At 39.3% G+C, this 72,089-nt stretch overlaps 2 protein-coding genes across 2 annotated transcripts; both read right to left on the minus strand.

The window, feature by feature from the left end:
* Nucleotides 1-4,602: 4,602 nt before the first annotated feature.
* LOC132605072 (uncharacterized) lies at nucleotides 4,603-35,685 on the minus strand. The gene is made up of 6 exons (XM_060318360.1): nucleotides 35,441-35,685; nucleotides 23,316-23,446; nucleotides 17,786-18,100; nucleotides 17,454-17,701; nucleotides 15,756-16,099; nucleotides 4,603-4,914 (listed from the first exon to the last, which is right to left on the minus strand). The coding sequence occupies exons 3-5, from the start codon at nucleotides 17,961-17,963 to the stop codon at nucleotides 15,773-15,775; spliced, it is 753 nt and encodes a 250-aa protein (XP_060174343.1). The 5' UTR covers nucleotides 17,964-18,100; nucleotides 23,316-23,446; nucleotides 35,441-35,685; the 3' UTR covers nucleotides 4,603-4,914; nucleotides 15,756-15,772.
* LOC132607812 (uncharacterized) lies at nucleotides 20,233-21,591 on the minus strand. The gene has a single exon (XM_060321890.1). The coding sequence runs from the start codon at nucleotides 21,589-21,591 to the stop codon at nucleotides 20,233-20,235; it is 1,359 nt and encodes a 452-aa protein (XP_060177873.1).
* Nucleotides 35,686-72,089: the final 36,404 nt, after the last annotated feature.

Raw genomic sequence — 72,089 nt, forward strand, 5'->3', positions numbered from 1 at the left:
ATATTTTTGGATATCCGACATTTTGAACCTCTCCGGGATTAGTTTCAGAGCTGCACTCGGAGGAAAAGGCCTTTGGATGTACCTCTTCAAATCAGGCCCTTTCAGTAAAGGCGGAGCCCCCGGGATTTGGTCTACCCGAGAGTTGTATGTTTCCACCCTCTTCTCGGTTGAGTCTCCCCGTTTCGCCAAAGTTTCGAGCATTCTCAGAACCTCGGTGGAGGACCCAGCTCCAGACCCATCGCTCTCAACCATCCGTGCCTCATCTTTTCTGGGCTCAGCAACACCCTTTGCCTCCTCCGAGGCCGTTTTATCCCCTCGGTTTTGCAACCGGGCTATTGCTATTCCCTATTCGGCAATCGTCGCTCTCTGTTCCTGCAACATTTCAAAGATTAAACGTAAGTCATAATTATCATTCGGGGTATCCGGTTCTTTCCGGCCCTGATTCCGGGACAAAGTAATCGAATTGTGTGTATTTAAAGGGTCGGTAGCCGGTTGGGCGGCATTCTCCTAGTCCACGGTGTTTTGGTGGTTGAGGCCCTCCCTCGAATTAATGGGTTAGGATCAGCAGGGTTTAGTAGTCCTCGTGGACTGCTTCCTTCGTTTTTGGCCACAATTTCGTTGTTATTGACGTGACCAGATTGCCCACTGTCAGCCATTTAGTCCGTTTTTTCAGCGACGAACAGAAGATGTTTTCGATTTTGATGGGTAAGGTAGAGATCAAGATAAAAGACCACTATTATCCTAGCCCCACGGTGGGCGCCAAACTGTTTACCCCGAATTTGGATAATCAATTTGTGGGTAAGGTATAGGATATGTGGTTGTGCCTTGAATCTCTTTGATAGAGAAAAGAAATATATGAATATACTATGAAGAAGAAACTAATAATCGGTGGTTTGCTATATACTTGTATGTTTACTTATATATGAGTGTTACTTGATTGAAGAAATGTGATAGAGATGAACACAATGAATTCAGATTGCACCACGATAATGAGAGTGATTTGTATATATTTCCAGTACAAAAGAATGTTCTTGATGTTAAGGAGCCAACCCCTTAAAAGTGGACAATGGCCCTTAGTTATAGTGTTGCCTCATGGGCCCCTTACAATAAGAGAAACCTGAAAAATAAAGAAAAGACTCTGACTTGGATTAGGTTGGCCGTACAGTTTGACACCCGCACGATTGGCAGTTGAACGTCGCATGACGTTATCGACGCGTGGCAATCGCGCAACGGATCTACCGGACCAACGACCATGAATAAACGGACTAATGGCCATGACCAAACGGACCAACGGCAACAACCAACTCGGCCATGAAGGAAACCGGACCAAATGATGCCCTTCCTTGGCCTCGGTCCGAGCGTTCCTCCGGTTCAGAACGAAAGTCTTCATGCACGTTCTTGTCCCATCCTTCCCTCGGTTCAGGGTCTCACCAGTTTAACGCATATCTGGTTTTTACCGTATACAGTATATATGAGCCTTTTTCTCTTACTTAGGGGGGTGTTTTCACTTTTATCCTCTCTATTAGCTTATTTTGTTCGGTATGACATTCTTTTAAGCTTTAATTGATTTAGATTAGCTCTCCATTGATAAACTCCAACAAATTTAACAGATCGTTAAATATAAAATAGACTATATATGTCCTGTTTAAGTGGAGAAATTTAGTGTTTTTTTATCATATAAATATAAATATATGTTGTGAGTGAAGGGGTGGGCGTTCAAGCCAGAGGAAGATCTAGGATTTAGAGGTCCCGGGTGTCATAAATTTTTGCATCCAAATAGATCTAGTAAATTTATTGACCGGTTTGATCAATGTTGGGCTTCGGGTCGGGTTATTTGACTTTTCAATTTAACTTAGCCAAATCGATCGAACGGAAAAACATATGCTCCCTCCGTCCCATTATAACGCCTTACTTTTATTTTTGGTGTGTCCCAAAAAGAGTGTCCTTTCCTATATTTAGTAAGTTGACAATTTTAAACACAAGATAAATTTAAAACCACAAGAATAAAGACATTTTAGTACATTAAACACATCTGTTAATTTAGGACCACAAGATTCAGAAGTTTCTTTTTATTCCTTAAACTTGTGTTTAAACAAACTAAGATACTTAAATTGGGACGGAGGGAGTAATAACTATAACAAGTTGGCACACGAGGGTTTTTGTTCTGATGGGAGAGAGAATATTTTTTTATTATAAAACTTATGATATTTTACCTTTTTATATTTAAGAAAATAACTAATATATAAGAGAGGGAAAAAAGTCGAGAATTAATGATAAAGACAGTCAACAATATTAATAATTAAAAACAAGTCAAGAGAATTTAAGGAAACAAAATAAGAAAAAAGAAAAGAAAAGAGGCAACTGATATAAATGGATTTCTAAATTTGTGCAGCCAATCCCATTCATTAAGATAAATTTTATTTTTAAATGTCAAATATATAATAGTTAATACTAACTAGCATAAATGGGTTCCTAAATTTGTGGAATTTACCGTGTATTTGTGCTGCTGTGAGCCTATGCTGTCTATTTAGTGCAACAAGCCAAAAATTTAATTAAATTTTGTGGGTGAAGCTTCGAGCCCTCATCACCAAGGAGGCAACTTCGGCCTTTTGCCCCTGGCACCTAGGGGTCATTTATTTTTCTGGCTGTCAATCTACTTATTTCATATGATTTTATATAATACATATATACATAATGTATGTGTTTACTGAAGCTTGCGGGTGGCGTGACACCCCACCTGGGGCCTTAGTAGATCTGCCCCTGGTTTAGGCCTTTCGGATTAGCCCGATTGGATATGAAATTTTTTGTTTAGATATGAGGTTTCAGATTGAAGAAATTACGATCCAAATCCAATCCAAATAAGTTCGGATTGGATTAGAATTTTTATATTCGGTTTTGGATCAATTGGTTTGGATATTTCGGATTTTCAGTTTTGACTTTTAAGCCTCTAAGACAGACCATAACAAATTGACAACCTCAATTCACTTAATAGTTTGATCCTTAGAATGTATAATTTTGTACAATTAACAAGGATTGAGATCACCCTGCCACCCATGTCGTGTAATTCCATATTAGACTTAATACTGTAATGGGTAGGGCTGCAGGGTGTTAATCTATTGGACCATTGGAAATTTGACTTATTAGTATTGAATACATATGATATGAGCAGGGCTGAATATAAGACATAATTTTTTTAGATTTTTAGGTAGTACAAAATCTTATAAGCAATTCGAAATCCATACATTTCTCAAAAAATTCAAAGTCTAATGCATAATCCAAAAATTCAATATCCAAAATGTTCGGATTTCCATTTGGACTTCAGGTTGGCTTAAACTATGTCCACTCTTAGTTGTGACAATTTTAAATCTATATATGTTACATAAGATTATGGGGCAAAACGTGTCGAAAAAATCTCATGAGTAAAAGTACATGATGGATTTTATGATCATCCTATATAAATATTTACATAGTAAAAAATGATAATTTTTTATTTACTAAATAGTTGAAGGACCAAGAGAGCAATATGATTCTTTTCATTTGTCAGTATACACACATTATCTGATTTATGTTATTTCCTTGCAATAATTGAGCTTGATAAGTTGAGTGACAGATTTGGAGTAATGGGATGTACAAAGCATTGAACATAGGGTTGTAACTAACAAAGATAAAGTCAGAGTATCTATTGCTACGAACGTGTTTCCAGCTGACACAAGGGAATTGGAGCCAATTGAGACAATGATATATGAGCAACGTCCAAGCATGTTGTTTACCCCGAATTTAGGTAATCAATTGAATTTGTAAGTGAGGTATAGGATATGTGGATGAACTTTAATCTATTTTGTTGGAAGAAAATATATATGGATCTGCCGTGAGCAAGTGAATCGAAATCTGTAATTTACACTGAATATATGTATTAAATAATATTTAAGTATTGAATGAGTAAATAAAGCTAAAGAACACACAAATACGGACCAATATAAGAGAGAGAGAGATATTTTATATATTCTGTTATTACAATGTTCTAGATCTGAAAAAGCTAACCCTTGAAAGTAAGGAAATGTCTCCTATTTATAGTTTTGCCTTATGGGCCTTATACAACATAAAGCCCTTTTGAATAAAGAAAACCCTAAAAGGATAAGGTTGGGTCGTACGGTCTGACACCCGTACGATTGGCAGTACAATGTGGCAAGACGGTCCACTACAAGAGAAAAGATCTTCAGCGAGGGGAAATGCAGTCGTTAAAAGTCCAAATCCGGTTGTTAAAAGTCAATAACAACCGGATTTTATCCAGTCGTCACCGGTCGTTAAAAGCCTCGACGTTAAAATTTAACGACCGGATTTCAGTCCGATCGTTAAAAGAACATTAACGGCGGCCAAAAATCCGATCGCTATATGTCCTTTTTAGCGACCAGATTTACCTTCGCTAATATGTTAGCCGGTCGTTAAATGTTTTTCACAACAACTACTAATCCATCAATACAAGTTCTTTAAACGACCGAAATTCCTTTCGTTAATTGTGTGTTACATTCAACACTAATACTTTTAACGGCCAAATTTCCCGTCGCTAATGGCCATTTCACCATCTTATAAACCAATAGTAAAAGAGCTGCAAAGACCACATTTCTATTTACTGTTGTAAAAACAATTATACAACTGAATAATACACAGACACATCCAAAAATATACTAAATACTTAATATTCATATAAAACTCTATTGTTAATACAAAGAATTAAAAAAAGATATACCATCCATGTTTTATGATACCATTTTTATCAACTCCTAAAAGATAAAAATTGCAGTATTTATACATAAGATATTGTCTGTAAACCACCCCTAATATTATAAAAGTCGCCTTGTACTTCAACTTGCTCCTTTCTTGAATGATAGACTCTTCATCCTTCAAATTCTTGAGCTGTAAAAAAAAAAAAAAAGATCAGTGTACGAAATAGCAAAGAATAAACTCCAAAGAAGAAACGTAAGACCTCAATATATTTACCGGAAAGGATGCAAAACATTAAATTTTTTAAAAAGCACGTGAACAATAACTTATATTTCCTCTGGATAGTTCAACAAAATTTTCCTAAAATAAAGACAGAGAAATGTGTCCTAGACAGTGCCGGAAAAATGAGCCCATATTTATCCAACCCCCTCATGTTTTAATAGCTTGGGGAGTGATATTTTAAATGGGTAAAATTTGGCTTCAGTTCAAATTTGACGTGTAAGAATATGGATAAATATGGATAAATATAGGTAAGATATGGAAATTGAGAGAACGACCTCCGAATATCTAAATTTCTCTAAAAGTGAAAGAACACAAATTTAATCTCCTAGTACAAGTTAATAATTCTAGCTTCAAGAGAATACGAATTAATACATGTGAATTTCAATAGGCAGATGCAACAACAGTGACATGGAAGCAACAATCTAAAGACAGAAAACAAAATTTCTTGGGATGAGATATTTTGAAGATAGGAGAAAACTACTTTTGATAAATCCTATGAAGATTGTTAGCAACAAAACAAAATGGAAGACAATAGAAATCCTGTATGTATGTCAACAAAACAACAGTAAGCCACAAAACTAATGTTGCAAAAATATGTATGCTTGTTATATTTAATTATATCATGTGTCAACAAAGTTAGACATTGGTAAACATGCATAGAAGTTAAACTCATTGTTGATAATAAACAAAAATAATAGTGAGCTCATATTGATGTCACTGCTTTTCATATCGTTGGGACATTTTGTCATCTAGGTGTAAATAACCTTTGGGAGCGGTGCTTCTTGCCTAAACTACTGGACGTTCAAGAAAGCTATCACATGAGAATGAACAGAGAAACACCAACTTATTTCCTAAATATCTAAATAATGCAATTCTTAGAAGACAACGTTGATCAACTTTTAAAGCTATAAGACTCGCTACTATGTAAACCATGTGAAGCTGAAGGTGCAAACTTTTTGAACAAATTATTTTCATAAAAGATTAAAAAAAAAGCAACCTAGTTTTCAAGAGCTATAACTGGAAAGAACATTAATCTTAATGAAATGTTGCATCCATTGCAAATAAGAATGTATTCCACCTAAACTTTAAAAAGTGTATTAGGTAAATAAAGCTTTCATTTACTCTAATAAACTATAACTGCTTATTTTTCAAGTATTCTTTCAAGTAGGATGGTCTAACAGCATATATAGATTCATATATGTTTAGCTCTATGGTTTTGATAGTCCTTTGATATATTGACAAATAAATTTCGGTCCAACCAAGTATGTGGTTCTAATTACTCAGAATATTTCTTTGTTTAGGTCGATATAAGAGTTTTTTTTTATATAGTCATTTGATATACAATTAATTTCTGGTGATTATGCTGAGAGGTAGTATAATCTGGTGTCTACTGGTGTGGAGATAGGATCTGCTAGTTCTAAGGTGGAATTATAGAGAGTATGCAGAAATCCTGCTTCTTGCAGCAGGCATTGGTTGAGAAGTTGGGTCATGGGGAGAATGAACCTTGTCCTGTTGGTTCTGAAGATGGTTGTTGGTAATGGGATGAAATTAAGAACTTACTATCATACTCAAGTCCTATGGGAGGAGAGTATGGTGATAAAAAATTTCACTAACAATGTTTTATTTTTTGCAGGGCTAAGGTCTGTATGGAGATTCTGCAGAAAACCAGGAAACTTGAAGCAACCATGTATCACTGGTGTGGTGCAAACTTGTTTTGACTTTGAAAACACAACTGATTCCATTGATTCTATCCAATTAGAAAATGATGTGGTGCAGGCTGGAGCAGGTTATCTTCCCATTGATCTAACATCTAGAGTGTCACACCCTAATCTCACTAGGGTGTGATGGGCACTCGACCCCATATCCGGAGCCGAGCGAACCCACTGACTATCATTTCGTACATAATATTTCCGGACTTTTAATCAAATAGAATGTGATACATAGTAAAACTTGCTGAAACATATACATATTTTGTAGCTTTCAAGTCAAACAAATCTGTAATCATACGGACTTTATAACGTGATACGAAACGACATATCGGCTGATGCAGCCGCTTACTAAACCGACACACCATACCCACGACTCTTTCTGCAAAGTCTCTAACATTAACAGAACCTTTAACACATATATTCTGACTCGGCAGTTCTCCGGGAGCAAATGGAGCTTTCCCTCCTCGCTGGAACATCTTCCGTAATATCTTCAACTCATCTGGGAGTACCTGCGCGGCATGAAACGCAGCCCCCGAAGAGAGGGGGTCAGTACGGAATATGTACTGAGCATGTAAGGCATGAAACACAGAAAACGAAGTCACAACTGAAGTAAGATGTACAGAAGGTGAGCACAATAACCAGAATACCAAAGTGTTGCATCTGACGTACAAATCATACATAAGAGGTTCCAGAAGGCAAATACGGCAATCAAAATGCCGAAATGCTTTGCTTTCTTTTGAAAAACATTTCCGTCTCATACACACAGAAAATCAAACACACAATTACCGCGGCCAAAAGTCCAGCGGTCACTATCATACATACCGCGGCCAAGTACCCAGCGATTAACATCCCAAACCCGACAAACCGCGGTCATGAGTCCAGCGGTCAATGTCGCAGATACCGCGGTCAGGAGTCCAGCGGTCAGTGTCACAAGTCCGGCATACAGCGGTCAGAAGTCCAGCGGTCAATGTCGCACATACCGCGGTCAGGGGTCCAGCGGTCAATATCACATAGTGCGCACAATAATATAACCGGCCCGGGACTTGGCGAAAGAGGTAATAACAGAATGCCAAATGTATTACTTTCCAAACATAAATCACACATGCCAGGATCATGCATCACACAAGATTCATGTATGCCAAAATCGTATATCAGAAAAATACAGAAGGTAAGTAGCTTATCCAGAATATCAGAATACTTACTTTTCAATCACAAATGATGCATATCAAAGTCATGCAAAGGGCACAGGAACATGGTCGCCACTCCCGTCTCTAGCGCCATAACACACCATACTCCAGAAGATTTCATAACATGTACACGGTATCTCGGGAACCGGACATATACCACGAGAACCCGGGGACCAGTCACATCATAATCCATATACACAGTAATTGAGGACGGACATATACCACAGTACCCCCGAACCGTACACGGTAACCGGAGACGGACATATACCACAGTACTCCGGAACCGAACACATCATACTCCATATACACGGCAACCGGGGACGGACATATACCACAGTACCCCAGAGCCGGACACATCATACTTCGAAATTACATATATGGAACCCGACCCCTAGACAAGGGACTCGGCAAACCATACGCACGATACATACCGGCCCGGAACTCGGTGAAAGGGATCATAGCATATATACGAGCGGATTAGTAAGAAACTAGGTGCACATAAATTAAAACCCGATGAAAGAATCGAATGTATTATCAGGATATTCGTAATGAATTATTTATTACCGAATATTTATTTCGGATACTTATATCAGATTACTTGTGTCAGGATATTTCTATCAACATACTTATATCAGATTACTCATAACAGACTCCTTATATCGAATTACATGCTCACATCAGGATATTCACATTAAGGAGCTTTCCAGTGACTTATGGAACGAATCAAACGGAGTCTTAGATTCATAGACGAAAGTCTTACTTTTATATCATACAAAAATATCTCAAGTGTGACAAACGAAGGAAGTTTCGGAACTTGTGGGCCCACCTCGGGTCAAGTCGAGGTGGCGGATATAAATTACAAACATTGGACTCTATGGAGTCATCCATGAAGGTTTCAGAGCTATTATGTCCCATGTTTTCGTATAATTGGAAATCGAGAAATAATCAAGACTTGTGTATTATAAGGAAATATTTTGATTTTAGTAAATATGACTATGTTGGTTATGGAATCGTTAATGATTAAGACATCGGGGAAGGCCAAGGGTAAATTTGGAATTTCGGAAATTAGTTTCGGGAATTACAAAACGGGACGTTTATCGAATTGGGCCAAGAAAAAATTAGAACACAAAATGAGGCCCAAAGTTAGTGGGGTGGCCGGCCATATTGGCTAGGCCCAAGCCCTTTTTAATGATCATGTGCCATGCACATGATCTATATTTGGATATATATCACTTAAGCCTCTTTGAATTATCAAGAATCAAGATCAAATAAAAAAAAAAAAAAGGGGCACAAGAACAAAGCTCTCGGCCGAATAGGAGAAAGGAGAGAAAAAAAAAATTCCCAAGCCTTGTGTTTGCTCCAAAAATCTTGATTTTTGCATAGTTGTGAAGTACTCAAGACCCTCTTCAACGGGGTACAATTTGTTTGGCACAAGAGCGACGTTTGCGACAAGTCGGGTTTTCAAGAAAAGGTGAGAATTCTTCCACTTTTGTGTTATGGAATTGATGTGAATGTGTTAAGAATTGAGAATAGACGAGAATCCCGTAACTTTGATGTGTGAATGAAGCCATGGGTGTGTGTATATTTTGCATTGTGGCCGTGAGCCTTAGGAAGGAGAAGGAGTGTGAATTTGATCTTGTTTAGTTTGTATAATGTGTCGTTGTGACCTTTATGTCATAAATGATTGATTGATGAATTGGATTGGCGTTGGAAATTGATTTCGGAACGTTATCGGAAAGTATATACCTTTGGTATATTTGTGTATCGTTGATGCTAAAGACTTTAAATGTGACATGTAGTTGATGTTAATGAATTCGGAATGAAACGACGCAAGTTAGAATGTTCGTCGTGACTTTTGATGTTTTGAATGAAATCTGGAAAATAATGAATTTCGGGAACTTTCGTATATGGTTTGGAATGTATTTGGGATGTGATTGAATAATCTTGAATGAGTAAATGAATATAGTGATGTGGATATAGATTTGGAGTTTTGGAAGTTTAAATGAAAAGTTGCCAACTTAGGTAATAAGGTAGAACTTTGAAGCTAGAGTGGTTTGATTATGATTTGTGTTGTTTGTTGATGTGTGGGCTGTTGTTGTTGATGTATTTTGAGCCGAGCTAAGTCTCGGGGATGTTAGATTTATAGGGGAAATGTTGCCAAAATTTCGGTAGGCAAAAATGAAGTTAATGGCATTTTTAAGCCTAAGAATCTCAATTGGTAACTTTGACCATTTGCAGATTTCAGAAGAAACGGGACTTGACTTTTGGGAGAGCATACGACGTCTGTAAGGTATGTAAAGCTTCCCACTCCTTCGTTTGGCATATCTTAGTATGATAGGCGAATATGAGAACTCCCGGAGCATTTCTGCTCCTCGAAACCCGATCCACAGAAAAGTTACTATTCATTCAATTCAATTGAAGCCTAAGGGCTCTATTTTGGCTAGAATGCCACCAATCGTCCGAAACCTATCGAAATGTGGTCGGGTAACTTAGAAATGATTATGTATGAACTTTTGGCCCCTAAATGTTCGTAAATTATGTTCGCCACCTCAATTCGACTCGAGGTGGGCCCGCTAACCCCGAGACGCCCTATTTGTCTTATTGGGCTGTCCTTTTGAATAAAGTTTGAAGTGATACCTTCGATTTTGGAACTTCCTCCTACGGGACGTGTTTTGAATATTACGATACGCTAAGTTACGTTTTGAGCTATACTATACGTACTTTTTTGGAAACGTTTTGTGAAATGAAACCTTGTATCGACTAAGTATTCGATTATTTTGTATTATGAAATGACTTATGGGATTACTCTGTTTTGAAAGACTATTTTGAAGTATGATTTGCATTTGTTTGCTCACGACTCCGCTCGTGCCTTATTATGACTTCGTTCACCGGTTCCCGGGCCGGTTATGATTCGTGCGCCTTATGATGATTCGGCCGTATGCTGTGTCACGGTTCCCGAGGCTTCGCCATAGGGCCGGGTTCCGTTTGGAGTTATGCTGTGATATGGCTCGTGATGCGATACGCTCACCTATGTTTGTGTTTGTGTTCGGAGATACGGAGATTTGAAACCTTCTGGTGTTATGCTGTGTGTGGCGCCAGCGTCGGAGTGGCGACCACGTTCCTAAGCGTTTGCATGATTTCGTTTGCATTATGTACACGTATATGATTTTGATACGGATTTTGACATCCCGATTTGTACTCCACTTTGTTATCTGATTTGCTTTCAGTTTTGATCCATATTTCTGTACTCCGTGCTTTACATACTCAGTACATATTTCGTACTGACCCCCTTTCTTCGGGGGCTGCGTTTCATGCCCGCAGGTACAGACATTGGTGATCCTCCACTGTAGGCTTCACTTTCTGCTATTTTGGAGTACTCCTTCTGATCCGGAGTCCACTTTTGGTACAGACTCCTTTTGCTATGTATATGCTCTGTACATTTGACTATTTGGGTACGGCGGGGCCCTGTCTCGCCATATGTCTTTGTTTTGAGTTCGTAGAGGCCTGTAGTCATATATGTGGGGCGAGGGTCCTATATATGTTTGTTTGATTTTGTTTTCTGGTCTTAAAGCGGTCTGTTTGTTTTGATGGTCCTAAATGGCCCTTATGCTTATGTTGCACTTTTGACCGGCGATGTCTATTCCGCCGCTCAGTTTGGATTCGATATGACATTTTGATTTGTGCGACCGCTTAAGACATATTTTGATATAAATTCTGTTGATATGACTTTTATGAATTTTTGGAATATGCTCGGACTTGGTAAATGAATATGCGGTTTGGTCTGGGTACCCAGGTAGGGTGCCAGTCGTGGCCCACGGGGCTGGGTCGTGACAAGAACGAGCCTATCACGTCTGTACGGGTTATGGATGTTTGAACAGTTTTCCAACAAAACTTAAGGGCTATAATTCAATTGTGCTGAATGAATAGTACCAAAATTCAGACTCGCATTCCTATGAGCAGAATAACCTACGAGGATCAAATCCGAATCTAGTACACCTAGGACATGCCAAGAGAAGAAAAGGGATAGCTTTACATACCTTTTCCGCTTTTTATGTTACTCCAAATTCAAGTTCCAAATTCTCCAAAATCTACAATTGGTCACAAATACCAAACATTAACCATAAGCCCTTAGGAGTTCAATCTTGAATTAACATTTGCCTACAGAAATTTCGGCAGCACCTCCCCTGTTTATATGCCTAGCCCAGAATTACAATTCAGCAACCAACACATCAACAACAATACCAAATATATTAACATCATTTCCAACACCAACATATGCCGTAAAACAGCCCGCACATTATTTTCCAAATTTTCCCAACCAACCAATTCGCGATATAACTATTTAATAATTTTATTTCCGCAAAGAGGTCAAAATTAACACTAACAACATCCTCCACATTCTACAAGTTAAATACATTTGTTTTCATCCAAAAGTTTCTTCAAACCCCATTCTACAATTCAACCATACCAACAAACGAATTTATCACGCTATTTTCTTCGTTCTAATCCGTTAAAACTCTAAATAAACTTGTTAACAATGAAGAAGAGCCTTATTCATACCTTAAGTGCACAGCCACCACGTCCACCCTCTTATTTTTAGTTGATATTTAGCTCAAATCGAAGGCAACGCGACGTAGAACACTTTTCTCTTCATGGGCTTCGGGATTCGGGGCTCCGATTTTGGTCAAAAACTGGTTTTCTCTCTAGGCTCTCCTCTCTCTTTTTCTCTAGAGTTTTCCAGGTCCTCTTGGTCTGAAAATGAGGGAGAGAAACCGAATTTTTCTATTAAAAAGCGTGGGTAATGGGCCTGACCCGAATTGGATTCGGGTTGGGCCGGATTTACTGTTCAACTCGACCCTCCTGCCTTAAAATGTTCATATCTCCTTATCCCGATGTCACCTATAGGCCCACGACCTACCGTTGGAAAGCTATTGCAATTATCTACAAGTTTTATTTCTGGGCGTTTTCCCAAATTACAAACTTATAATGCCGTTGTTGCCCCTCCAAGTCAGGTCATCCGAAAACGTTTTCTTAAATTGTCCTTTTGGAGGGCTTACACTCATTTTTGGCTTATGGATCCTTCTTATGACATGCTCAACTTCAAATGTACTACCGATATATCTATTCATATGTCTTTTATAAGGTCCCGACGTGTGGTCCCCACCTTAACTTACTGTAACGAGGGTTTTTCGTTAAATAACTTATGAACCAATTCACACCATATTGTCTCCAAATGTCGTATGTGTATATATTCTTAGACTTAGATCACCCAATATTCATCCTAATCCTTGTTTGACTTAACTCCTTTTCAAGCTCGTACCACACCGTCTATGATTTTGTAGCGCGAAATTTTTCGGGGGTGTAACATTGACATATCCAAATGTACAAATTACGGGATATAACATAGAGGAAAGGATATGGGAATAGATGATTTGCCAACACAAGAGGAAGCAAAGGTTGCAAGCAGCTGTTTTCCAAGATTTGCAGCAACTAGACTATACAAGGGAATTCACAAAGGCACAAAATGTGAGTTCAGGGCAATTTTGAGGAGGACAGCTACAGAGATACACAAAGAAAGGAGCAGCATTTTTCATTAGCCTTTTTGGCTACATTTGTAAAGACTTTCGGATTCGTTTGGAGAGAATTTTTATAAAATTATCCCTAGGCACCAAAATGCCTAGTGGACTTTATTAAAAAAAAAAAATCTATCCAACTAAGCCTTTGGTTTTCATTATTCAGAATATTTCTCTGTTTTGGTCAATATGAGAGTTTGTATTTTCTACAAGAAGACATATATCAGGATAATAAGTAGTTGGATGCTGCTGAACTGATTTGGAGCACAACCTAAACATAGGTTTATTGTGTGGTCGACTGTTAAAGGAAGATTGCTAAATTTGCACATTCCAGTGGATGATTTAAACTGCTGCTTGTGTAATTCTGCTACTTCGGAGACTTCACAACACTTGTTTGTTGAGTGTGTTTGGTTCAAGACTATTAGGTAGGCTTTGTTACAATGGGTTGGCATTCAACTGCAGCATGAACCTGTTAATCAAAGTTTTTGCCAGTATAAAGAGGTAGCATTGGAAGCAAATGCAAAAGGAAGTTGTTGCTGCAGTTTGGGGGGCAATGATTTACCATACTTGGATGGCTCGGAATGGGAAATTTTTTCAAGGCTCACATGTACATACATAGGGAGTGGTAACACAGATAAAGAAGGAAATAGTTGATAGATTAACTTTACCTTACTTGTATAAGAAATTGCATAGATGTAGAGGAATTATGCATAAAATACTTGTGTAATTAGTTTGCTGGTTCTGCTGGAGGCTTAAGGTCACTACCAAGTGGGGGTGATTTTAGGTGCTCTTTAGGTTTTCAGTCTTTTTGTTTAGTCAATGGTAATATTTACAGTGTTAAAAAAAAAGGATAATAAGTAGTTAATTCCTGTCTATTGTGATAGGCATCAGTGGTTGAGAAGTATGATAGACACTTACCTAAGTTAAGGAATACAACACAAGAGCCTAGCAGATATGAGGAAAGGCCTGCTCCTACAAGTACGCTGAATGTGCACATTTAAGAGAAATTATACCCCTGCATCAAGGCATATCCGGGGATCATAAAGGGCCTATAGATATCAACTCACTGGATCTGGTTCTGGGTCTAAATTTGCGGGTACCACTCAGATGTGCCTGTCCTACAAGGGATCAAACAAGAAATGGTGTGAAATATCTGGTAACTTATTTGGTTACTTGGGGGGGCAACGTTTCTACCATTAGCGCGCAGTTCAGTGTCAGTAGTCAAAGTACAGCATATGCAATTGGATTATCTGAAAATTCAGTTCTTAATCCGTTCACAACTATATTGATTCCTCTACCAAAAGAACCTTCAAGCTTCCAAACAAGGACTATTAAGAGAGCACAGACTGAAATCTTTTACCCTTCTAAGCACAAAATATCGTACATCAGTCTTTTTACTGGGGTAGGAATTGGTGTTTCCCTTGCAGTCGTCTGTTTTACCTGGTTCATTGTCTTAAAACACAAAAAGGAGAACGAAAGATGTGAAGTGCTTGGGAAAGGAAGAAAAGGGAAACAAAACTGGAATTTACCAGAACATTTCTTGGAAAATATAGTTAGTATGGATCAAATGATTAAAGTCTATGAATTTGAAGAACTGGTGGCTGTAACTGAAAACTTCAGCTCGCGAAGAAGACTTAGTAATTATGTTTATAAAGGGGTCCTTAGAGGAAAACTGTTGGCCATCAAGGAGATGAGGACAGACATATCTAAAGAGGTTAAATTCCATGCAAAGATCAATCATTTCAATTTAATCAGCCTCACTGGTGTATGTAAGCATCATCAACTATCCTATCTTGTTTTTGAGTTCATGGAAAATGGATCTTTAAAAGAATGGCTTTTCAAGGATGAGGTTCACCAGAGAGGCTAAGTGTGTACTTTCTCAGAAAACTCTACAAGGGGTAATATCACCAGAGTTTGAACCTAAAAGCAATAGACCTTCTATGATTTCCGAACAAATTATGTGTCTCGCTGAAATAAACAGGACTCCTACATACATTTACTTGCACCTAGTGTTTACTCCAAACTGATAACTGCAAGCCGTGTGTCTTTCACACATACACACATACAAACATGTAATCTCACTTTTGTGTTTAACAGCTAAGGTTATATTGCTTGGTTCGGAATCATTTTGAAGCATAGGCAACATAAGTGTTAGTTATAACTAGCAGAAGATTTAGCTACAATTAACGAAATTTCCCTAAAAATTTCTAACTAATGAAAAGAATTTCATTAGCATTGCAATAATTTCATCACACAAAAAAAAATACATTCAATCTACTAACCTGTTAAATGATTCAATCTATTGATCATTTGAAGATGATGGTGATGAAGGCTGACCAAACACTGCACTTGCAAGCCGTTCATATTTACTCTCTAGCTCATCCATGCGTTCACATTTATTCTCTAACTCATCCATGCGTCTTTTTAGTGATTCATTTTCTTTTTCACTTGCATTCAACTTATCTAACAAGGCAGCCTTTGAAGAGTTACCACCTTTCAACTCTTTAGCGGTTATCCCACCACCAAATCCAACTACATGACTCTTACGTTGAGGTCCAAAGCACTTTTCTACGACTTCAATATTTGTAAGTGACGAATCAGATTGAACCAATTTTTGGATTTCAGCCTATAACATAAAAGAAAAAATAAAATAATACAGCACATCAAGTAAAATGATGTAAAATGAAATTTATCACTAAACATACATATTTTGCAATTGTTTCAGGTTCAACAAGCTTGTTATCCTTCTTACGAGTCTGGAAGAACATAGTATGCATGCTTGGTGGTTTACCATCTTTACCTCCCTTCGCATATAAACAAACAGGTAAAAGCAATCATTTTAACAAAGAAGGAGCTTCTTAAAGGTTTTCAAGATTTACTTACCAATTCATATGTTATCTGTCTAATAGGCTTACTACCCGTACGATGAGGCGTTCTCAACTTAGACCTATTGATGGAGTTTCTTGTACTTGTTTCCTATATTAACAACACCATCAAAATTATAGTCAGCCACTAAAAATAACATGTTAATAAATAGCAGCTATTAAGCCATACCTTAAACTTGTCACTTAAGAAATGCTCCTTAACCAGCTATTCCCAATCACTCTCGTTTATCTCCCTTGGTACATCTTTTAGAGCATCGCGGAATGGCTTAGACTTCATATTATTGTGCAGTGATCCTCTCCAGTTATTCCATAACCTTCTCATATGTTGTAAGACATGTTCTTTTTGATCATTCATGTTGTCACAGACAAATATATCCTAAAATATTTCACAAGTATCATTTCCATGTTATCATGAAGGATGTATTACGAGGTTCAAGTAGTTTTCATGAAAATTAAAAGTATTAAAGCATGACATGTAGGACATTTAGGAATGAAATAAAAAATACATATTTAATATGAACACAAAAGGTGACCTTCTTTTTAAGGGCATCTGGAAGAATTACAAGTTTCCCAATGGAAAAACATATGGTAAAGAAAAGATATAACATGATGATAAAACCCTCTATTGAAATATTTCAATTAGCGATCACAATTGCTAGAGTTTCTGGAACCTACCTGTACAATTTAGGTGACAATGCTACCAATGATTAACCATGGAAGCTTACAAGCAAAGCTAAGGAAGAAGTCTCTATAAAAGGATGAGTTTAAGAATGACTGATGCGAATTTATCTTAATATCGCAAACAGGTAGCTGAACAAACTGGAGCGGTGGGTTTGCACTATCAGGCTATGTTTTGTAAATCATGAATCAAAATAAAAATTTCAGGTAAAATAGAAATATACAATTTAACCAACCGTGTGCATCCAGTTCAACCACTACCCACTACATTGTCTGTAGACGGTCAGGGTACTTGTCTATAATGTCTGTCACAGTTCAATTGATAAAATTTCACCTTATGTGCAGAACCAAATAGTCAACATATCACCATCATCTAGCTTGAAAAAATTAAAAAAAAGTAATGCTCTAAATTCTTACAGTAACAGCATTCCACATGTGTTCTAGCTTATCTTCTTCGATGTCCTTCCAGGAGTGTACCCTCAATGGACACATATTACGATCACGAACTAAAATACCCAACTGTCTCACAAACGAGGTAGCATGCTTCCCAACAACTCGATTCTGGTAAAAAGTGACGCTCAACTTTTCTCCAGGTTTGAGTCTTGCAACATTTTTACAAATGTTCTTTCCTCTCACCTTTTTTGCTTTCTCAGATTCACGAGGACCTACAACTTAATTTATGTCAGATATAAAATAGAGTTTCATTACACTAACAACAACAAAAATACAATCCGAGACAAGAAAAATACTTGTTTCGTTTGTCTGAGTATCTTGCATCACTTCAACTTCTGTAGAGAGGGAAACATCATCTTCAATTTGATCAAAATCAGGAGGTAGAAGGATATTATTCTGTGCTGGCTCGTGTTGATAAGATGTGGATGCATTAAAATTTTTACTTTGGCCAATTGGAGTTCTTTGTTCAGCCATTACTCTTACGGAGCCCAAAGGTTTTAAGCTTTTCCCTCGTCTACTTGCTAAGGCACCAGGTGGAATGTATGCATGCTTATTAGTCTTGAAAGTTGATCCAATTCCAGAGTTCTCAAATTTGATGGATTCATGTCAACCTAAAACAAAAATGGCAGAGTAATTGTAAGTTTCACCTAACAAGAGAAAAATCATTCACCAAATTTTCAACACTAAATTAAACACCAACTCCTATTTTACGAGAAATCACCTGGAATTTTTACACGATATATTTGCAATTAAAATTCTAAAATTAGAGCCACCTAAAAATTGAGGCAATAATGAAAAAGCCATGGGAACATCCCTACACCATTCAAACAACTCTTTACAGAAGAAGGACCACGTTGCTAAAAAAGCTTTGACAAACTTTCCATTTAAACAACTGAATGAAGACTAGAGTGAAATAGCCATATTTATCTACTTTAATTCCCCTTTCTGGGTCAAACACATCAAACCACAAACATCGAAACAACACCACTCTTCTTCCCCCAGTAAATTGTAATTCAAGAATCTCAGTTAACTCTCCATAGTAATCAATATTTTTATTCTCTTCATCAGTTTCACCAACTACAACCACCCCGCAATTTTGAGTTCTCAAACCTATATCATGGTTTTTCACGTGAAACCTATATCCATTAGTAACATAGCCTTTGAAACTTGTCACATATGGCAGAGGACCACGTGACAATGAGTGCAAATCTTTTATTTTCTTACTATGATCGTGTTTGTGCAATTCCTCAACCTATCACAATCAAGTACATAGTTTAGCTACTACTATTCACAAATCGGTTTGAAAAACAAAAATTCATAATTGCTCACCTTTATTTTTAACCAACTAACGAATTGTCTATTCCATTCGATATCTGAATTGTTTTTAGACGTATCAACTGGAATTTGTGAAAATTCTATGCAAAGAATTTGAAGTATAACATGTCATTTTTAGTAAGAAAATATGGAAAAGGTAAAAGTAAATTATTTGAATGAGTCATTACATACTCGAGAAATGGTTGAATTTCATCACAGTTCTTCAAAATATAAAAATGTGCCTGCTCAAATTCTGATGAATCAAGAACGCCTGCTGTGTCGACACTGCCTAAAAATTTCCAGGTTGAGAAAAAACTGCTAAACCTCCATCAGATTCAATAGCACCACCATCATAATTCCATTCATTGCGATTAAATTTTGTTTCCATCGTATGCAAATACCTTGAACATAAGGTCATACATTCAGTTGCTAAATATCCCTCTGCAATGGAGCCTTCTGGGCAAGCCCTGTTACGAATAAAAGACTTCAAAAAGTATAGCCATCGCTCCACTGGATACATCCATCGATATTGAATAGGTCCCGCAATCTTAGCTTTATTTGCTAAATGAATTGCCAAGTGGACCATTATATCAAAAAATGCAGGAATGAAGACCTTTTCTAACTTGCACAGAGTTATAGGAATTTGGGCTTCTATTTGCTCTAGCTCATCTACTCTTAAGCATTTCGCTCCAAGCATGTTGAAAAATATAGACAACTCAATAAGTGGTTCAAGCACAGATTTGTAGAGCATACCGCGTATCGCAAGTAGGAGTAAATGTTGTAGAATAACATGGCAATCATGACTTTTCAAGCCTGAAAGTTTGCGATCTTTCAGGTTGACACATTGAGAAATATTTGATGAAAATCCATCTGGGACCTATAAATTCTTTAAGAAAGTGAAAAACTTATGCTTTTCTTCAGGAGACAATGTGTAACATGCAGTTGGTAACTCATATTTATCCCCTCTTTTTATCGGATGTAATTCTTTCTTTATGTTCATTGCTTGCAAATCCATCCTAGAATTCAATGTATCTTTGGTTTTTCCATTCACATTTAAGATTGTCCCCAAAATATTATCACATATATTTTTCTCAATGTGCATCACATCTAAATTATGTCGCAACAGTAATGTTTTCCAATATGGAAGATCAAAGAAAATACTCTTCTTATTCCAATTATCACCCCTACTATCATGTGATATTTTGGTCTTCTTCTTTGGATCTTTTGATAGTGTTATCCCATCTAAATCAGCCACTTGATCAAGTATGTCATTACCAGATAGAATTTTTGGTGGTTTTTTCCGCTCCTTAGTGCCATCAAATGAATCTTTATCATTCCGCCAATTGTGATTAAGAGGAAGAAAGTGTCTATGGCGCATATAACACTTCTTTTTACCATTTTCCAACCTAATTGAAAGAGTTTCTTTATTTCAACATGGGCAAGCCAATTTTCCTTTGGTACTCCATCCCGACAAATTTGCATATACTGGAAAGTCATTAATGGTCCATAAAAAAGCTACATGTAACATAAAATTCTGTCTAGTTGACGCATCAAAGGTCTCAACTCCAGTTTCCCATAATTCCTTTAATTCCTCTATCAAAGGTTGGGGATAAACATCAATTGCATCTCCGGGACATTCAGGACCAGGAATAAGCATCGATAAAATAAAATTCTCTTGCTTCATGCATAACCAAGGTGGTAAATTATAAGGAATAAGTACCACAGACCAAATGCTATACGGAGTTTTGGAACTTTTAAATGGTTGAAAACCATCACTAGCAAGTCCAAGTTGAACATTACGAGGCTCGGTGGCAAAAGATAGGTGAAGTTCATCAAGTGTCTTCCATGCTATTGAATCAGCCGGGTGCCTCATTATTCCATCATCAACTCTTTCATCAAAATGCCATCTCATCAAAGAAGTTGTTTTCGAGGACATAAACAATCTTTGAAGTCTGGGCATTAGAGGAAAATAACGTAAAATCTTGCATGGTATCTTTTTCCCACATTTAGATTTTGTTTCCCCGTTACGTTTATCCTCCTTCCATCTAGATGCGCCGCAAACTTTGCAAGACTCAAGAAACTTATCATCCTTCCAATATAACATGCAATTATTCTTACACGCATCAATCTTCTTGTAAGAAAGACCAAGGTCCTGAATTATCTTCTTTGCCTCGTAATATGAACCTGGCAAGTTTGATCCATCAGGTAATAAATCTTCCTTCAGCATCTTCAACAACATTGTAAATGATGCATTACTCCAATGACCAATACTTTTAATATGAATCAATTTAACCATAGTAGAAAGTTTAGAAGCTTTTGAACATTCGTATAATGGTTGCTCAAAATCCTTTAACAGGCTATAGAATCGTTTTGCTTCAGGATTTGGTTCCTCCTCAACAAAATCATCACTACCGGTGTTCATATTATCTCCATTGAAAGCGGGGTATAAATCCCTTAAGATCTCAGGTATTTCATTCTCATCCTCGTCATCATCCTTTTCAATGTCATTATCGTCTACAAATTCAGAATCTGACTGCGGCTCACCTAACCTCTCCCCGTGATGATACCAAAAAGTATAACTTTCGATTATTCCATATACTATTAAATGTGACCTAACCATCTTACGAGTTCTTGAAGATGCATTACAACATTTGACACATGGACAACGTATTTCTTGCGTTTCTCTCAATCTTGTAAAAGCATAATCCAAAAATGTCTCCACCCCAAGTATGTAAGCATTATCAAGTCGATCTTGAACAAGTTGCATCCATTCCTTATTAGGTGCCATAATCTTGAATCGGAAAAAATATATAAGAAATATATTAGTACTACAACCAAAAGGAGTAAAAGTGGGAACATCCCAACTCAAAAGTTGAATTACTAATTTATCCTTTAAAAACTAAGTGACCATTTTATCCTTCGACTTTAAGTGCTACTTTTAATGTTCAGAAGTTAAAGAAGACATCTTTCTGGAAAGATTCTAGGTAAGTTTCAGAAAACTAATTATTTTTTCTTCAAAAAAATGATTCTTAATTAGTGATTTTAATCACTAAGCAGTTCTATTTCATGTAATTTATAAAAGTTAATAATGATCTTCTGTTTAATTGGGAAGTGAAATATTCTCTTCTTTTTCTATTTTTGCATTTTCATTGATACATCTGAAGACATATAACAACAAGCGATGAACACTTCAACAAACAAATTTAAGAATCCATGAACACATTCTAGGGACACTATAACAACAACAAAAATTTACTTCACTTAAAGTACAAAAGAACTGAAAGTCTTGGGCAAAGAGTTAGATAAAAACTCCTTTGGAAAAGTTCGGCGGCAACTGGTTAAGGTGATAAACAATACTACCTCGTGAACCTCCCTCGATGCTTAATTAGTTAGTAACACCAACAATATAAGTAAAAAATAAGAACCATATCTCTATTCCAATAAAAAGAAAAAAAAAATGTCACAGAACCACATCAAACCCATTTGCTAGTATTGCAGATCTTGTTTACAAAGGGACAGAAGTACTTATAACTTTAGGACTAAGAAATTGAACAAAGTAAAAATCTATTCGTTTTTAACTGAAACCAAATATAAGACAATGTAAATATTGCAGGACATGGTAAAGAAAGGAAAACCAGATTCTTTCTGTTAACTTTCACCTACCAACAAACAGTGGCTTGTAAATCAATTAAATGGATAAGCCTATATCTCATCATATATTAAATTAATTTAACTAACCAAACAAGTTAAGAATAATAATCATTTAAGATAAAACCCACTAAAACCTACAGAGAGCTAAATCAAAAAACATAAGAAGGAAAAAGTATTAAACTCAATCAAAAAATAAAATAAAAGCTCCTCAGTAGACTAACGAAAACTCCAACCCATTTATATATGAACTAAAATGAAGGCATAAACAAAATATGTATCTTAAAATTATTTCTCTTCCAGATAGGAGGTTCATGAGATTTCTCTTGAGTTTATCAGAACTCTTTACTATTTGTAGATTGCCTTTCAAGACTTAACTAGGTCCTTAGGCCTTTGATGCTAAATTGTATTTGTTTACTCTGGGTCATAACCATAACGAACTGCAATTTCCAACACCTAACATACCATTAGTAAGTAACTAATCCTCAAATGCTAAAATCAGTAGTTGCTTAGCTCATTCCTTGTGAAGAAAAAAGATCTTCTTATGTTTATGTGTTTTACAAATAACGGACCACTTCAACAAAGAAATTTAAGAATCAATGAACACACTCTAGGGACACTATAACAACAAACAAAAATTTACTTCACTTAAGGTACAAAAGAACTGAAAGACTTGGGCAAAGAGTTAAATAAAAACTCCTTTGGCAAAAAGTTCGGCGGCAACTGGATAAGGTGATAAACAATACTTACTCTTGAAACTCCCTCGATTCTTAATTAGTTAGTAACACCAATAATATAAGTAAAAAAAATAAGATGCACCATAGAACCAAATTCATTGATCCACGTATAAAAGCAGAAACTAACCTTGGTGAGAAGAACACTCTAAGAATGAGCTTTTTTATCAGTAGCAGTTCACAAGAGCCAGACCAACAGACGAGCAGGTTTGATGAGCGATGCCTGGAGTTCTTCTTTTAACACAACTATGTTTTTTTCGACTGCAAAATAAATTCCCAACTTTAAACAATCTGCTCATTTTCTTCTTAATTACATAACAATTAACAAAAGAAGACGGTATATAACACATTATTATACAGCAGCAGCTAAACACCTAAGGGCTTTATGCTGGCACTTCAGCGGCTGTTAGCAGCGGCTAAAGTAACAGCAGCAGGCCAACAGTTGTTAGCAGCAACTAAGGCAACAAACTGTCCAGGTGAAATACTTTTATCATTGGCTAAAGAAGGCAACCAGTAGCAGCTTTAAGCAGTAAGCCGAAGTTATCAAGTTAAAGCAACAATACAAGTCACAATAGTCCAGAAGCTAAGGCAAGAAGCAACAACTGTAAGCACTATGCAGCAGATAAGTAAACAATCTAATAAAAAGTGATGTGGTGTCTCAAAGAAGCCTAAAAAGCCTACAAATGAAATCTTTACCAATTTTTGTTGTCTTCGACCCTAGTTAACCAAATTTTGTAACTGTGGACTGATATATATATATATATATATATATATATATATATATATATATATATATATATATATATATATATTCTTCTCTGGCTCTCAAGGAAAAGAAAACATCAAGAAAACACATATAGCTATTAGAACAAAGCTTTTCCTCCAAATAATAAAATGGCAATCCTACATTCACATCTTAGGCAAAGGATTGAAAAACTTGTCCTGACAAGAAAAGAAATAGAGAAAAGCAGGAATGAGGAAAGTTAAATGATACAGTTCACACCAAATATTTGTATCATATTATAAAGTAGAATGACACTATTGAAGGATGATGAGGATTTTGTCCTTATAAGTTATCAGCTTAACAAATTTATTCAATAATAATCATCATTGCACCTACTTTTGTGTTCAATAAACGCTACTAGCAGAAATGTTCAAACTACTAATAAGTCTGCTGCTACTGGGGATTATGTAAAAGAATTAGGTGCTGCAGGAAAGCAACTAGTTGAGGTACATGAGGTTGAAGCTTTAGAGAAACAGTTGGCTGCAGCACCAGTTGTTTCAGATGTTCAACAGGCTGCAGAGGTAGCTAAAGGTGTGGAAAAACCTTTGAGTATTACTCCAGTTATATTCACTCCTAGGAGAAAGAAACAATCTCCTACTGAGTAATGGGTTGAATATTCTTTCTCAAAACCAGTTGAGGAGATAATTACTACTAATATGGCCTGCCAAGATGCCCCTTCAATTAATTTTGCTTCAGATAAAGGCAACAGTGGTGAGAGGATATTATGGAGTGATCAAGTGGAAGAAGACATGGAAGAAGGTGAAATTTCAAGAGGGAAGGATGAAGTTTTTGACCAGTCTGATAATTCTTCAAATTCATTACATGATCCAGTTCATGTCATGTTTGGCAAGGGTACATATGGTATAGCTAGAGACACTCAGAAGCAGGTGCAAATTGATGGTGAAACTGGCACTAAAGTACAGGTCTTTGGTACTGATTTGCAAATCTCAAGTGGCAATATGTAGGAATTTAGCCAAGAGGTGGATATGAGTGCTGAGAAGTTGGCAGAGGAAATAGTTCACAACCAGCAACAAGTTCATGCTACTATGAGTGCTTCAGTTACTCCATCTCATTTGAAAGGTGTTGAGTTACAAACAAGGCAAGCAATGGACAAAGAACTTGAAACTAATGTGACTCCAAAGGCTAATAATCATAAGCAGCAGCAGTATACAGTTAAAGATTCTGGACTAATCTTATCTGGTTCACAACAGAAACAGAAGAGTGGTACTAAGAAACCTGCTAGTGTTTCTACCCATGGAAAATCAGGTGGCAAAGGCAATACATGTTATATCCCGTGTTTTCGCGTATTCGGGAAAATTCGAAATAATTATGATTTGTAAGGAATGAGGCCATATGTTGATTTGGATTAATGTATGTGTGTGTTGTTCATGAAAAATATTGGTGTGGAAACACGGAGGAAGGCCAAGGGCAAAAATTGGAATTTTGAAAATTAGTTTCGGGAATTTCAAAACGAGAATTATAAGTTATTGGGCTCAAAAAAAATGGATGAAAAATTAAGCCCAATACCAAAGGGGTGGCCGGCCATGTGCATGGCCCAACCCATGAATTTAATAAATTTTCCATGTGCTATAATTAATGTATATATTGGTCCTTATCTCATAGAAGCTTCATGAATTAAAGAAAAGAAAAACAAGCACAAAGAAGAGCAAGACTCAAGGGCACATTCGGCCCTTGCTCTTCACTTACAGCCTTATGGTTAACATTTGGTAAATGTGACCATTTGCAGATTTTGGACGAAACGGGAAGTGAACTTGGAAAGGCGTAAAGTGCGTAAAAGGTATGTAAAGCTACCCCGATTCTTCTTTTGGCATGTCCTAGATGTACTAGGATCGGATTCACGCCTCGGAGAATATTCTGCTCATCGGAATCCGCGTCTGAAATTGTCACATTTTCGTTCAATAGAATTGAACCCCTTTAGTATGCTTTATTGAAAGATTATGCAAAACTTCTCCAAACTGCCTAGAAAGTTATGGAAAATCCCTAAGACCTTTGCAGGTGACCCCATAAGTTTGAAATACGCAAATTGAGACCGCCGCCTTGTTTGTCCCGAGGCGGGCCCACTATTTCCGATTTCACCCTTATAACGATTTGTAACTTGATTGCAAGCGATTTTTAAGAAAACGTCTTAACTACTTTTCCAACTACTAATGATACTTATTCTGGATACTATATTGAGTCTCCGTAAAGGTACGATATTTTGTATTACGTTTAGCTCCACTATTCCCGCTTTGCTCTCTTATCGTACTATTGCCATATTTTCGAACAATATAAAATAAAATGTTTTAACTATCCTTTCAACTACTAAGGAAAATCGTTTACTGACTCCCTCGAGTTTGGTAAGCCATTTTGGAATATGAAAAAGATTTCAGGAGGAATATTCTCCCGTAACTCATTATGACATATGACATACACTTGCTATAATTCCGTCCGACTTCATTGATTTGATTTGTCATTCGATATGCCTCATTGAGTCTCTGGAAATCTATGATATTTTATTGCATTTAGTCTCTCACTAATCCATTCGTGCATGCCTCAATGTTTCCCACACTGAGCCCGGGCCAGGATATGTTGTCAAGCGTATTCCATTGCATTGTTCGCCGTGCCTCGATGTGAGGGGGCAGGTATATATGTACATGGGTTTTGGAGTATGCTGTGCCATGTACACACATTTTGATATGATATGATCTGATATGGCCATCTGATATGATATGATATGATATGTTACGGGGTTATCCCCTACTTTGTTCCTTATGTATGGTGGCACCAGCGTCGGGGGGTGGCCACGTTCTGTTTCGCCGAGCCCTTGGCAGGGGCCGGACATGATATGGTATATGTTTCTGAACACGCTCCTCATGTTTTGAAAATATGCATTTGATACTTCGGAGGTCACACTCACTTCTCTTTAAGTCCTGTTTCGGTTATGATCTTGTTCCGTATTGGGACCAGGTACGACATGTGTTTTCAACAAATACTATTTATGCTTTATGATCAATATTTTGATAATCTGGATATTCTGTCCATTTTCTGTACCTTCTGTTCTGATTATGACTTTGTTTACTACGTTCTGTGCTTTACATACTCAGTACATATTTCGTACTGACCCCCTTTCTTCGGGGGCTGCGTTTTCATGCCGCGCAGGTACAGAAGACAGATTTGCTGATCGCCTACCTTGGACATCTATTCTGCTATGATGGGAGTGCTCTTTTGTCCAGAGCCTATATGTTGGTATAGTCCGTCGCTATTATATATATGTATGTTATTCAGGGGTTTGATGGGGCCTTGTCCCGTCTTATGATTTTGTTACGATCTGTAGAGGTCTGTAGACATACTTGTGTGGGTTTTGTATATGTTTGGGTATGATATGATCTGTGACAGCCTCATCGGCTTCTATGTACGGTGTCGGTTCATTTATGGTTATTATTAACGCTAAGCGACTTCTATATTTGAAAATATTCTGTCGTTTGCTAATTTGGGTTATTGGGTACGTTTGAGTGTCCAGCACGGACACTAGTCGTTGGCCTACGGAGTTGGGTCGTGACAAAAGTGGTATCAGAGCGGTTCGTCCTCGGAGTGTCTACAAACCGTGTCTAGTAGACTCCTGTTTATCGGTGTGTTGTGCACCACAACTATAAACAGGAGGCTACAGGACATTTAGGTGTTACCTTTCTTTGATTCTTAGATCGTGCGATAGAGCCAGCTGTAGGAAATGAGTTTTTTTTCTTTACTAACCCTTGATTGCAGCTGGAGAACGGTATCGACGTAAGACAGTGACTACTGATATTGGAAGCTACATAGTACTCCGGTAAGCAATGGTAGGAAAGACGTATGCTGGGTAAGGTATTTGAAGTACGATTGAAACATAAGGTTGAAGATTGAAAAGAAAAATAAACAGGAAAGTGTAACAGGTGCAGTTTGAGTTGGGCATGTGAGATAAGCCTCGGCATTTTTATACTTTTATTTGAAATTGTTAGCCCCGTGTGGCTATTATGCGATATGATATGATATGTATATACGTATATGTGTTGGCCCTGTGAGGCATGGTTGGTATTTCCTGTGTACAGGTTTTGGGATAGTAAGAAATACAGAGGAACCTCTGCCCAAATTTTTCCAGAAATATAAACAGGAAAATAAGATTATAAATTCTTAATATGTCTTGAAAGTCGATACCGATAGGGTAAATCTCTTATGTGGGTCAAATGTTTAAGACATACCCTCCATGTCATTCGTAAGAAGCGTTATCCTCATATGGAAAATTTTATCTCGAGAAAGCATATACGAGTAGCGAATTCACAATTTATTTGGAGGGACCAGAAATATGTTCTAACCCCATTTTGTTTTAGCATAGCCCATGTGAAGGGCAAAATATGCGGAAGGGCAAAAATGTCCGACGAGCAAGTCTCCTCTAATTGGAAGAATACAAAACGTATGACAAGCAGTCGGGAATTGAGTGGTTCGCTCACGACTCAAATATATATATATAAACATGGAGGTAATTATGTGAATCAAGTACTAAAAGATTCCGCGAAGTTCGTCGGATTCTAACTTTCTTTTGCTGGTGGTCGGAAGATACCCTACTACAAATTTTATCAATTTTCCTCGACTGGTGGGAGGTGGAATTTGTGGAATAAAAACTCAAACTCGTGGGCTGTGTAGGAACATATATATACATGAAGGTAAATATTGAGGGTTTACAGGGGGCGACACGGTAACCATATAGTCAGAAAAGTAAAAGAATTCTCGCTAGGTCAAGGCGGGACCCGCTACGAGAATGCTTTGAAAAGGCTGTTAAGACCCCGATTTGTCTTAAATTACGTGACAAAGGTTGTGCGGGGCAATCAGTGTGATTATACCGGTCTTAACGTGCCTAAATTCATTAAAGTTGTAAGGGTAAGCGTGCTAGGGCCAGAGCAATTCTGGGATGGGTGACCCCCTGGGAAATGTACAAAATTTTCGCAAAACTCGATATAAGAGACGAATAGGAAATTCGGGGTAACCTAAAGGGAATTAGGACAGGTGGAATGGTTAGAAACTTTATAGGGGTCACACGAGCTGAGACGGATTAGATTGCCAAGAAGGAAGAAAAAAAAAAAGCAGCGTATCTCTGGAATTAGAGTAAAGTTTGAACAAGTGATTGAAGATGTATTGTAAAAGAAATGGCAGTAATATATACACGTATGTGTAGGGCCCCCATTCCCGACTATGTCGATCCATTGGTGAACCCTAATAGCCAGCGATGTAATATATGGAGAACATTGACTGGACAGAATTTACGAGGAAAAGGGGAAGGTATGGTACAAATGTTACGAAATAAACTGATATTAATTTGGCTACCGGTTGAGATTGGAAGATTCTGCTACAACGATGTTTGAAAAGAAAAGGGAATAATTGAGTGGAAGGTAAGGAGATCAAAATGTCAGGAAAAAAAATGATGATCCGTAAGAAACGTAATTAAGCAGAGCCTCCAAAAGAGTCGACGGGCAAAGCACGAAGTTAATTGCAAAGCAAACAAAAAATGGAATAGTACAGGGCAAAGAAAAACTTACGATATGAAATGATGAATTATGTGAATATCAAATAATTCGACTGTCGAGAAAATAGAATGACAGATAAGGAACGGGTATGAATAAAGTATGTGGTTACTATGGGATAAGCAACTACCTTAATTATATTACTTGAGTGCCAGTTATCGGATAAGATTTTGTACTATACAATTATGATTCTGTTAAGGTTTCGTACGAATATAATCAAGTTGTAGGTTGGAAAGAAAAGATTCGAATATGGTGTAAGTATAACCCCAAGGAGGGGGAGCGAATGAAGGTAAAATAAATTAAGCATGAACGAAAACAACTGACATACAGAAGATTGAAGCGATAAAGGACTGGCCTAGGCCTTCGACGTCGACTGAAATACGTAGTTCTCTGAAAATGGTCGGATGATAGCCTATGTTCCCCGGCAGCTCAGACCGCACGAGAGAAAATTAATTCGCTCATGATCTGGGACTAGCTACGGTGATTTGTGCTTTAAAGATATGGCGGCATTACTTATATGGGGCCTGCGTTGAGATTTATACGAATCCTAAGGGCTGCCAGTATACGTTTTAAGAAAAAGGGAGCCGAATTCGCGGTAGAGAAGATGGTTCAATTATTGAAAGATTATGATGTTAATATTTTGTGCCACCCTAGAAAAGCTAAAGCCGTGACAAACGCACTTAGTCGTCAGTCTACGGACGGCTTGACCGGCGTACATTCAGAAATAAAGAATTGGTCTGAAAAACTCATTAGTCGGCTAGCCTTGGAATCCGTTTGGTCGGTTCTGAAGATATTGGAATTTTGTCCGAAGAAGTTACTGAATCATTGATCATGGGAAAGGTAAAACAGCGTCAGTTTGAGGATCCTATTCTGGTATCGTACAGAGATACGACCTTTGACGAGGAAAAGATCCAGCTCGAAGTTTTACCGGATGAGTATTGTTATACCGAGGCAGATTATGTGTGCCCGACATCGTAAGGCCCGTTGACCAGTGCCCAAATTGTCAGCAAGTTAAAATTAAGTATCAGAAACCGGGTGGACTGCTTCAGGAAATGGAAATTCTGACTTGGAAGTGGGAGATAATTAATATGGATCTCATTACGGGTTTGCCCCGCACTCCACGGAAGTATGATTTCCATAGGTGGTATGGTTGGTAAGCTGACAAAATCAGCCCCTTTTCTCCCCGTAAGAACCACTTATTCAACTGAGAATTATGTCAGACTATATATTAAAGAAATAGTGAGACTCCACGGAGCTCCTATATCTATTGTCACTGACAGAGGTACTCAGTTTATGACTAATTTCTGGAGATTTGTTTTCAGGAAGGATTAAGGGCTCAGATAAGTCTGAGCACAGTATTTCATCCTCAGAGCGACAGACAGGCCGAGCACACTATACAGACGCTCGAGATATGTTGCGGGCCTGTATTATTGATTTCAGAGGTAGCCGGGACGATCACCTCCTTTTGATCGAGTTTTCTTATAGTGACAGTTACCATTCTAGCTTAATACGAGGCTTTGTAGGGCAGAAAATGCAGGTCACTGATTGGCTGGTTCGATATTGGCGAAATAGAGTTAATCGGTCCAGATATGATCCAGCGGGCCCACAGGTAATCTAAATCCCTTACTTCGTTGTATTTAATAATGAACGTGTATCAATTGTGCTGGCCATAAAAAGAAACTCCCCCGAAGTACTTACAGACCCTATAAGACTAATCTAACATTCGAGGACGAATGTTCTAAACGGGGGGAGGATGTTATATCCCGTATTTTCGCGTATTCGGGAAAATTCGGAATAATTATGATTTGTAAGGAATGAGGCCATATGTTGATTTGGATTAATGTATGTGTGTGTTGTTCATGAAAAATATTGGTGTGGAAACACGGAGGAAGGCCAAGGGCAAAAATTGGAATTTTGAAAATTAGTTTCGGGAATTTCAAAACGAGAATTATAAGTTATTGGGCTCAAAAAAAATGGATGAAAAATTAAGCCCAATACCAAAGGGGTGGCCGGCCATGTGCATGGCCCAACCCATGAATTTAATAAATTTTCCATGTGCTATAATTAATGTATATATTGGTCCTTATCTCATAGAAGCTTCATGAATTAAAGAAAAGAAAAACAAGCACAAAGAAGAGCAAGACTCAAGGGCACATTCGGCCCTTGCTCTTCACTTCCACCTCTCAAGAATTTTCCTCCAAAAATATTTTTCTTGTGGTATTCCTACTATATTAAGGGTCCTCTACAACATGGTGCAATTGTTTGGGAAGAAAGAGCACTTATTTCATCAAAGTGACCATATACTCAAGTGAAGAAGATTAGAGAATAAGGTAAGAATCCATCCCTTTTATTTATGTTATGAAGGTTTGTTTGTGTTGTAGTATATAGAAATGAGTTGAAAGTATGGAAAACTGGAAGATTTCAAAGTGGGTATGGAATGTAGTAGGTGGCCATGAGTGTATATATGTGGTATACATATATGAGTTGAATTTTATGTTATATTTTAATTGTGTGGATGATGGTATTCACATTGGAAATGAAAGTTGAATGAATTTAGTTGGGGTTAGTAATGTGGTGTTTGGCCGTGTGGTATGAAGTTGGTGGAATGGAAATGAATTAATTTTGTTTAATGTGTTAGTTGTGTTGTTGTGATGCTTGCAATGTATATGGAGATAAAATGATATAAGTTTGTATTGAAATGGAATGTAGAAGCTTATGTCGTTTTAGTACGATTTTATGAAATTATGAAAAATGAAGTTGTTAGGTTGCAAATTATGATGATCATTGATAGATTTGGAAGATGGAAACATGTTATGAATATGTATGCCAAAGATTAGAAGCTTTGGATGAATTATGACTTTGGTGGAAAGTTGTATATTTTGTATATCGTATGAATATTTGGTGGAAATGATATGAAATGCTTCTAAATTGTATTGTAATGATCTTGAGTAGTGATGAATATGAAAATGTTGAGTTTAGTTTGGAAATGTGAAGTCGGAATGAAAGTTATCGTATTATGTCGGAAAGAAGAATAGTGGTGCCATATTGTGTTTTGTGGTTATTATGGTTGTTCCTAGTATTGCTCTTGGGTTGTTGTTGATTATTTTGGCCGAGTTGAATTCTCGGGGATGCTATATGTATAGGGGAAATGCTGCCCAAATTTCTGTAGAAAAGTGTTGACTTTAGATTTAAGCCTAAAGCCTTATGGTTAACATTTGGTAAATGTGACCATTTGCAGATTTTGGACGAAACGGGAAGTGAACTTGGAAAGGCGTAAAGTGCGTAAAAGATTTCAGGAGGACTATTCTCCCGTAACTCATTATGACATATGACATACACTTGCTATGATTCCGTCCGACTTCATTGATTTGATTTGTCATTCGATATGCCTCATTGAGTCTCTGGAAATCTATGATATTTTATTGCATTTAGTCTCTCACTACTCCATTCGTGGATGCCTCAATGTTTCCCACACTGAGCCCGGGCCAGGATATGTTGTCAAGCGTATTCCATTGCATTGTTCGCCGTGCCTCGATGTGAGGGGGCAGGTATATATGTACATGGGTTTTGGAGTATGCTGTGCCATGTACACACATTTTGATATGATATGATCTGATATGGCCATCTGATATGATATGATATGTTATGTTACGGGGTTATCCCCTACTTTGTTCCTTATGTATGGTGGCACCAGCGTCGGGGGGTGGCCACGTTCTGTTTCGCCGAGCTCTTGGCAGGGGCCGGACATGATATGGTATATGTTTCTGAACACACTCCTCATGTTTTGAAAATATGCATTTGATACTTCGGAGGTCACACTCACTTCTCTGTAAGTCCTGTTTCGGTTATGATCTTGTTCCGTATTGGGACCAGGTACGACATGTGTTTTCAACAAATACTATTTATGCTTTATGATCAATATTTTGCTAATCTGGATATTCTGTCCATTTTCTGTACCTTCTGTTCTGATTATGACTTTGTTTACTACGTTCTGTGCTTTACATACTCTGTACATATTTCGTACTGACCCCCTTTCTTCGGGGGCTGCGTTTTCATGCCGCGCAGGTACAGAAGACAGATTTGCTGATCGCCTACCTAGGACATCTATTCTGCTATGATGGGAGTGCTCTTTTGTCCAGAGCCTATATGTTGGTATAGTCCGTCGCTATTATATATATGTATGCTATTCAGGGGTATGACGGGGCCCTGTCCCGTCTTATGATTTTGTTATAATCTGTAGAGGTCTGTAGACATACTTGTGTGGGTTCTGTATATGTTTGGGTATGATATGATCTGTGACAGCCTCATCAGCTTCCATGTACGGTGTCGGTTCATTTATGGTTATTATTAACGCTAAGCAACTTCTATATTTGAAAATATTCTGTCGTTTGCTAATTTGGGTTATTGGGTACGTTTGAGTGTCCAGTACGGACACTAGTCTCGGCCTACGGAGTTGGGTCGTGACAATACAAATGTGCAGGAAACTCAGCAGCAACAGATTACATTAAATTGAGGAGGAAAGCATAGCTAGGCTGTGCAAACTCAAGTTGTCAATGTACAAAAGAACACCGTAAATTTACAAGTAGCAGTTGCGAGTGAGGAAAGAAGAATTGATCTTGATGAAGAGTCAACTGCACATAATTTTCTCAATGCTGCAAGGGATGGGGACTTGTCTCCTAGATAGGTGTAAAGTGGAAAAAGACACAAAACTCGTGCAAGGAAGGGCAGCTGGGATGGTAAAATGACTAAAGAATTTGTCCCAAGGCAGATACCAATGAGACAAGCAAAGAAGACTATGGCAGCTCCTACCACTTCAACTAAATCCGCAAGATCCAAGAAGAAATGATAAAGTTTCAAGACTTTTTGGAAAGGCATGAAGAACAAGACAAGGTGGAAAATTCAATGAATATAGAAGATTTTACAAGTTCAAAGATTAAGGATTCTATCTTTATTCTTGTATTATTTTCTCATTATTTTAACATTATAATGTGTAATATCATCACAGAGTGTGATTTATACTCTTTGATGATCATAGATTATTTGATCATTTCTAGTTCATATTTCCTACATTCTTGTTAGTGTAGAGGTTCTTTGCCTCATAGGATTAGTAAGGTAAGGCTTAGTCCCCCTTACTTGTACTCTCCCTTTGGGGTTTTTTCTCTGCCTTTTAGAAAATTTATAAAATTAGCCCTAGGCCCACAAGTCTAGTGGACTTTATATAAAAAAAAAAAACAGAGTTTTCTAAACTCAAAACAAGGGGAAAAAATAAGCCAAAAGCAGATTAATCACTAAAAAGTCCCAAATCACTAATCAATAGCTAAAAGTTTTCACCAGAGAACCCAAACTTAAATCATCACAAGTAGTAAATAAATCTGTCAAGGGTTGTACTAAAAGTACCAAACAACTAATAGAACTGCAGAGACAAAACTGACATAGTCTTATTACCAATAAAAATTATATGGGAAGAATTTTGTAATAACAATCTCTCTTTTACAGCAAAAACTTCAAGCTACATGACTTCCTAATTGAAAAATCACACTGATGGAACCCAACCCCATCTAAACTAGTTTATGTATCATAGAAAGCCTAAATTTGGTACAGCCATACCAGGTAAAACTTAAGGAAATGTCTTCTGCAACTCAGGAACTCATAGCAAGTACCTCTTCTATAACTGAGATACATATTTTAGTATCTATCCCATGATATGGCTCTTAAACATACTAAACTCTCCTAGAAAACAAAAATAATGACACCAAAGATATTAGCATTTAAAAAAAAATCTATAAATTTCTAGAACACCAAAAAAAGAAAAAAAGAAAAAAAGAAAATAAACCCTAGATGGAATCATACAGTGTAAACTCAGAATTGGGAAAAATTAGGCTTTCCACAAAGAAATTCATAGTTGAAACAATAGAAACTTACCTTGATGAGAAGGAAACTCCAAGAATCTGTCCGGATAGTATAGACACAGCAATAAGAGAGCAATAAGAAGAAAAGATTGATTTTCTTTTGAAAGAAAGATTGGAATGTGTTCTGAGACATAGGGAGGCTGATTTCCTTATAAAAAGCTGGAATAGAGACGTACGGCTGATTTTTCGTGAACAAACTGAGAGATGCACGCTTAGTGTATCTCTGCTCGCTGATTTTTCTCTAACCGGGACTGAAAGACGTTGCTTGAGTTTATCTCTGTTTGAGGAGGGGTGGGGTAAGGGGGTGGTGGGAGAGACGTGGGTGTGAAAATAAAGACGGAAAATTTAGCGTCCTTTTTTTAATTTTTGACGACCGGATATTAATGTTTTTAATGTCTAAATATTATTCTGTCGTGAATATTACATTGAAAGTAGTCTTTTAATGTCTGGAAAAAAATTGTGTCGCTATTAATGCACTTTTAATGACCGGATTCATATCCCTTCGTTAAGACTTGGTCGTTAAAAGTCTATTTTCTTGTAGTGGTCTTGACGCGTGGCAATTGTGTAACTGATCACCCGGACCAATAGCCACAATCACCCGGACCAACGGCCACGATCACACTGACCAACGGCGACGATAAACCGGACTAACGGCCACGATCAACTCGGCTATGGAGAAACCGAACCAAACGATTTCCTTTGCTTTCTTCTGATCAACCACCTCCCATGATGTTCTCTCGGTTTCTTCTCAAGGAACCGAGCCAACTTCTTAACCCAAGGGAAAAATCGCCTTTGAGCGCACTGCTTTGGACATTGTACCGTCTAAATCCAACTATAACAAGGATTTTGAAGTTGAGAAGCCTTCTCTGGTTTCTGATAGAGGGTTTGATGTAAGACGGTGCCCGTCGTCAATTACCGAGGTCAAACTTGATCAAGTCTTGGCTAACTACGGATGGGATAACCGTCCGGTGCAAGTGTTTACCCCCGGATCTGATGAATCAATTACCGATCATTGGGAGGGCTTCTTATACGTTTACACATATCCTTTCACACTCAAGCTCGACCCCCCAATCAACCCGGTTATTTTAGATATGTGTCGGACATACAATGTAACCCTGGCCCAGATTGGTCCGATTATTTGGAGGACCGTGGCCTGCCTCCGGCTTTTGGCCAATAACTTGAAAAAGAAGTTCACGTTGGCTCACTTTATCCGGTTATATTCCCCGAGGTTATTTCGGGGGGGGGGGGTGTAATAAAGCTCGCTAAGCGAAGCCGGAATCCAATCTTTTCGAAGATGGACGAAGATAGAGACTGGGGTTGGCTAGAGCGCTACGTCCGGGTGAGGACCGCGGACATTATTCCGGCCAACTATATGCCCTTTCTGGAGAGGTGGAACGATAATCGTAAGTGTCTCAGCTCTTTTAATAGTTAATTTTGAACGCTTTGTCAAACACTAGACCTTTCACATTCTCACTACTTGTCTCCTTCTTTATACCAGTCGTGGCATAGATACCTCCGGCTGTCCAGAACATGAACGAATGGGTTGGTACTCTCCTTAGCCAACACACCCATGAAGCGCGGACATGGGGACTCCTGTCGCGTGGTCGATGGGTTGCTCAAAACCACGGTAATACTTTGCTTTGATCAGTATTCATTGCATTTTATATCTTTCCCTTTTTATAACATCTTCGGCATTCAGGTTTACCCAAGGGCTCGGTGGACCCAAGACCGGAGCCAGCTACCAAATCCGCTGCATCGGCACCCGAATTTGATTCAACGGGTACATCCCGCATTATTGTTGTCGCCAACATGAGAAAAAATCCCTCGGACAAAGGGCAGAAACCGAAAAAGAGGGCGGGGAGCGTCGTTCGGACTCTAAGAAATGAGATAAAGCCCAATTTCCTCGTTTAGAGGATCGGTGTGACCCCTTCCGTTTCTTCTATTACGGAGGAGGGTACCACCATTTCATCACTTACTTCAGCCGGGAAAGGACCGTCAGCTCCGGCATTGCACACAGGTGGGGAAGAAGTTCATTACCCGACTCCTCTAAGGTCGATTGCATTTGTTGATATTTTAGGTGATGCTTCATCTGAGGAAGCCCCCCTACAAAGGACCAGAAGGTCCGGGCATGCACCAGCTGCCGAAGCCGATCAGAGGGCTGAGCCGGTCCTCGAGACCGAAGTTCCAGTGGATGTTGGTCCACTGCCCGGCTATGAGACTACTGTAACTTTCGATATCCCTTCCTCTACCGAGGCTGCTGAGGCCCCTCCGAGTTTTCCAACTCCAACTTCAAGGTCGGATAATTTTGATTACATGTTCTCGGATACTCCTCCTGCTTCTGGGGAGGCTACCGGTTTTGGACCTCTTCCTATCCCTTGATTCACTAGGGCGACTAGCCGGTCCACCAAGACTGGTGCTAGGATAGCCTGGTGCACATCTTACCGGCCCCATGTGTGGAACCTAGGAGGACAAGATCGGCCGTGATCATAGTCCCCGAGGACTGCAGCTTTTTATCTCGTCCGGTGGGAGTAGCAAGCTACCTGAGGCCCCTCGTCTCGGACTCGGACAAACGAAAGATGAATGGAGTCCCCTGGCAGAGTCTCATTAACGAGGGCATGCACGCGGGCAATCGAGTAAGTTTATCAGCCACCCAACATAATTCATTGGGAAGTTTAGTTTCTTGTTTATCCGAGTTTTAACTTTTTGTTTCTTTTACAGAGTGTGGTGCTTGTTAATGAATTCTTCGTCCGTGCTAAGCAAGAAGTTGACGATCTTAATGGCCAGCTGGATGCCCAAGGTCGAGAAACGGAGAAGTTCCAGCACCTTTTGCGGGTGAAGGAGGATGAGTTGAACCGAGTTGTTGCCCTTTCCAACCTTTAACCCGAGCTCGACACGGCGAAGACCGAAAACCTTCAATTAAAAAATTAGTTGGCCGAGATGGTCGAGAAGAACCGACTTCTAGAATCGGACAAGGTCGACCTTAGCCAAGACAACGCTCGTTTTTCTTCGAGGCTTGGTGAGCTCGAAACCACTATCTCTCAACTCCGGGGGGAGCTTGACTCGGTCAAGTCTGATGCTGTGAACATGGCCGAGAGGCATCTGCTGCTTGAATTTGAGAGTGCTAAGTACAACAAGAGGATGAGGGTGTTCGAGCAAAAATCCGAGGACAGGGCCCGGATATGTGACGAGCTGAAAACCGAACTCGAGGAGACGACCAAGGCTAATGACCTTCTCAAGGCCGAGCTCGAGTCGGCCACTCAAATCCAAAGAGTCTTTGATGAAGAGCGGGATGAACTAGTGGCCAAGATAGCCCAGGTTGAGGCCGATTTGGCAGAAGCCCTTAGAAGTGTGGAGGCTGCCGAGGGTTATACCACGATTGCGGTGGAGTATGAACGGTGGAAGTCTCGGAGGGTCACCCTTGAGCAAGCCGGGCGTGGATTTGCGGATCTCCCGGCCCGGATACTCAAAGCTAAAAGGATCGAGGAAGAAGCTAAGAGAGCCCTCGATACTGACTCCGAAGATTCCGAGCGGACAGTGTCCGAACATTCCAGATCCAGCCATATCGGATAGACCAGGGCCTGTATTTAGCCTTTATTTTGTTTGTTACCTTTGGCTTGATTTTTGTTTTTCGACTTCGTAGGGGTTTCCGGTGTAAAAAACCTTATATAAATGGAACGTGCATTTTTCTTGATTTTCTTTGTTCTTTTGCTTGAATGGTTGTTATGACATTTGCCCGAATTGTCGGTCCGTTTTGAGGACAAGCAGAGACTCGGAGTCATTATTCCGGACTGTGCCTGAATATTGGCTTTTCTCTTCATCCGGTACGTTTGGTCCGGGAATTTGATCGAGTGGTTTGCCCGTGGGATTTATCTAATGCTTTGTGAATACAGACGTCTCCGAATCACGTTAGGCATTTTTAGGGCCGATATTTTTTGACTATTCACTTGTCATAGATTAGGTTTAGACACATGAATCCCAGCCTTAGCAAATTCTGATAGTAGCAGTCCCCATTCGAGGGTGTTTGTCACGACCCAGCTAGGGGTCGCGACGGGTACCCGGGGCTAGCCACCGAGCACCGCTCGTTCTACTGCTCATCTTACTCAATTAATGCCCTTTTATCAGCTAATGCACGAATTATTGGAAAAACATATTTTATACAAATACATAAATGCTTTATATACATTTGCTTCTCGGCCATCAAAATAATGTATATGCATATAATGACATCTTGTGAGACCATCTAACCCACACTGCGTATCTACGAGCCTCTACTGACATACTATATATATATAAACGGAACAAGACTCCGTCGTGCCCAAAATATGCATATATACCAAAAGGAGAATCACAAGCACCTCCGAACAATGGAGTGCTCTCAATCAGCTGACAGCTACTAAGAATCTGGATCAAGCTCACCTCCCTGTCTACCTGTGGGCATCAACACAACGTCCAAAGAAAACGGACGTCAGTACAAATATTGTACTGAGTATGAGAGGCATAATCAATGAAGAAAGACAACAATAATATCATGAGAACATCATCACGAAACATCTAGATCTGAATGACAATCATAAGAGAAGTAATGAATGCTGTCTTACTCGTACTCATCATCATAGCATATATGCATAATATGTAAGTTGTCCGTCCATATCGGAACGGTGTGATAATCAATAACAATAGCCCGCGTCCAGGCCTCCCGCATCTGGGGTACCAGCTCATGCCGCCCACTAGTGGTGTCTGCCCATGCCATCTGGCCATGGTGTATACGTATAGCTGCCCGCCTTGGCGGTGACTGCCCGGCCAAATAGGCGCAGTGTAATAGTAATATAATCATGCATGCATAAGGCTCAAGATCAACTATACTTTATCGGGGTGACGTAAGGTCGTGATCCCCCGATTGTATTTGGAGCAATTATTGACATTGTGCATCACCTTGAAGGAAGTAGCACATAAGGTGAGTGTAAGCAATAAATAACATCTCTATCATTATGGCACCATCGTATTATATCTCTTATCTTATATAGGCATTTATGGATATAGGATTTTTAGCTTTCTTCGGAGTATATGAACTCATGAAGAGGAAAAGAATTTATGCTATAGGATTCATGCCATTAGAAGGAAAGGACTAGCTTCACATACCTTTGTCGTTTAGCTAAGCTATCGTTCGCTTGCTCTCCTTAATGTCACGTTGCTACCTTCATGAAAGAATCCGTATTAATGTTATTTAGTTGACTTAAGGAATACGTCACTATTTCTAGAGAAAATTGGGCAGCACTTCCTTTATTTATACTACTTTTCCCATAGTCCATATCAACTCCCAACGTTCTGAACAACGTCCACAATATTACGATCAACAACCTTCATTTATATATATTCACCACATTCCACCATTTTTCTCTAATTTCCCCACATTTATCCTCATAACTCATTATTGTGTTTTCGCGCATTTAATACTTGTTTCATGATATAAACATCATTTATAATGTATTCATAATCACAACATGTCACATTCATGATTCAATTCCACTATCATTAAATGGTGACACTATTCACCCATTCAAGACCCATTTCCCATGTCTTTCTGCGATTCAAGCTTCTTAGTCTTCAAATACCTTAAACAACATGATAAAGTCATAAAACATACCTTAGATGATGGTGGAACAAGTCTTGAGTAGCAATACTCTTTTATACTAAAAACCCTACTTCACTTCCTTTGCAATTTCTTGGTATAGATGAACTTTGGTGAGGTTCACACTCGTGATTTCATGGATTTGGGTGTTATTGATCTTGATTTTCACTTGTATTGGAAGAGTTTTGGAATGTTCTAGAGAGGGATTGGGTTGTGGAGAGAGAAGGTGAAATAAATTAAATGGACTTGGATCATTATTTTATAAATACAAAAGTTGTCCCGACGCCATTATACGGTCCATTATACGGTCCGTATAAATTTGTACAGTCCGTATAATCGACCGTAAAACTGCTCCAGTGGCCACCCTCCTCTGAGTCAACTTGACGGTAAATTATACGGGCCGTATAATATTTTACGGTTCGTATAATTAACCGTAAAATCCACCTTTCAGCAATCTCATTCTGTACCACTTCTACGGTCCGTATAACCGACCGTATAACCCATCAGTTCACTGATCCTCATTTCATCACTTCGTTTGATCTCCGATCCTTATGGAACCTTCTTAACAATTGTTCAACACTTCGATACCAATCTACGGGACGTTATCACTCATCTCCAAACATCGCATACGCTATATCCTCTGTTAGCCTATTCATTGTACACTAACGGGAAAATTCCAAGGTGTAACATTCTCTCCCCCCCCCCCCCCCCCCCTTTTGGAACATTCGTCCTCGAATGTTAAACACTCGGGATTCTACAAAAATTTCGCTAGAGTTTCCTCTGTAATTTGGCATTACCAACCTGCCACAACAACTCATAATATCATCGCTTCACAGGGCTACATCACAATATCAATGTATCCGTGGCCACACACGACCAAAAGAGTAAAACAAAGCATACATACCTTATATCGTTGACATCTCAGCTTGGATCTCCTCTGGGGGCTGGAATAAATGTGGATATTTGGCTTTCATATTCTCCTCTGCTTCCCAAGTCATTTCTTCCCTATTGTTGTTTCGCCATAGAACCTTGACTGAAACGACTTCTTTATTTCGAAGTCTTCGCACCTGCCTATCTAAAATGGCAACAGGCACTTCTTCATATGCTAGTTGTTCTATCACTTGGACATCATCAACCGGAACTATTCTTGTAGGGTCTCCAATACACTTGCGGAGCATCGATACATGAAAAACTGGGTGCACTGCCTCAAGCTCTGAAGGCAATTCCAATTCGTAGGCTACACGACCCACCTTATGGATAATTTTATAAGGTTCAATATACCTTGGGCTCAACTTCCCCTTTTTGCCAAACCTCATCACCCCTTTCATTGGCGATACTTTCAAGAATACCCATTCATTTGCTTGGAATTCCAAGTCTCGTCGGCGGTTGTCCGCATAAGACTTCTTATGACTTTGGGCTGTCAATAATCGATCTCGTATCACCTTGACTTTTTTGAATACTTGTTGAATCAAGTCGGGGCCTATTAATTGTGCTTCTCCTGTTTCAAACCATCCAATTGGTGACCTACACTTCCTCCCATATAAGGCTTCATATGGGGCCATTTGAATACCAGAATGGTAGCTATTGTTGTATGCGAATTCTATAAGGGGTAAATGCTCATCCTAACTACCGCCAAAATCCAACATACACGCTCGTAGCATATCTTCCAAGGTCTGAATAGTACGTTCGGCTTGTCCATCAGTCTGTGGATGAAACGCCGTACTGAGCTTGACTTGGGTACCTAGACCTTCTTTAAAAGACTTCCAAAACTTGGCTGTAAATTGTGCTCCTCTGTCTGTAATAATGGCTAATGGAATTCCGTGAACTCGCACAATTTCTTTCAAGTACAACCTAGCATAATCTTCCGCTGATACGTGGTCCTGACTGGAAGAAAGTGAGCTGCTTTGGTTAATCTATCCACGATCACCCATATAAAATCGTATTTTCCTCGGGAGCGAGGTAATCCTACAATGAAATCCATATTAATTTCTTCCCATTTCCATGTAGGAATCTCCATTGCCTGTAATAAGCCCCCTGGCTTCTGATGTTCGGCCTTTACTTGTTGACAATTTGGACATTGAGCTACAAACTCCGCTATGTCCCGTTTCATGCCATCCCACCAATACAGTGATTTGAGGTCATGATACATCTTGGTCACACCCGGATGAATGGAATACCGAGAATAGTGTGCTTCCTCTAGAATTCGTTGGCGCAAATTTGCCACACCCGGTACGCATAGCCTGCCCTGATATCTAAGGACCCCATCTATGGAAACTTCAAATGGAGACTTCTCTTTTTCACGAAATAGGTTTCGGTAATGGCTTGACTGAGAATCTTCATATTGTCGTTCCTTCACTTCTATACTCAAAGATGACACTGTGGGGTCATTGATGCTAATGCTTGTGCTACCCGAATCAATTGCACGTACTCCAAGATTTGCTAGTCGATGGAGCTCACGAACCATTTCTTGCTTTTCTGGAGGAACTTCACACAAACTACCCATTCATCGATGGCTAAGCGCATCGGCTACCATATTCGCTTTTCCGGGATGATATAGAATATTCACATCGTAATCCTTTAGTAATTCTAACCATAGCCTCTGCCGCAGATTTAACTCCTTCTGTTTGAAAATATGCTGGAGACTTTTGTGATCTGTATAAATATCGACGTGCACACCATACAAATAATGTCTCCATATCTTCAAGGCATGAATAACCGCAGCCAATTCGAGATCATGAGTTGGATAATTCTTTTCATGTTTCCGCAACTGTCTCGAGGCATATGCAATAACTTTCCCATGTTGCATCAATACACATCCTAGTCCTACGCCGGAAGCATCACAATACACGACATAGCCATCTGGCCCTTCGGGAAGGGTTAAACACTTGAGCTGAAGTCAATCTATCTTTCAACTCTTGAAAACTACGCTCGCAAGCGTCATTCCACTGAAATTTCACCGACTTCTGGGTTAGCGTCGTTAATGGAGCCGAGATAGACGAGAGGCCCTCTACAAATCTTCTATAATATCCCGCCAAACCCAGGAAACTACGAACATCCGTAGGCGTTGTAGGCCTTGGCCAAGTCTTCATAGCTTCTATTTTCTGAGTGTCGACTCGGATGCCATCATCTGAAATAACATGGCCTAGAAATGCCACAGAATTTAGCCAGAACTCGCACTTTGAAAATTTTGCATATAATTCCCGAGCTCGAAGAACGCCAAGAACAATTCTTAAATGATCTGCATGTTCTGATTCTGTGCACGAATACACCAGAATATCATCAATATATACTATCACGAAGAGATCCAAGAATGGCCTGAACACATTTTTCATTAAATTCATGAACACCGCCAGGGCATTTGTGTCACGACCCAACCCCGTAGGCCGTGACTAGTTCCCGAGATGGACACTCGTACATATTTACTAGCCAAAATCTACTCACGTTTAGCATATCAAGGACTTTCATGCATACTAGACAACATACCATGTAAATCGTTACTTATAATATCGTACACAACCGATTAGACTATCGAAGTGTAGGGAAATGCCGGATGTGAACCATATTAACATAACTGAACAAATACGACCCACGACCCACATATATGTCTACAAGCCTCTAAGAGCAACAACAACATCATATGGCGGGACAGGGCCCCGCCGTACCTTGAAATAGTCACATATATAAGTATGTACAATAGAAGGATCTGTACCAAAAGTATGGGCTCCGGAACAAGGGAGCACTCCAAAGTAGCAGAATAGATGTCCTAAGCTGGCGGGTCACCCACCTGAGCGCCTGTACCTGCGGGTATGAAACGAAGCCCCCGAAGAAAGGGGATCAGTACGGAATATGTACTGAGTATGTAAGGCATGAAATACAGTAAAGAGAATCATAACTAAAACGGAGATTTACCAGAAACAAGCATGACTATGAAAAAAATCAATACACTGACCTTTTGAAATAAAAATCAGGCATGTCAACATCATATATCATATATACATATACCGTGTCCCGACCCTCTAGTGAGGGGCTCGGTGGAAAAAATCATACCTGTCAACATCATATATCATATATGCATAACGTTTCCCGGCCCTCTAGTGAGGGACTTGGTGGATAGAATCATCATATGCCATCCTGGCCGCCACCCCCATATCATCATCATATCATATATATATATATATATATATATATATAGATATATATATAACGTGTCTCAGCCCTCTAGTGAGGGACTCGGTGAACAATACAGTGGAGTGCGCACGAGAACGTGTCCTGGCCCGGGACTCAGTGAAGGATACATTGAGGCATGCACGAGCAGAGTAGTGAGAAACTATATGCACATAAATCAATTTTTAAGACTCGATGAATAAGTACACAAACGATACGTGAAAGGTCATAAACTCGTTTCGAGGCAATTCGAGTTAGTACAAGAAAGTTATGGACATTTTTCTACAGAACCCTCTACGAACGTTTCAGAAGCTATTTTTTGGAAAATCAAAGCAATAGTCATCTCAAGTACCTTTCGAATATCGCTATGGATCAAATCAAAATAGAACCTTTGGAACCATACACACATATCAAGACATAGCAAAACAGTTTTCGGAAGTCAAGAACATTAGCCATCCTAGTGGCTCTAAGAATAGGAGTTTCTTTGAAATTATACTTATACTTTGTCTGTTTGTCTCACAAAGATCATGCCAAAAGAAAGACAGGGTAAGCCTTACATACCTTGCCCGCTTCCTACGCTAATCCAAATTAAGTCTCGGCTTTCGCAAGATCTACAACAATGTTAGGAGATACCAAACATTAGCTATGGATACTTAAGAGTTCAATTCTAAACTAATCACTTTGTTTATAAAAAATTTGGCAGCATCTCCCCTGTAAATACAACCACCCCGAGAATTCAACTCGGCCAAATTTATCAACAACCATACCAACAGTCATTCCAACAATACCAACAATCAATTTAAAACGCATTCTAACATTAGTAACCCGCTTTAACATAATTCAATGGCATTCTGTTTACCTTCACTTCAACTACATACAATCAACTAGCACCAATGCTCACATACTCAAATACTAATCCGAAGTCATTTAAACAAAATTCAAGAACATTTCAAACCATCCGCACAATATTAAAAACAATCCAACCAAAACTCCACTTCACCTGAAACCTTCCAAATTCAACAAGAACAATAACAACACATTTCCTCCTTTCAAATTCATGAACTACACCAATAATTCACACACTAACAACATTATTTTCCATAAACACAAGAAGTGGTATTAAAGTCACATTAGCTTCTAAAACAACTCTCCAACAATTACAACTTCAACTAGAATTATTAAACTTTCACTTCCATCATAGAATCCATTACAACAACAACCAAAATACTAAGTAAAATTAATTCATCCTTTCTACACAACACCTGCACCTACACGGCTACAACATAACATCCATATTTTCATGAATTTCATTCATTTCTACACTCTACAACATATACAAACCATCCATAACATATGCAAAGAAGATTAAACCTTACCTTTTCCACTTATCTTCTTACTTGGCTAAGGTTGCTCCTTGCAAGAATGAATGGTTTACTTGCCCCAACAACTACTCCACGTTAAAGAGGACCTTCCAATTGCTGGGATTGCTAGAAGATTTTTTTTTTTTATCAAGATTGAGGACTTAAATTTTTGTTCACCTTGGCCGAATGGCCTTCTCCTTTGCTCTTTCTCTCCAAGCTTCTTCAAGTTTCTAAAAATGAAGATGAAACATGTGATGAATTTGTCATCTTTTATGTGCTTATATTAGGCTTCCATGTGGGCCTTGGCCCACCCAACTTGGACGACCACATGGCCCCTTTGGTTTCAAGACCATTTTTTTTTTGTTTTTTAATTCATGAAAAATTATTTTCCTAATTCCAAATTTGCCCTTAGCCTTCCCCAATATTACCATGAACCACCTTGTGAATTTCCCTTTTTACCCCTAGCCTTTCTTAATATTTCCACATCAATAAATTTCTTAAACAACTTGTGTATTAAACAAGATCAAAATATAGCCTTGCCCTTAACTTCTCGTAATTATCTTGAAATATCCGAATGTACAAAATACGGGATGTAACATCCTCCCCCCCTTTAGAACATTCATCCTCGAATGTTGAATTAGTCTTATAGGGTCTTATAAATACTTCGAGGGGATTTCCTTTATAACTCACACACACAATCCACCTATCAATCAACATAACCAATTTAGAAATTTAAATTACCTGTAGATATCGGAAACAAGTGAGGATACTTCTTCTTCATCTCTTCTTCAGCTTCCCAGGTCAGCTCTCCCCACAGTATCTTAACAAAACCCACGTTTTTAGTACGCAACCTTCTTACCTTACGAATAATGTAATAAGGCCCAATATATCTCGGGTCAAACTTCTCCTTCTTGTCAAATCTCGTTACACCTTTCATGGGTGATTTCTTCAAGCATACCTACTCACTAATCTGGAATTCTAAGCGTCGACGTCGATTATCTACATATGATTTCTGCCGACTCTGAGCTGCTAATAACCGTCCCTTGCTTTAACTATCATCAGCTGATATTGCCCTAACATTAGTAGCCCGCTAGGTCTGATCACCCTACTTAAATCATCTTATAATTCCCTTTTTCGCAACTTGTAACATCCTAGGCGCATTACCTCATGTCGTTTCTTCATCTTTAATATCACCCCTTCTAGTGTCCTTCTGCTCGGGTCTGGCTCTCAACTTTTCTATCACACATTATGTTACAATCTTTACAAGAATCTGCGCAGATGCTCAACTTTAGCCCAAGAAATACCTTAGCGTGGCTTCACTAATCCTTACATTTTTACCTTGTCTTTGCCTCTCTCTTACCTTACAATCGGTACCGGAGTAGATCTTTGGTCCCACCGTAGCCACGTCCCGTTTATCCTCAGTATTAGTTCTATCTCGGTAATTTACACCTTCCCTTAATGCACCCAGAATGTTACAGCCACATTGTTATCATTGAATCCAAACTATTCTCATTAAGTATTCGCTTGGTCTCGTCCCTAGCGTATAAATATCCATAGGTAACATAACTACTGTACGACTTGTATACCGTATATTCAATCTTAGTCACGGACTATCCTTTCCCTGGCTCGTTTCACCTCACATATCCCCTCCATACTAACCTTCGTTTGTAACCTGTCTTATCATACTTCTTCCCCGAATAAGTTTCACCTTGCCTACTGCTTGCTGAATCATATTTGGGCCAATTAACTTAATTTCACCAACGTCTAACCAGTCACTCGGTGACCTGCATTACCTGCCATACCGAGCCTCATATGGTGCCATCTGGATGCTAGAATGGATGCTGTTATTATAAGTAAACTCAATAAGTGGCAAATGATCATCCCAGCTACACTTGAAGTCAATAGCACAAGCCCGTAGCATATCCTCTAGCGTCTGAATCATACGCTCGGCCAAGTTGTCCTTTCCTTCATGCCCGTTCCTTATCTTTCACCCTATTTTCTTTATAATCGAACCTCCCGGTCTTCACATGAATCCTCATTCCATGTCATGGGTTTTCTAGCCAACCGCGTCGACTTATTATCCTTGTCCTTCCCTTGGTGAATAATCAGTGTCCTATCGCCAATTTGTCGAAGTATCCTTCGTACTCCCATGTGCTCTTCCTATCTTCAGCCTTAACCTTTCTTGGATCTATTCCTCTTTTTGTCCCATACTACTACACTCTAATCCTTCGATTTTCTACTCAAATAGTTTCATGCCTTACCCGTCGTCTCTCTCTTAGAAGCTTTACACATCCATACTCCATTTCCTTTGACATTTCTGACACTTCGGAGCTCCTTACCCTCTACGTACTCACTTTCTTTCTATTCCCGAATATCGTTGTGTTAGGACTTTCCAGCCTTAACCAGTAGTGGAACCAGTATCAGTTTACCTCATAACATCTGTACCATATTTTTCATTTTGTCTCTTGATCTCCGTTCAATTAATGTCTTCCATACATCGCAACACTGGTTGCTGGGATTCACCTACCGATCGATACAGGCATAAATGAGATATTATGCGCACACATATATATTCACTACCCTCTCGCTTGTAAAATATTCCCAAACACCATTCAAACTCACCCTAATTGCCGAACTGTGTTGCACTTTCTTTCTCTTCACCAATCTAGTCCACCTCGGCCTACGCAACCTCTTTAAGGCTTTCTAACCACTCCGCATACTCTGATTTCCTTTAGGTTACCCTAACTTCCTATTTGTCTCTTATCTCTACATTTATGGAATTTTTAGTACACTTCCCAGGGGGTCACCCATCCTAAAATTTCTCTCACCCTAGCACGCTTAATCTTGAAACTCTGACGAAATTCGATGCGTTAGTGCTGGTATAATTGCATCAACTTCACCGCACGACCTTTATCACGTAATCTGGGGCAAATCGGTGTCTTAACAACTTCCAAAATATTCTCGTAACGCGTCTCCCTCCGATCTAGAGAGGGTCTTTTACTCTTCTAACTATACAATTACCGTGTTAGCCTTTTAAATCCTCAATATTCACTTTTCATTCATATGTATGGCTACCTCGAACGGTTCTATCGATTCGGGTCTTATCCCAATTCTACTAGCAACCGGGGGGGGGGGGGGGGGGAGGGAAATATATAATAAAATAGAGCCCGGATCTATCAAAGCATAAACAGCTTGGGAGTAGATTAATAATATACCTGTAACCACATTTGGTGACGCCTCCTGGTCCTGTCGGCTGGCCAAGGCGTATATGCGGTTCGAAGGACTGCTAGAACCGGGAGCTCCGCCACGACCTCTACCGCGGCCTGCTGTCGTTGACATCCCCTGCTCCGTAGGGCGTATAGCTACAGAAGAAGATGAACCCGCAACTGACCCAGTAGGCTGGGCGGGTCCACCTGAACTACACTCCCTCATAACATGGCGTTGACGGCCACAAGTAAAACAAGCACCTGTAGCGAGACGGCATTCCCCCGGATGGCACCTGTTGCACCTAGGGCACTGAGGCATAGATAGACTCGTCTGGCTGAACCCTCTGCTCAACTGCGAACCCGAAGCCCTCGAGCTTTGACCAGCTCCTGAATATCCCGTGCTATCAAGTCTCTTACCAGTAAACGGTGGGGGTGCACTCCGTGCTGGCTGAGAAGGGTGCCTAGTATGCTGTTGAGGCTGCCCGCCTCGAAACTCTCCGAAATAACCAGCTGATCTAGCCCTCTTGGGCTGGCCCCTGTAACGATCTCTATCGGGTTGGCGCCCTCTGCGTCGATCCTCCATTCCCTGCGCATACGCCTGTACCTGAGCGATGTCCATCCCTGGCTGGGAAGCCACTGCTATGCAGTTATCAATCAGATAATCATCCAACCCCATCACATATCGATGTACCCGATCAGTCATATCAGCTACGATAGTGGGCGCATATCTAGCCAAGGTGTCGAACTCTAGGATATACTCTCGAACACTTCTGCCTCTCTATCTCAGCTGTAAGAATCTGTCAACCCTTGCTCGCCGCAACTCTGGAGGCAGAACGTGGCTAAGAAAGGCTACCGTAAACACATCCCACACCGCTGGTGGAGCTCCCTCGCCTCTAGACAGCTCCTAAGACTCATACCAATTGATAGCTACATCACGCAACTTTCCCCCGCCGCCTACTATCTAGCTGCAAACCTTCCCTTAACCCTAATCATGCTTAAGACATGTAATTGGATGCTTCTTACCCCAAAAGTCAATAAATAGAAGAGTGAGGAGCGATATTTTGGCAAAGCAAGACTGATTAGGTCGCGAACCGATATGAAGCCAGCTCGACAGACTAGATCTCAGAAGCTCTGACTAACCTCAGCGTACGCTTCATCTGTCGAATAAAATCCTGGGGATCCTCCTCGGGCTTTGACCCGTAGAACTCTGGGGGATTACAAGTCAAGAAGTCACGAACCCTCAAGCTGTCATGTCTATCTGCATAATCACCTCCCAGCCCGTGTCTGCGAGCCTGCCCTACTACTAATCTAGTCAGCAACTTTACTGCATCTCTCATCGCCCTATCCTCCGCTCCTGGCTGAGGAGCTAGAGGCTCGGGTGCTGGAGCCTCTGGAGCTAATGGTGGAGCCGCCTCCTGATCCACAGCAGCAGCGGATGCTGCTCCAGGATCCTCTAATGACGGCGGCGTAGCACAGCCCGCTGACTGGGGCATAATCTCAGGCATAGTCTGAGCACGGGCCCGAGTAACTCTACGAGTGTGACTGGCCTCTCCTGCTACTGCTTTTCCCTTCTGGGCAGCTATCGCCTTCTTCAGAGGCATCGCTGTGAACATAGCAATCTGTTAGAAAGAAACGATCCTAATAAATAGAATCTACACAACAACAATAAAAATACTAAGTAAAATCAATTCATCACATCTCACCAATCCAACCCCTATTCGGCCACATCCCTATACACACCTATTTCAAGAATTTCATCCATTTCTACATTCTACAACATTCACAAACCATCTCCAACACATAGAAAAGGGGATTAAATCTTACCTTCATCCTTTGACTTCTCCACTCGGCTAGGACTTGTGAATTACACAAATAAAGGCTTTGCTTGCTCCAACAACTCCTTCATGTTGATGAGGGCCTTCCATTTGGTTGAAATACTAGAAGAAAATATTTTTTCTTGATCAATTTGTATAACCTCATATTATGGAATCATGGTCGAATGGCCTTTATTTTCTTTCTCCAAGTTTTCTTCTTGGACTTTTCATGAATAATTGTCTTGCTTTGTGAGCAATTGTCCACATATATATTTTTAGCCTCATCCAATAGCATATGGACACATGCCCCCTCTCCCTTTTTCTTGAAGTTTCTTAAAAATAAACAAAGAAGACTAAGTATCTACCTATGTAAGCTTTAGTCCATATATATTTATAATTAGCCTCATTAAATAAAAATGTGGTCATATACTTATATGCCACACGGCCAACATGGCCCCCTTCAAGAACCTTCTTGAATATTTTGTGAAATTCCCATTTTGCCCCTAGCCTTCCACAATATTACCATGAACCACTTTGTAAATTTCCCTTTTTACCCTTAACCTTTCTCAATATTTTCATACTAATAAACAACTTGTACATTAAAATTATTTTGGAAAATAGTCTTGCCCTTAACTTACCATCCTCCCCCCCCCCCCCCTTTAGAACATTCGTCCTCGAATGTTCAACTGATCTTATAGGGTGTTATAATACTTTGGGAGGGTCCCTCTTATAGTTTCCCTTTTCTTCATGCCCGTTCCTTATCGTCCACCCTATTTAATTTATAATAGAACTCCTTGGTCTTTACATGAGTCCTTACTTCGTGTCATAGGTTTTCTAATCCACTGCGCCATCTCATTATCCTTGTCCTTCCCAGGTCGTCTCTTCTTTGTTACTGTTTCATCACAATATCTTAATAGAAGTCATGTCTTTGGCACGCAATCTTTACTTGATGATCCAATAAGGCCACAGGCTGTTCCTTGCTCTCACATTTCTTGACACAAGTATACTTGTCTTTGATTTCTTTGTATTGGCGCTCGTTTCGTCCATCGTTATTCCTTGTTGGCTCTTCGGTGTGGATTTCTTACGAATATGGTTGGGCATTGCTTCACGTCAATGATTCATATAACTTCATAGCATATATTCTCATGTTCCGTATAATTAATGGTCCGTGAACTATTTTCTAGTATCCGATGAACCCTTTTATTTCATTCATAGGCACTGTGTCCTTTCTTCCTTTCAAAAATTTCCAAACCACCAATCGTTGGTACTCTTATTATAATAGTTGTTTTCGTCCTCTCCATTACCCTTTGTGAATTTAGCTTGTAGACCTTTCCTGCTCTCTTTCTTATCCTTCAAAACACGTCGCTGCATACTTAGATACTGCGCAATTTTTGCTCGATACGGGGGATTAAAATTATGGTCTAACCATGTCATAATTCATGTTAGCATGAAGCATTCTCTTAAGGTGCCTTCCATCCTTTCCCTCCATATCGGTCTCACGGTACACTCAGTGTCATTTCGTTTTTACTCCTTTCATGTATTCTTTTGATATGCCGATATATTTCTAACCTTGGCCCCGAGCTAATAAATTTTCCTCCTCTGGAGCCTGAAAGTGTTGCGATTCCTTTTGAGTCCAATATAATATGTTCTCCCCCCCCCCCCCCCCCTTTAAGGGGCTCCTTATGTGCTGACCCATGATCCTTGTTCTTTTCTTGATGCGTAATCGGTTTCCTACCGTTACCTCGTTAAGGTATCCTTTATATACCTTTAAAGGGCCGAAATCTTCTAACATCGTCACTAAGCTTAATCATTCTTTCTCTTACTTCACATTCCTTTTCATAGCCACTATTCCTTTAGACCTACTTGTTGAAACTGGTTCTCGAGCCTCACACATTCCTCTTTTGTTCTATATGTCCACACTTTATCCTTTTCACGTACCTACCTTTGAAATTTTATCCCAATAGTCTCATGATTTTTCCAGTAGTTTCTCTCGGGGCTTCACTCACTAAGGTTTCTTACCTTTCACCTTTTTCTGACATTTTAATCTCCTTGTCTCCTATTTACTCACACTCTTTCTTTTCCAAATATCGTTGAATTAGAACTTTCCAATCTTAACCTGTAGTGAAAGTAATAGCAGCTTGCCTCGTAACACTGGTACCATTTACTCTTGTTGTCACTTGAACTTTGGTACCCTTACTCGATTGATGCCTTCCATACCGTTGCTTCAGTTGCTGGGACTCACATGTCCTCCGATACAATCACATATGAGATATCATACGCATTCATATATGTATATAATTACTATCAACTAGCCCACAAAATACTTCCAAACGCTATTCAAGCCTATCCTAATTCCAGAGCTGCGATGCACTTTCTTTCTCCTTACCGGTCTAATCTGCCTCGTCCTATGTGACCTCTTAAGGTTTTCAATCATACCGTACACTCTAGTTCCCCTTAGGTTACTCTAGCTTCTCATTTTCCTCTTATGTCTCAATTTATAGAACTCTCAGTTCACTTCCCCGGGGTCACCCATCCTAAAATTTCTCTCACCTCAGCACGCTTAACCTCGTAACTTCGATGGAATCCGGTGCCTTAATGCTGATATAATCACGTCCACTTCCTCGCATGACCTTTATTACATGATCTGGAGCAAGTCGAAGTCTTACAGATTCCGAGACATTTTTGTATCACGTCCTTCCCTTTACAATTACTATTTAAAATCTGTACGCAACAAATATCAACAATGTCTCACCGAGCATGCGGCTATATAACACATTCCAGCCATCCAGAGCTTCCAATTTCAGATAACAACACAAATATATCAAGACTTACCTTTATGGCTTTCCATATCATCACTCACCTTCTTTCGTCGTATGTAAGGCTTACATAAGGAATCTCATTTCCTATGACTTGGCTCTATCGCACGATCTATGACAGAAAGAAGGTCAACAATCCCTAGATGCCCTGTAGCCTCCTATTTATAAATGTGGCCGGCTTCACACTCATAAACAGGACTCTACTGGAGACGACTTTGCAGACAACCCCTAGGACAACCTGCTCTGATACCACTTTGTCACACCCCGATCTTACTAGGGTGTGATGGGCACCCGACCCCATATTCGGAGCCGAGCGAATCCGCTGATCCTTATTACATACCTAATCTCTTTGGATTCTTATATCAAATATTATGAAATACATAGTAAAGCTTCCAGAAACTTTTCTTTCACCGTACTCAGATCAAATATAATCTGTAATCATAATGGATCTGTAACATAATACAATAAGACACATCGGCTGATGGAGCCGCTTACAAAACCGACATTCTATACCCACGACTCTGTCTGCAAAGTCTCTAACTTCAACCAAGACATCATGGCATAATTCTCTGACCCGGCAACTCTCCAGGGGCAAATGGAGCTTGCCAACTTCACTGGAACATCTTCTATAATAGCTTTTACTCATCTGGGTGTACCTGCGTGACATGAAACGCAGCCCGCGAAGAAAGGGGGTCAGTACGAGCAATGTACTGAGTATGTAAGGCATGAATAGTAACATAGTAAGAGATGTAATTACGAATAATAACAGAATGGAGATATAGAGCATATCATGGGGTAAAAGAGTAACCTGTACATCTGAGTGCCCTTTTAGGCGGGTACCATGGATGCTTAGTGCTGCGGAACGTGCAGCCCGATCCATATATATATATATACTATATTGCTGCGGAACGTGCAGCCCGATCCATTTATATATTACATTGCTGCGGAACGTGCAGCCCGATCCATTTGTATACATTATGTTGCTGCGAAACGTGCAGCCCGATCCATTTATATATATTATATTGCTGCGGAACGTGTAGCCCGATCCATTTATATATATTATATTGCTGCGGAACGTGCAGCCCGATCCATTTATCCATATATCCCGCGTCCGGGCATCCCGCGTCCGGGACGATATCATAGTATACCAATTGATCAGGTGGCTATGCGTCTATAGCGCCTCACCTTTTCCATTACCCCATATACTTATACATATATCATGTTCATGTATCATATACATATATCATATACGTATGTCATGTAAGTAGCATGCAGGAGGGCCCAAAGAATGTTATGTCTCTATTGGAGTGACGTAAGGTCGGTAACCTTCGAATATATATTATGGAAGACTCGATGGACAAGTATACTTACCGACACCTGAAAGCTCAGAAACAAGTTTCGGGTCAATCCGATTTAGTATAAGAAAGTTATGAGCATTTGAAGTACAGAACCTTTTATGATCGTTTCAGAAGCTATTTTTGGAAAATCAAACCAATAATCATACCAAGTACCTTTCGAATATCGCTATGGATCAAATCAACATAGAACTTTTGGAATCTTATGTACGTATCAAAATGTATCAGAGACTCGATAGGATAATCAAACGTGTTATCATTTGAAAATCAAGACATTAGTCATATCAATTATCTCTCGAATACCATTCGGAAACATATCAGCCGAACACTGGGCATCATAGATAGGCATCAAAACCATACGAAACAGCTTATGGAAATCAAGAACGTTAGCCATCCTAGTGGCTCTAAGAATAGGAGTTTCTTTGAAATCACACATATACTTTGTCATGTTGGTTTCACAAAGATCATGCCAAAAGAAAGAAAGGGTAAGCCTTACATACCTGCTCCACGTCCTATTAGCTACGCTTAATTGTCCAAGCTCATTATCGCTTGTCTACATTCCAGAAGATTTACATAATCATTAGATTCATCGTCACACACACTTGTCTTAATCTTTCAAATAAATTCACTTATGATCTGCCGAAATTTCGGCAGCATCTCCCCTGTAAGTACACCATCCCCGAGAATCTAACTCGGCCAAATCATCAATCAACAATCCGAGAATTCAACTCGGCCAAATTATCAACAACAATACCAACAATCATGCCAACAACATCAACAATCAATTCAAGACACATTCTAACATTAACAACCTTTGTCATACAATTCAACGACATTTCATTTATATTCAATTCAATTCACATAACATTCAAAACGACCCAATCAACATACTACTTCACCCGAAACCTTCCAAATTCAACAAGAACAATAACAACCTACTTCCTTCTTTCAAATTCAACCACAACAACCCAACTTACAATCTTCTAACACATGTCTCACTTCCAAATTCATGAATTATATTTACAACCTACATATTAGCACTATCATTCCTATAAATATAAGAAACCATACTAATGTCACACTAAGTTCTTCCATACTCCACAAACGATCACACTTCATTTCCAACCATTAAATCCTCATTTTACATCATAGAATCTACCACAACAACAATTAAAATACTAAGTAAAATCAATTCATCACATCTCACCAATCCAACCCCTATTCGGCCACATCCCTATACATACCTATTTCATGAATTTCATCCATTTCTACATTCTACAACATTCACAAACCATCTCCAACACATAGAAAAGGGGATTAAATCTTACCTTCATCCTTTGACTTCTCCACTCGGCTAGGACTTGTGAATTACACAAATAAAGGCTTTGCTTGCTCCACCAACTCCTTCATGTTGATGAGGGCCTTCCATTTGGTTGAAATACTAGAAGAAAATAATTTTTATTGATCAATTTGTGTAACCTCATATTATGGAATCATGGCCGAATGGCCTTTATTTTCTTTCTCCAAGTTTTCTTCTTGGAGTTTTCATGAATAATTGTCTTTCTTTGTGAGCAATTGTACACATATATATTTTTAGCCTCATCAAATAGCATACGGACACATGCCCCTTCTCCCTTTTTCTTGAAGTTTCTTAAAAATAAACAAAGAAGACTAAGTATCTACTTATGTAAGTTTTAGTCCATATATATTTATAATTAGCCTCATTAAATAAAAATGTGGTCATATACTTATATGCCACACGGCCAACAAGGCCCCCTTCAAGAACCTTCTTGAATATTTTGTGAAATTCCCATTTTGCCCCTAGCCTTCCACAATATTACCATGAACCACTTTGTGAATTTCCCTTTTTACCCTTAACCTTTCTCAATATTTCCATACTAATAAACAACTTGTACATTAGATAATTTTGGAAAATAGTCTTGCCCTTAACTTACCACGACTTCCTTTAAATATCCGAGTGTACGAAATACGGGATATAACAAGATAGACACAAGATTAGAGAGAATTAAGCAACCAAAACTATATTAAAGTCTTGACCTCCTAATTACAAAATTAATTAGCACCTAACTCTTAAGTTGACCTCAAGGGAGTTGAATTCCCAAGCAACCAACCTCTCAACAATCAAAGATTCAACAAAAGTCATCCATGACCTCTCTCACAAGTTTCTCTCTCTAGAGACAACTCTCAAAATCACTCATCAATTCATCAAAAGTTCCCCTATGAAATAAAAATACTAGATATTTATACTAATGAAATAAAGAAGACATTATATTATTACAATTATACCCTTAATGAAGTAAGGGCCTTGTTTGGATGTCTTCCATGGAAGTGAAACATGAAAAGGCTTGCATTTAAGTACTAGCCCCTTTTGTATGCATAGCCTCCTTCTCCAAATAGCCTCCCAAGCTATCTCCGATATCTTGAAGGCCATCCTATGTGGACCTCCCATGATCTTCAAAGACTCCATCTTCATGAAGCTCGATGGAGTTGGTCTTGTATCAGATATAGTAGTTAAGATTTTGCATGCAAGCAAAACAAGAGTTAAACCAGATCTTATATCTGTATTTAGGTACAGGGAAAGGACCAGCGTTGGAATAAGGAATCCCTCTAGGTCACATTTTTGGAAGATAAATGTATGTAAGGTTTTCGCTATCGCTTTCCTTGGCACGAATCAATAGAACCCCTAGCGTGCATTATCAATCCATTCGAGTCTATTCCGGATTTCCTACATTTTACAAAATATATATATTTTACAAAAAATACGTATTTTATAAGTACATATATTTAATGAAAGATGCATATTTTTCTTAAAATCTCTATTTTTACAAAAAAAATTTGTATTTTACGAAATTAAGTAAACGTCCCCAGCTAAGTCGTTCATTGACTCCTATTAAACTGTCCATATACTTTATGAAAGATCCTGATGATGTTAATGTGAGTATTGTCATTTGATTCATTCCTTAGCCTCGATACGTTCCCCATAATATATTTGGGGGTATAACGACCTTACGTCACTCCGAAAGGCCCAATGTCACTTCTATATATATATATATATATATATATGCACTATTTTACTCCACCGAGTCGCGCTATAATCGGGTACGACATGTAGATGTGCAACCACTGATTAGTTGGGTATTCACACCGAGTCTCGTAAGGGCCGGGTACGTTTCACACCAAGTCCTATTAGGGTCGGGTACGTTATGATATAATGATATTTTCCCGGACACGGGGAGGATGATGATATACACGCCGAGTCATGAAAAGGTGGGGTACGTTTCACACAGAGTCCCAAAAGGGCCGGGTACGCTTCACATCGACTCCCACTAGGGTCGGGTACGTTATATATATGTATATGTTGCATATGAAAAATGATTTTCTTATGCATGGCATATTGGATGGTTTCAGATGTCACAGGTTACCAGTTATTACTATTCTCCCATGTTTACATTAATATTTTACTGATGTCATTACTTCCCTGCCTTACATACTCAGTACTTTTATCCGTATTGACCGTCCCACTTCCTGGGGCACTACATTTAGTGCTACAAGTCCTGACAGGCAGAGCAGAAGAATCGTCTTAGTAGGATCGCCAGTTTTAGCGGGACGTCAGGGAGTACCATTATACCAGGCTTGCTAGTCGGGTATTTATTGAGTCTACAGGTTATGTAAATGACAAATGTACGTACTCCTAGAGGCTTATAGACAGTGTAGTGGGTGTCGAAGTCATGCATGATTTCATTATACTTATGATACACATGTTATAGCCTGGGCGGCTGTATGATATTTATGATGTTCATGTTGCAGCCTTGTCGGCTAGCTTATGTATACGGTGTTGCGGCCTTGTCGGCTAGCTTATGTATACGGTCATTCACAAAGAGGTTATGTTATCCTTGTGTTGGGCCTTCAGGTGTGCCGGTGCTCTATATGTACATCCTAATGATTACGATCAGGGTTGTATTAGTTTGTCTTAAGCTATCCAAGTCTCTTAGTTTGTCTTAAGCTTTGTTTCATTTGTACTTAAATTGTAAACCTACTTCTCTTGATTGAGAAGCTGTTTATAGGTATTTAAAAGTCTCAAAGTCAGCTTGTTGGAAGTGTGTTTTCAAAAGCTTTTGAGTGAAACACTAGGCTAGGTGTAGTCTAAGTGTATTAGTGTTCTTAGCTAGAGTTAGCTAAGTGGAGTTTCTTGCTCCTACTGGGGTAGGTCGTGATTTTTAATCCCTTGAGCTAAGAGTTTTCTACGGTAACATCTGCACTATACAAGGGAATTGATAGACAACCAGGTCCCTTCATATTCAGTTTGGTAAATGCAAGGCCTCTATCAATCGGTATCAGAGCAGGCCCTTTCTAAAAGTCTAATACCTAGAAAGGATCCTCAGTATAATGGCTGCTCTTCCAAACTCAGAAGAAGGACACTCTATGACAACACCACCACGGACAAATGATGAATACAACATGGAACATTTCACCCACCAGTTTCAAAGGATTATTAGAAGGGACAAAAGATCTAGCAAAAACAACTTCATTCCCAAGTAAGCATAAGATGAATATGAGTCAATCGTCTCACTCATGGCCAAGTCAGATCCAGATGGTGAAGATGCGAAAGTCAAGAATGAAACATATGGAGGGGTAAAAAATAGTACATGGACAGCGGCTGCTCAAAGCACATGCCCGGTGAAAAGGATAACTTTCTCTCAATCAAAGATTTTCAAGGTGGGAGTGTATCCTTTGGAAACGGTAAGAAGGCGTACATTCTTGGAGTAGGAAAAGTTGAGAGGACACTTGCTCATGCCATAGAAAATGTATACTTCGTATATGGTATGAAGTATAGCCTATTAAGTGTGTCTCAAATCTGTGACAGAGGAAATGAAGTCAAGTTCCTGTCTTGCTCCTGCACAGTCACAAGTCTCAAAACTAATGAAGTGGTTCTGGTTGCCAAGAGATTCAAAAATGTATATGTCACAGCCTTTGGCTCCTAAGACGGAAGTGATTTGACCTGTATGACTGCGATTGAGGAAGATCCTGAGCTCTGGCATAGACGACTAGGGCATGCGAGTTTTTTGTTATTAAACAAACTTACTATGAAAGACCTTGTTCGTGGAATACCAAAGGTAAAGTTTAAGGATCACAATACTTGCAATGCTTGCATAAGAAGTGTTAGACTTCTCAGTTTGGACGTTGAGTTCCGTAGGTGTTAACTCTTAATTGTGAACACTGAAATGATATGCGCCTATTTTATGGTTATAAGGGTTTAAGATCTTGTGTGAGAAGTATCGGAAGGATTGGAGGTGAAATGGGCAGAAGATGAAAAATTGGATGAACTGGGCAGAATTGCCCTTCGCGTTCACGATATGGCCTCACGCTCGCGATGGCCATGGAAATTCCAGACCATCGCATTCGCGAGAGGACCTCGCGTTCGCGAAGGTCAATTATTAAGTCGGTTTCCACCGACTTCAACACCCTATATAAGGGGCAAGACCCCTTTTTTTCACTCATAATATTTTTCAAAAAGCTCACCAACATATGGGTGTGTGTATGTACCATAAAAGTGAGGGATTAGTGTGATTTCGAGTGGCGGAGTATTAATCGAGGCTTGAGTAACGTGTGGTTGTGGTTACAGTATTGTTTTGCCGTGGGGTTGTCTTGGATTCAAAGTAGATATTGAAGGTCTTGTTGTCCTAGTAAGAATAAGGTGTGAATCTTTCCCTTTTGATATTTATTTAGGTTTACTTACAAAGATAGAGTTATTAAATGATCGTATGGGTTGAGAAATTGGATAAAACATCGTGTGGGATGTTTATGGAATATATTGGTATTGATTATATTATTGTTGATGTTGGTATTGTTGTTGTTTTTGGTTGCTGGATTGTGATTTCGGGCTAGGCATATAAACAGGGGAGATGTTGTCCGAATTTTGGCAGATTCTAAAGAGGATTAATTTAAGGGCTTGAGACAAGTATATAATGATAAGCCTAACTATAGTATGAATGGTTTTATATGTAGATTACGAGACTCTGAACGATCATAAATAGATTACAAGACGGGAGGTAAGTTGGAAGGCCAGAAAGTAAGCTTCCAGGTATGTTAAGGTTAAATCTTTCTTTCAGAAGGCATCATTCCTATGTTTTGATTCCATACATGACATCCATAATATTTTTACTCCTAGAAATGCCAAAAGTCTATAATTCTGAAGATTCTTATGATGACTCCAATCCTAGAGATTTCCAAAGTCTAAGGTTCTAGATGATTTCATGACATGATTGAGTGTGCTACATAATTCTTTATTATATTTAGGATATGTGGCCTCAGCTTATGCCTAAGCGCGCTACATAATTCTTGATTATATTTAGGATATGTGGCCTCAGCTTATGCCTGAGCGTGCTACATAATTCTTGATTATATTTAGGATATGTGGCCTCAGCTTATGCCTGAGCGTGCAATATAATTCTTGATTATATTCAGGATATGTGGCCTCAGCTTATGCTATGGATCATTCAAAGTGATACATAATAGCGGTGATGATTATGGTAGTGATGAAGATCCTTATTATCTGAACGAACCCAGCAAATAAATGAATTCCAAAGACTCTATTCGTAGACAGTGTAGGCATATTCGTATCCTTGACCTCTTAAGTCCCGAAGGGGCACCTATAAGTTGTACGATTTCATAACGATGTCTAATTCCTGAAGGGGACATTCATAAGGTTTCCTCTTTCCTATGCATTTTACATTTGACTTTTGAGTCTCGAAGGAGACAATTAAAAAGGGGAAGAAGTTCCCGTTTTGAACTAAAAGTTTCTCCAAAGGGAGTCTTTTGATGTCTTCCAAAGATTATCATACGTTTGCATATTTACATACATGCATGACATCATTTCGTGGGGAAGGGGAGAAGGGCTAAGGCGTTATATACGCAAACCACCTGATCAGTTGGTATACGATGATTTTGATGCCCGAAGGGACCATTATGCTATTATTCCCAAAGAGGCTGCGAGCAGGGCGAAGGTATGATTATATATATATATATATATATATATATATATATATATATATACTCATGCTGCCTCAAAAGTTCATATGCACATACATGTTTATCAGTGTTGGTTACAGGTACAGATTGAGTCGGTTACCCATTTATCATTCGAGTTTAGATATATTGTTTCCATTTCCACCTTGCATACTCGGTATATTATCCGTACTGGCTCCGCTATCGTTGGGGGGGGGGGGGCTGCGTTCATGCCCACAGGTACAAATAGACAGGCAGACGATCCAACTTAGTAGGACTTCCCTGTAGTTGTTGCTGGTGCGCTCCACTTGATCCGGAGATATGGTCCATTTTGGGTAAGCTATTTTGAGACGGTTATGTATATATCATATAGGGGTATGGCGGGGCCCTATACCGTCCTTTCTACAGCTTTCTAATCTGTTAGAGGTCTGTAGACAATGGTACGTAGTTGGTATGTGATGTAGCGGCCTTGTCGGCCTGTATTGTTCTTTTCAGTATATATGTATATGTGTATGCCTATAGGCACGGATGGTTGGTAGCTATTAATGCTGTTCTGACATAAGTTTTATGGCCCACCCAGTTATATAGGGATGTTCGGGCACGAGTATAGGGGTGCTTGGTCAGAGGTGGTCAGGCACTCGTCATGACTCCGCGGTTGGGTCGTGACAAGAGGGAAGCAGGTGAGATCTTCTTTTAAACCCAAGAAAGAAGTAAGTACCTTGATGCCCCTTGAACTTCTTCATATGGATATCTGTGGACACTTGAGAATACCTAGCAGAGGAGGAAAGAAATATATCTTTGTAATCATTGATAACTACTCTAGGTTCAACTGGACCTTGTTCTAGAAAAGCAAATATGAAACATTTCCTGTGTGTTCACGCCTTCGTTAAATAGATCCAAATAAAGCTTGGGACCCTTGTCGCGAGCATTATATCTGATCATGGGACTGAATTTGATAATGCTCAATTCAATGATTTCTGTACTAAATGGCATCAGTCATAATTTTTTTGCCCCTAGAAAACCTCAACCAAATGGTGTTGTGGAGCCAAAAAACAGAACTCTTAAAGATATGGTAAGAACAATGTTAATAGCCAGTGGGGTGTCCAAAAGTTTCTGGGCTAAAGCTGTGAACACTGCTTGTCATGTAATAAACAAAGGCAGGACCAGGTCTCTATTTGAAAAAACTCCATACAAGCTGTTAAATCGACGAAAGCCCAAGTTGACTTACTTAAGAGCTTTTGGCTGCAAATGCTTTGTACTTAACAACGACAACGAAGCTCTGGGAAAGTTTGATGCCAAAAGTGATGAGGGTATCTTCCTGGGGTACTCTTCTCATAGCAAAGCACACAAAGTCTACAACAAAATGACATAAACTGAGGAGGAAAGTGTGAATGTAATTTTCGATGAGTTTAGCTTTCAAGGGGATATCAGGGTTCCACATGATAAAGTGGAAGATGGAGTTTTCCAAAAAGTTCCAGATGAAGACATTGAAATCTCCAATGGAAAGACTGAGCTGATGAATCAAATCAAACCAGTCAATGAAGAAAATGTTGATGATTCTCTAGAGGAAGCAGAGGAACCTGCCTCTCAGATCACTACCTTAGAGGCTATGCATAGAGTAACAGATAGTGTATCAGAAACTCCGGAAGCTGATCAAAGAAGTGGCAGAAATATATCAATGGATGTTAACAACGGATCCAACAATGAAGAAGATGGTCCATCTACTCCTGCTATTCAAACATCCACCTCGAAGCTCAGAGGATATCACCCCCTTCACAATGTAATTACTCCTCTAAACTTAGGTATTCAAACCAGATCTAAGGCAAGAAACTTTTTAGCATTTCTGTCTCAAACTAAGCCTAAGCACATCAAAGAAGCATTAAAGGATGCTGACTGGATAACTTCTATGCAAGAAGAGCTTCATCAATTTGAAAGAAACAAAGTATAACACTTGGTTCCTGGACCATCAGATAGGACTGGGATAGGCACCAGGTGGGTGTTTCCTAACAAGCTTGATGAGCTTAGGAATATGTTACACCTCTCATTTTCATCGTGGGAGAACATATGGTTTCCTAGTCGGGTATGCCTTTGGAATAGCGACCCGAGCCCGATTTGGAGGTAGAAAGTGTCTTACCCAGTGTATAAAGGTACCAGCAGGTGTTCTTGGCATTTTACAGGATTAGAAGTTGAACGAATCCAATCGACGCGATCTGAACTGAACCGGAGAAGTCTGTAGACACCACTCATCGTCAACGGGGCTGTCGACATGTTGATGGGCCATCATTAATGTGGCATCGATGGACTTCTACAGCCCTGAATCTGCAGGCGCAGGTCGACGGACAGTCGACACGTCGACGGGTCGTCGACCCGCTCGTCAAACCCCATTGTTGTAACTTTTTAACTTCCAAGTTTAAATATATGATCCACGACCTTATTTATCATTTTCCTCTATTCCAAATCAGAGAAACCTTAGTATTTTCTCTCCCAACATTTTCCATCATTATTAGTGGATATTTGGTAAGATCCGAGCCCCGTGAACCCGTGCTTGTCATGAAGAAGGTTGTTTCTAGGGTTTCTTCAAGTTGGAAAGCTTAGGAAGTTGGAGTTGAAGTTGATCCTTGAAATCTTAGGCCCCTCAAGGTATGGAAATGATTTCTACCCTTGTATTTAAGTTATTTATCAAGGATTTTAGTGGTTTTAAGCAAAGAGAGGGTATTTGTGGAAGTGGTAATTTGATGAAGGTTAAGATAGTGATTTGGGGGTATTTTATGAGATGATTGGGAATTGATTTGAGTATATTTTTATATATAAGTGTTGTTATTGTTGTTGTGGTTGATGTTGGATTGAGTGGGAAGTTGAAAGGTTGTTAAGAATAAGGGAAATGTTGCCCATAATTTGTTAAGCTTTATTCGTATTTAAATGACTGGTAAGCGAGGTAAATAGTCTAATTAAGGCCTACATTATCTTGATTGTAGACTTACGAGCTCGAGGATTAGAAGTTGGACGATTGGATATAGTTCGAGGTATGTTAAGGCTATCTTTTCTTTCCTTTGGCATGATCCTATGATATGAGCCAATAAGCGAGTAAGCGAACTTCCATATTACTCTACTCTTAGAAGCATTAGGAGTGCTTCAGTCTTTGATGTTCATGTACCCCATTTATGATAATTCGTTCTGTTCATGGGTCCAGTTTTATGTATCCAGTTCTATGTATACAGTTTATTCATGCATTACATTCATTATATATCCATGAAAATTGACCCGTGACCAGAAGGAGTTATATAAATATTAGATATATGTGAGGTATGAGAAGAGAGATAGGTGTTATACACGCATTACCACCTGATTAGCTGGTGCACAGTGATGATGATATTGATGATGGTCGCAGAGAGGCTGATATGATATGATGGGATACCATAGAGGCTTGATAGGCGTTATACACGCACATATATCAGGCGTTATATACGTACATATATACATGTATGACCTTCATTGATAGGCATGAGCATGCATATTATGCTCCCATAGTGGCATTACCAGTTTTATAGATTCATGCAGATACATACAGATACTAGTTCATACAAGTACATGCAGATAGTCATTTCAGCTTATGAGTTAAGATCTTATTCATGATTCTTACATATACATGTTGCTCTTATGCTTTACATACTTAGTACATTATCTGTATTGACTCCCCATTTCTCGGGGGGTTGCGTTCATGCCTGCAGGTTCAGGTAGACCAACAGGTGGTCTAGCTTAGTAGGACTTCTATCCAGCAGTGGTCAGTGCACTCCATTGATCCAGAGCTGCAGTATATTTTGGTATGCTAGCCTTTTGAGATGTGTATGCATATGGGTATGACGGGGCCCTGTCCCGTCCTTTCTATAACTTTTATTCGAGTAGAGGTCTATAGACAGTTGTATGTATTAGTCAGATAATGTATCCTTGTCGGCTTCTATTCTTTTGTGTACAGTATATGTAGCAGTCTAGCTGGCTTGCACTGTTCTTCAGCTTGTTTATGTATATAAAAGTTGTACAGAGTTCATGATGTCACCTATTTATGAGGCATTATGAGATAAGTTTAACTCACTTGTGGGCCCTTGAGGTTTAGTAAGGTTCAGATAGGAGTATAGGGGTATTTGATAGCTAGAGGTCAAACACTTGTCACGACTCATCGGTTTGGATCGTGACAGAAGTTGTATCAGAGAAGTTCCGTCCTGGGGTTATCTACAGACCGTGTCTAGTAGAGTCTTGTTTATGGCGTGTTATGCACCACACTTATAAACAGGAGGCTATAGGACAATTAGGAAATTGTCATTCTTTCTCGTTCATAGATCGTGCAATAGAGCCATGTGCTATGAGTTCGTTTTCTAATAAATTCTTCTAATGTCAGCAATGCCCCGGAAGAAAGCTAAAGCTGCCCAGAGGGCAAGAGAGCGGCAGATGAGGCCATTAGCCGTACTCGACAGGCTATAAGAGCTTAGGATGAGAATCAGAGTGAGGGGCCGTCTGAGACATCGCATACCTCGCCTCCAGCACCTGCCCTAGTTCCTCAGCCGGATGCACCAGGCCAGGATCTGCGGGATGCTGTACAGCTATTGGCCAGATTACTAGCCACCCAGGCGCAGCGGCAGGGAGTTGGTGTTGACCAGGCAGACAGGGCTGGTAGTTCGAGGGTTAAGACCTTCCTTGGGTTAGGTCCTCCGGAGTTTTCGGTACTGAAGCAGAATATGGACCCCTTCTTTATATATTACATAAGCCCTAAAGTAGGTAGCCCCCCAAAATTTTATTGATGGTATGCAGAGGACTTTGAGGGTTATGCTTGCTGATGAGGTTGAGTTGGTGTAGTTGGTTTCATATAGATTCCGGGATATTGCGGTACAGTGGTATCAGGCATGTGAGTTATCTAGGGGAGAGAATGCCCCTCCAGCTATGTGGCGAGAGTTCTCAGATGCTTCTCTTTACCATTATTTACCTCCAGAGGTGGGACGGGAACGAGTGTATAGGTTCGTACGTATTGAGCAGGGCAGTATGAGTGTTCAAGAGTATAATGTACACTTCGATTCCTTAGCTAGATATGCCCCAGCCATGGTGGCTGAGATGGAGGATAGAGTTCATCGCTTTGTGGCTGGTCTAGGGCAAGACTTGATAGATGAGTATATGACTGTTGCATTATAGCCAAGTATGGATGTCTCCCACATGCAGGCGCATGCACCGAATTTGGAGGATCGTAAACGCCAACGGAGGGCAGAGTGTGAACGTGACCGGGGCCGTGGTAAGAAGGATAGATATTTTGATATGGTTGGTGAGTTCAGGGGAGGACAGAGACAGCAGCATTCCAGATATTCTTATCTGTCGGCAGGGAGTGCACCTTCGCGATTTTCAGGCCCTAGGTTTGATCTATCTTCTTATTCTGGAGCGGGCCAGAATTCTAGAGCATCATGCTCTCAGTACCGACAAGAGTCAGGCTAGGTGAGGCCACCTGTCACGACCCGTCTAGAGGGCCGCAACGAGCACCCGGTGCTAGCCCACCCGGGCACCCTTGGCTTACACATATACTTACATCTAGGTGAGCCATACGATTAAACATACATCTTTTGTTTTATTAATCACGCTAGTCCCATTAGACCACAACATCTTTAAATCATCATTGACATCTATGCCACATCAAATGTATATAAGCCGACGAGGCTATCAAAAGATATACAAAATATAGGCCGACAAGGCCGGACACGTCTAATCATACGCACGTGACTACGAGCCTCTAAGGATAGTATAACATATCACATGAGTGGGACAGGACCTCGCTATGCCCACAATTATGTACACAAAAGAATAAGTACCCAAAAGCTATGGCTCCGAATGAAATGGAGCTCTACTGTGAAGTCTCTGAGAAAGCAGCTATGGATCAAGCCTGTCTCCCTGTGCACCTGCGGGCATGACGCAACGTCCACAAACAAAAGGACGTCAGTACGAAGAATGTATTGAGTATGTAAAGCATGATCAATATCAATATAGAAGCATAAATAGCAACATAAGAAATAGCATAGGATGGGAGATGGCAATATTGTCATCATATGCACTTACTTGCCTTTCATAGGAACTTTCCCTTGCTAATACGTATTTGTGTACATACATCATTATCCGTATTCCGTGATAGTACCCGTACCATATTTGTGCTCGTATTCGTATACATTCCCTTATTCACATTAATATACATAATAATATAATATTCGTACTCATATCATATACATAGCATTTCCATCGCATACCCGACCACGTAGGATCGGTGTTTCATACATACTTGGCCAACCAAGGCTCAAGGTTACTCATACCTTGCCCTACCAAGGCTTCAGGGTTATCCGTACCCTCTGCAGAGGTGCGCGCGCATTACGTAATCGTATACATACTTATTTACATATCAGACCCGGCCTCATAAGCTCGGGGTTCTATAATAGTCGTACATATACGTAATAGCTCATAAACATCTTTACTTTTAATCATCGTTATAATAATCGTCATCGTTATTGTCACACCCCGATCTTACTAGGGTGTGATGGGCACCCGACCCTATATTCGGAGCCGAGCGAACCCGCTGACTCGTATTACATACATAATCTCTTTGGACCTTTAAATCAAATAAGAATGAAATATATAGTAAAGCCTTCAGAAACTTTTCTTTCATCGTACTCAAATCAAACAAAATATGTGGTCATGTGGAGTCTGTAACATAAAATATAAAGACACCTCGGCTGGTGAAGCCGCTTGCAAAGTCTCTAACTTCAACCAAGACATCATAGCATAATACTCTGACCCGACAACTCTCCAGGGCAAATGGAGCTTGCCAACTCCGCTGGAACATCTTCTACTCATCTGGGTGTACCTGCGTGGCATGAAACGCAGCCCCTGAAGAAAAGGGGTCAGTACGAGCAATGTACTAAGTATGTAAGGCATGAATGATAACATGATAATATGGACAGAACATGAACAAAACATAATAAGGAAATATGGAAGATGTAAGAAAAGGTCTGACTGTAACTGCCTGCCTCTTAAGGCGGAATCATGCATGCTCACCTTTACTTTCATGTATACATAAACTGTCTGAATCACATAACATCATTAGCCCGCGTCCGGGCCTCCCGCGTCCGGGGTAGTCATCTCACGCCGCCCACTAGTGGTGCTGCCCGTGCCATATAGACACGGTGTTATTATCCATAAGCCGCCCGCCTTAGCGGTGCTGCCCGGCCGTATAGGCACGGTGTAATCATCCATAAGCCGCCCGCCTTAGCGGTGCTGCCCGGCCGTATAGGCACGGTGTAATCATCACAACTTAAGCATGCATAAGAGCCCAATCAAAAGCTATAACTCTATCGGAGTGACGTAAGGTCGGTAACCTCCGATTACATTATGGAATAATCATCATGACTTTGTCTCACCTTGAAGGAACAATTATTATAAGATGAGACCAGCAACGAATAACAGCGTTAAGAGAATATAGAATAAGATCATAAATCTCATAAGGCGTCGCTTCATATACATATGCATATAGAACAAATTTTTAAGATTCAATGGGTACGTACATAAATCGACACTTGAAGGCTCAGAAACGAGTTTCGGGTCAATCCGATTTAGTATGAGAAAGTTATGGGCGTTTGAAGTACAGAACCTTCTACGGACGTTTCAGAAGCCATTTTGGAAAATCATTCTTAGCATAGTCATCATAGAAATATTCTCATCCTTGACATCATCAATGTCATTGTGAAACATATCCATCGTTATTGTCATAAGATCTTACAAAATCATAAACCTCTGTTTTGCTAGAATACGGACACTTTGGAAAAACATTTACGAGTTATCGGGAAGAGAATCATGCCTTAGAATCATAAACATCTAACTTTTGAAATCAAGGAAAATATGGAAGCAATTATGAAATCATGGCATCGGAATCAGGCCTTAAAAGAAAGGGACGAGCCTTAACATACCTGCTCCACGTCCTATTAGCTACGCTTAATTGTCCAAGCTCGCTATCGCTAGTCTACATTCAAGAAGATTGCCACAATCATTAGACTCATCATCATATACACTTGTCTTAGTCTTTCAAATAAATTCACTTATGATCTTCCGAAATTTCGGCAGCATCTCCCCTATAAATACACCATCCCCGGGAATCTAACTCGGCCCAAATCATCAATCAACAATCCGAGAATTCAACTCGGCCAAACTATCAACAACAATACCAACAATCGTGCCAACAACATCAACAATCAATTCAAGACGCATTCTAACATTAACAACCTTTGTCGTACAATTCAACGACATTTCATTCATATTCAATTCAATTCACCTAGCATTCAAAACGACTCAATCAACACACTACTTCACCCGAAGCCTTCCAAATTCAACAAGAACAATAACAACCTATTTCCTTCTTTCAAATTCAACCACAACAACCCAACTTACAATCTTCCAACACATGTCTCACTTCCAAATTCATGAATTATGTCAACAACCCATACATTAACAAATTTATTCTTACAAATATAAGAAACCACACTAATGTCACACTAACTTCTTCAATAATGCACAAACAATTTCAAATTCATTTCAAGCCACCAAACCTTCATTTTACATCATGGAATCCACAACACAACAATCAAACTACTAAATAAAATTAATTCATCACATCTACACAACACTACTCTATATTCGGCCACAACCACCATATTCATATTTCATGAACTTCATCCATTTCCACATACTACAATACTCAAAAATCATCAACAACACATGTAAAAGAAGATTGAACACATACCTTTCTTCACTTATCTTCTTGGCTTGGCTAAGTTCACAACTTGCACAACAAATGCTTTACTTACTCCAACAATCACTCCATGTTGATTAGGGCCTTCAAATTAGTAGGAAAGCTAGAAGAAATATTTTTTCTAGATCAATTTCCATGGCCTCACTTTGTTGAGCCATGGCCGAACCTACTATATTTCCTTTCTCCTTCTTTTTTTTTTCTCTCCAAGGTTCTAGAGTCAAAATGATGAGTTGCCCCTTATTTTGTCATCAATTATATGTATATATATAGCTTCTACCAATACAAGGTGGACACATGTCCCCTTCTCCATTTTTCTTGAACTTTCTTAAAATAGCAAATATGACCACTTGGCTTATGTAACAAGCTTGGTCCATATATATATATATATATATATATATATATATATATATATATATATATATATTTATAATTAGCCTTATTAAATAAAAATGTGGACATATACTAATATG

This window comes from Lycium barbarum, chromosome 8 (genome assembly GCF_019175385.1).
Source record: "Lycium barbarum isolate Lr01 chromosome 8, ASM1917538v2, whole genome shotgun sequence".
Taxonomy (NCBI): domain Eukaryota; kingdom Viridiplantae; phylum Streptophyta; class Magnoliopsida; order Solanales; family Solanaceae; genus Lycium; species Lycium barbarum.

Bases quoted from the DNA above. Each gene is read 5' to 3' on its own strand.
- LOC132605072 (XM_060318360.1), bottom strand. From the start codon at position 17,963: ATGGCTGAACAAAGAACTCCAATTGGCCAAAGTAAAAATTTTAATGCA. The intron at 17,702-17,785 runs GTATTTTTCTTG...ATTAAGTTGTAG, and splicing joins TACTCAGACAAACGAAACAA to GTCCTCGTGAATCTGAGAAA. The intron at 16,100-17,453 runs GTAAGAATTTAG...TTTATGTTATAG, and splicing joins ACATGTGGAATGCTGTTACT to GCTGAAATCCAAAAATTGGT.
- LOC132607812 (XM_060321890.1), bottom strand. From the start codon at position 21,591: ATGGCACCTAATAAGGAATGGATGCAACTTGTTCAAGATCGACTTGAT.